General features: G+C 38.6%; 5 protein-coding genes across 8 annotated transcripts in view; 3 read left to right on the forward strand and 2 right to left on the reverse strand.

The window, feature by feature from the left end:
* ndufs7 (NADH:ubiquinone oxidoreductase core subunit S7) overlaps positions 1-106 on the forward strand; it is a 5,371-nt gene extending 5,265 nt beyond the window's left edge. The window contains exon 8 of the mRNA XM_023426537.2: positions 1-106. This exon is cut by the window's left edge and continues 290 nt beyond it. The gene's annotated coding sequence lies outside the window, so the exon portion shown is untranslated.
* Positions 107-2,844: 2,738 nt separating this feature from the next.
* Positions 2,845-7,335, reverse strand: gamt (guanidinoacetate N-methyltransferase). Its single transcript, XM_023426546.2, has 6 exons — positions 7,071-7,335; positions 5,070-5,215; positions 4,864-4,927; positions 4,456-4,523; positions 3,998-4,108; positions 2,845-3,109 (listed from the first exon to the last, which is right to left on the reverse strand). The coding sequence occupies exons 1-6, from the start codon at positions 7,246-7,248 to the stop codon at positions 2,969-2,971; spliced, it is 708 nt and encodes a 235-aa protein (XP_023282314.1). The 5' UTR covers positions 7,249-7,335; the 3' UTR covers positions 2,845-2,968.
* Positions 7,336-16,495: 9,160 nt separating this feature from the next.
* dazap1 (DAZ associated protein 1) lies at positions 16,496-36,744 on the forward strand. 3 transcript variants are annotated; one of them, XM_087179361.1, is made up of 13 exons: positions 16,504-16,630; positions 17,859-17,899; positions 19,649-19,815; positions 20,365-20,430; positions 21,660-21,767; positions 21,994-22,042; positions 25,357-25,439; positions 28,777-28,924; positions 29,152-29,184; positions 29,838-29,987; positions 30,812-30,976; positions 33,697-33,789; positions 35,867-36,744. In XM_087179361.1, the coding sequence occupies exons 1-13, from the start codon at positions 16,599-16,601 to the stop codon at positions 36,037-36,039; spliced, it is 1,308 nt and encodes a 435-aa protein (XP_087035487.1). In that variant the 5' UTR covers positions 16,504-16,598; the 3' UTR covers positions 36,040-36,744. The 3 variants fall into 3 exon arrangements, with proteins under 3 accessions (XP_023282283.1, XP_087035487.1, XP_023282282.1); XM_023426515.2 differs by lacking the exon at positions 33,697-33,789 and having other exon boundaries at positions 16,496-16,630; XM_023426514.2 differs by lacking the exon at positions 33,697-33,789 and having other exon boundaries at positions 21,663-21,767.
* An 853-nt stretch (positions 36,745-37,597) lies between these two features.
* LOC111669986 (dipeptidyl peptidase 9-like) lies at positions 37,598-52,140 on the forward strand. 2 transcript variants are annotated; one of them, XM_023426510.2, is made up of 21 exons: positions 37,598-37,748; positions 39,827-39,917; positions 40,734-40,978; positions 42,330-42,442; positions 42,848-43,021; positions 43,788-43,956; positions 44,037-44,147; positions 44,321-44,449; positions 44,765-44,826; positions 44,942-45,042; positions 45,197-45,374; positions 45,623-45,782; positions 46,327-46,406; positions 46,994-47,164; positions 47,677-47,812; positions 47,918-48,063; positions 48,890-49,036; positions 49,293-49,445; positions 49,724-49,866; positions 50,208-50,319; positions 50,856-52,140. In XM_023426510.2, the coding sequence occupies exons 2-21, from the start codon at positions 39,862-39,864 to the stop codon at positions 50,946-50,948; spliced, it is 2,679 nt and encodes an 892-aa protein (XP_023282278.1). In that variant the 5' UTR covers positions 37,598-37,748; positions 39,827-39,861; the 3' UTR covers positions 50,949-52,140. The 2 variants fall into 2 exon arrangements, with proteins under 2 accessions (XP_023282278.1, XP_023282277.1); XM_023426509.2 differs by having other exon boundaries at positions 37,602-37,762.
* Positions 52,141-53,003: 863 nt separating this feature from the next.
* LOC111669987 (angiopoietin-related protein 4-like) lies at positions 53,004-56,823 on the reverse strand. The gene is made up of 7 exons (XM_023426511.2): positions 56,296-56,823; positions 55,886-55,996; positions 55,605-55,692; positions 54,691-54,804; positions 54,207-54,302; positions 53,829-54,110; positions 53,004-53,663 (listed from the first exon to the last, which is right to left on the reverse strand). Exons 1-7 carry the CDS (start codon positions 56,779-56,781, stop codon positions 53,482-53,484), a joined length of 1,359 nt encoding a protein of 452 aa, XP_023282279.1. The 5' UTR covers positions 56,782-56,823; the 3' UTR covers positions 53,004-53,481.
* Positions 56,824-71,180: the final 14,357 nt, after the last annotated feature.

Here is a 71,180-nt window from a genome sequence, read left to right on the forward strand (position 1 = left end):
GATCAATATTGACATCTGAAGACTGTTTCTGTAAAAGGAAAAAACATATGTAAGTTTGTTACCTACAAGGTTTGTGCTTGTACCAATATAAATTGAATTGTCTTTATTCAAGTAGCCATGTGTATTATTTTTCTCATTTTTAATGTCACATTCAATAAGTCATAGACATAAAATATGAGTGACAAACTACAATATAATAAATATTACTTTCAATAAACTGGGCTTACATGAAAATGCATTGTTGTAACATTTGTTCTCATTAAGTGTTGTGACCATTAGAGTCAAGTTTGAGCCACTAGGTGGCTCTCGTGGTCACCAACTCTGACCTTCGCTGGTCTGTGTCCACAGCAGTGTTTAGACGTAAAATGCATTTTAATTGAGGTCATGATGTTTGAGCACTATGCAAACAAATGAAATGCCAGGTCGTCTGGTTAGTGGTGACTTTCTTGCTGTGTGGAAACTGGTTTGTATCGGCTGCAGTATTCAGTATATTTGGCTACAACTATAAACCAGCTATTAAAATTATGTATGCAGAGTTGCTTTTATGCATCTTCAGTGTGAATCGACAGAATCACAGGTTCAACACTCTGCAACACTGAAGTGTTCTTGTGAGAGACACTTAATTCCTACTTCCCTCTTTGTTTTAAGTTGCTCTGGATAACTTTGTGCTTTTGAGCTGTGATGGTTGTGCAGGTTCAAAGAGATTCAAGTAAAACACTGTCCTATTGACAGTTACCATATTCTAGTTAAAGATTGATTTATGTGTTACGTTTTAATCTTTTTAATGTAGAAACAGTTACTGGGATTCTGTCACAGTAAAGAGGCAGCAGGAAAGTACAACTGTAGTTACTGTATTTAAAGGGCTCTCAGATACACTAATTCTTTTGGAAAACACTCATAGTCCATGAATCCGGCCAATACAGGATTTTCAAGGTTGATATTAATATTTGTGAGTAAGAACAATCTAAAATCGATAAAGCTCTGGCCTGTATTGTCTTGTTTAATAGATATTTTTGATGAGGATCCCTTCAATATGGTTCTCAAATAATTGTGACTAGGATATGTGCTGATATGAAATTAAGAAACTATGTAGTGGGGCACTTTCTAAACTATCTCAAACATAATTTCTCTCTACTGTTTCTTGTCAGTTGTTATTTGACAGTATCAGTATATCAGTGACGAGCTGAAATCAGCCAGTTAAACCAGCCATGCCAGTGCACTGGTTGGAGTTTAACATACACATAACATGAATACACGCCACCATTTAAATGTCAAGCAGCTGAAAATTCACTGTGGCTGAACTGCCACAAATCAGCCAAACATCCGCAGCAGAACATATAATAATACTGGTGCCAGCCTTTCAGCAATTCACAGATGACATTTACCACAAGAAGATGTAAATTAATATCTATAATTTGCCCCACCCCTACAGGGTAAAAGGCTGCAGCAGAACAATTTTATAAATATTAGTGGTATCTAGGGCTGCATCTGTTGCATGCATGCATTTATTATTATTTGATTTATTGATGAATTGTTCTGTATGAAAAGCGGCAGAAAATAGTGCCAATTTTAATTTCCCAAAGCCCAATGAGGCATCTTGACATCTTATTTTATCTGACCAACAGTCTAAACCCAAAAAAAAAAACGTTCCGGTAATGAACAAATATGACAAAGTAAAACGGCATAATCATCACATCTGAGGCTGAAACCAGAAAATGTTTGGATTTTTTGCTTGAAAAATGACTGACTGACTAATCATCACAGGCCTAGTGTTAATTTCCTCCCTGTTCTGTTTTGCCTCTTCATGTTTCTCTGTAAAAGACTGACTAACTCAAATATAAGAGTCGTGCTCCCAATTCAGGTCTGAGCGCTGCCAGCTGCTGTAGTTTCCCACCTGACTGCAGCTGAGAATTGCATCATCCATCCATCTAATGATTAATGTGTCTTCGCCAGGTGGTAACTTATTCCCACGTGTTCAGATAGCACATACTCTTATCTACAACCATAACTTAAAACATACTGTATAATGTACTCTGTGTCCATCTTACTGGACTGTTCATTTTTAATAATGGCTTTTCATTATGCAGAAAGCTGATTAAACACTCAGTAAAGGTGTATGAGACCAATGCATTTCACACTTAAACATATTGTCAGTGTTCTAATTCTCAGTTTATTTTTCTATCATAAATTAAGTAAAATTAAAGGTCTTTGCCATTGAACCTGTTCAAATTTCTCAGATTTTCAACTATTGTAGGAGGACCTTCCAAACGCGTTTTCTCTTAAATGTTCATGTATATTGTTAATTTACAACATGTACAAAATATAAGTTTAGAAAACCACACTTGACATACACGTATATACCACTGAGCAATTTTGAACTGTTCTGGCATTTTGTGGTCAAATTTCCACTGGAATGAAATGACTGCAGAGTTTATCTGTGACAGACGTGTGCATCTTAGACCACTTTACAAAGTCCATGACAGAGCATGCAGTTAAACATATAGTAATATATCTACTGCTTGGTCTAAAACTGGGCTATGCTTGGAAAAAAAAGACACTCAGTGACGTAAGAGCTAAAACAGATGAGGCTCAGTGGGGTGTAAATGCATTTTTGGTGGTTTCAGTCTGCTGTTGTCTCACCTATTTGTTACTGTGAAGAATAAAATACAGCAGTGGTTAGGTGAAGCTCAGTGTGCTGGCACATGCAGCTGCCTGACCACACTGAACACCAAAAATGTACCTGTAATCAACGAAATACAGTCTAGATAGAGGCTGAAATTCTGAAACAAAAAAACAGATTTATGTATAAAAATAAATGGATAATAAAGCACTTGGAAATGTGAGTTTGGATGGAGGGGTTTATTGAAAGATGGCAGACAGTGAAATAAACAAACTGAGGTCAGGATGGTCAGGTGAGAAGGCACATTGGAGTAAAATAAAAAAAAGGTTAAAGCAGCTTCTTCAGACTTTACTCTTTGAGGATGGTGGGAGTGATCATCTTATTGAAGGAATAGTATTTGCATTCACTGGGTGGTGCAATGTCCATGGTGGTGGTGCTAATCTTCTCCTTCTTGAAGCCAGCTTGGACCAGATGAGGCACCTGGGTCTCCTGAAAATGATTAACAGACAGAGGTGGTCAGTGTGAGGCGGCTCACAGCTGTATCAGCTTCTCTGGCCCTGATCCTGTTTATCATTTACCTTGAAATTATCGCAGCATGTAACACAAGTTGCACTCAGCTCAATCCTGATGCCGTGACAGAAATCAATCAAATACTAGAGTCTAAACAGTCCTGTTGAAATACATGTTGCAGGACAGGGACAATCTAACTTTAGATTCAGGAAACACATGTTCATGATTCAACAGGTACAGTATCTGCAAGTACAGTTCAACCAGTACCAGCGACTGATGATTATACTGATATTTATCATATCTCAGTACTCAGTAGCTCGTACGTTAACCTTTCTTACGTCAAAAGAATTGCAGAATACACTATTTACTGCACCACAGGTGACCAAGACTCTCCCCTGAATCTCTTCTTTAAGAGATCAGACAACTTAAACTCACTGTCCTCACCTCAGAAAAGGTTATTAAAGTCTTAAATTAAAACATGCACTTTACCTCCAGGACATAATGTTTGTTCTCTGGATTTTGTGCAAATGTCACCTCTTTCTTTTGGAAAACCAATGGTTGCAGTAACTTTAATGATAATAGCTGTGTCTCGGTTCTACACAGCAGATGACTTTTAACTATATATTTAATATATTTGACTCAAAAAAGTCAGTATGCAAACTAAAGAACATTTGGTTTTTGATGGACAAATGAAATGTTGGAGCTACTCACAGCTGCAAAACATTAAAATAAATTGTAAATAGTGGTGAAAGAAGAAAGTTCTTTAAAAAAACAGGGATGTAATGATTAGTATAAAGTACATACTGTGTTCAGTTTAAGGGTTAAGTTAGATTTCTTGTCCTTGAAGAGGTAATGAAGGTGACCTACCTCAAACATCTTCTCAATGTTGTCGTATTTGTTCTTGAGCAGCTCGCCCCAGGAGGTCAGGTTGCAGTAGGTGAGAACGCCGCCGGATTTCAGCAACCTGTGAGCGTGACCCTGCAGACAAACACACACACACCAACAAATCAATGAGTCCTTCAGCCCATTCAGGATTTGACCTAAAGAAAATAAAGCAGGTCTGGTGTGTGTACTAAATGAAACATGAAATAATATTATCACTATCATACAGTGTCTGTCTGCACAAACTACCAACATCGTTACACTTTAAATCATTGCTATTGTGTATTGGTACATGTTTTGTACTATTATTCACAATGTTTAATCCACTTTTCATGCAAACAATTCCACGTATTCAGCGATTCCTCATCCAGATTTTTAAACTTTTCATACCACGTCCTGTGTGTAACTTACTGGGCTGTTGTATGTGGATTTTAACTACCTACCTTAATGAAGTCAAACTGGTGAGTGTGCCATGTGTCCTCTGTCAGAGGGTATGTGTCATACAGGATACCTGAGAGAGGAGGGACACAGTGTTAGCGGTGCACAACAAGGTCTATCAATACATTTTACAAAGATATTTTTTTATCCTGACTTTATGTTTTTTTAGCTTCCAAACAGTGAAATGTGAAAATACCTCAAGCTGTATTCATCTGTCACTCCAGCTTGAAAATATGGAAGACTATAATGCGGATTGAGCTGCCAAGTCAGGGTGTAGTGATGCAAACTTCCAGTTTTACAGCGGTGTGGTGTTAAAAAAAAGGATTTTCTGATTTGGACCTACTGCTTTTGATTCAAGCAAAACAGAAAGAATATCTCCACAAGTTCCCCCTACGTCTGGTTTTATTTCTTACCATCAAAGTGGTTGTCTGGCAGGGTGGGAACAACATTTTCCCACAGACCCTTCAGAGGGACAACCTGCAGCAACATAAACACCAGTTTCACTTATCAGCATCGTCACATTTAAAGACAGGGACAGCAAACACTGGAGCAGCAAACAGTCACACCAGAGTCCATCCAACGTATCTGTGATAAAGTGTATCAGTTGCGATCTGCTGACCTTATGGGGCTGAGACTTGGCCCAGTTCTCCAGTCTGGCAAAGACACCATCGTTGCACTCGATGATCCAGTGCTCCTCAATGGGGAAAGACTCAAGTTTAGTGGCGGCGATGGCCATGCCAAAACCAATCTCCAGAACCCGACCGCCTACCAGACAAATCAGAACAGAAACAAAAACAAACCGAACAAAAAATGTAAATCTGCTGAAGCATTCCAGTGTTCCAGCGTTAGAATATCCCTCTCTCTAAATCATCCTTGGATAGTTTGGTTACTGTGTGTTCATGTGAGAAAATGTTAAGTACAATATTTACCCTTCTTTTGTGACAGATTTGACAAACTGTTGAATGTCTTCGAAACACCTCAGAGACATTTTTTGTCCATCAAAAGTTCAGTTTCCAGCGTCCTGGCACATACAATGCAATGCACATACCTGACTCCCTACAGTGTTAACTAACTCATAAAATGCCACAATGCCCCCAAAACAACAGAAATTGCGTTCCAGTGCTCCTATCCCACCTCCCATAATACAGGTAATTTGGGACAATATTGACTGTCTGTATTGCTGCTCACAGTCTCTCTCTTGGCAGACTGTACTGTTTGATAATGTTACAGTGAGTTTTACTGTTTGGTTTAAGTTTTCTCCTCCTCTGCTGGGTGTAGCGGGACAGCCAGTTGGTTGTAACATGTGGTTGAACGCCAAAGGGTTTCATTTCCTTTCAGAGAAGCATATAAATAGATGAGGAGTAAAGGCTATTTATTGTTGCTTGACCCCTTCATAATGATTTATTGGGCCTATAATCAGCTGTCCCAACAGCACACACTAATATTTACATTCTAATTTCTTTCATTTTTGTATAGACTGGTGCAAATCAGGCAAGAAAATGTTTCCCATTTCACATGTGCAAATTATGTTCATATCCTCTGACGAGTAAAAAAAAAACTGTTAAAATGTAATGTAAAATGAAGCAATTGTGCAAAGTAACTTTTAAAATAAAAAACGCAAAACCTGTTAAAATATAAAAACGGATGGATATCTGAAATCAAATTATGAATTTAGACATGCATTCGTTAACAAATATAATGTGAGTGGCCAGAATGTATCTTGGATATACTTGCAGAAATTCTGTAGCTTTGTGGAAAACATCAGTACAATGGAAAGAAAATGCATTTTCACGTCATAAACTACACGTGATTTAAAATAAAATTTGAGTGTGTTAAAGTTAAAGTGAAATGTGCATTCTTGCAGTGTTGCGCATGCTTTTGGTGCACATGCTTGCCCTCTTCCCACATCTGTGACGGTGTGTGTGTATCAGTCTATTTCCACATAAAGCTATGAGCAGATGAGCTGTTTCCCCCTGCAGACTTCTTGACCAGTTCTCATGAGTAGAGTAACAGCTGCTGTAGTACTCACCGAGCACTAAGCACCATGCCGCTCACACTCTCACACGTGTCCTTAAGATCATTTACCAAAAATGAAGGGAAATGCTAATATGTGTATGAAAACTTCAAAAACTTACACTCATTCATATTTTCACAAATGCATATCAAAGATTGTTTGTGGGATTTTTCAACTTCTATGAAACCTAGTTTATTTGTTTTTCAAACGTATAAAGTAGGCCAGTGTACAAGAATAGTTCAAATTTGTAAGAAAAATTTCAAAATTGGAATTTAATTCCCCTTTACCTTTTTTAAATACATCTAAATTTTCTACACCTTACCTAGGTCTATCATTTTATATAGCAAACTGTAGAGAAAGAAAGAATATCCTTTGAGTGTATTCAAGTTATTTCATCTGTCAGAAACATTTCTAAATGGTGAATATGAATGGCTCATGGCTGCTGTAAAAACCATTAGGAATAATGTGTAACAGTAAATGGTTTTAGCTTGTTGTACATGGAAAGACTCACATGTGAGTCCATTATCGGACACAGCCTCTCAAGAGAATGTGCTGTCCGATAATCTATGTACTGCAACGTCGAGGTCCTGAAATTGCCACTTTTACCTTTTGAGGCTGCAACGGTCGACAGGGAGTGCATGTACGGGGTCTCCCAGCGCTCCATCACGGGTTTGCCCATGATCTCCAGGTGTGTATCGGCTTCATTGTATCCGGCGCTTGCGTCGTGCCAGGAGGCCTTGCAGTCCTCTCCCTTTGAGAAAATGGGCTGTGCAGCGGTGGTCATTTTGTTTTGTTATGGAGGAGGCAGTGGTTGTTGTTTGGTTCTGGTAAACTGTTTGACGGACAGAAGAGGGTGAAAGGCAGGAGGCGGCGGTTTATATCGGGTTCAGAAGTGCTGACACTGCGGGAGTTTCACTACGGGTCAAAAGCACGCACACATACCGAGAGAGCACGCACTGACAGCGGCGGCCGAGATCCTCTGAAGACAGGATGATTCACTCATTGGTAAATAACTGGCTCCTTCTTGGAAAGTGAAAATGCTTTGCACTGATTTACAGTGTTTTTCTGGCCCAGATATTTCCTCAGTGATGCTAAACTTAAAAAAAAAAAAAAATTTAATTCAGTTTGGGTGCCATTGTTTGTTCAATGTCAATGATCAAAATCTTATGATCTCAGTTTGTTGGAATATCAGTTTGTTACTCTCAGCTTTTCAAACTGCCAATACACTATAAACATTGAACTAAATCCCCCATATGCACAACTCCTCATTAATTGACAACACAAATTCAGTATGACAAATATGTCAGCAAACATCCTTGGAGATGTAAAGCAAAATTATCTTTTTTAGTTCAGCGTTCACTTTTATTTTTAGCTAAGTTTTGGTCATGTCAGACTCGGAGGGTAAATATCTAGCTTTTAAATGCTCCGCTATATGTTCACCAATTATATATCTGCCATTTGGTGCTGAGTGGGCACAGAGCAGCTGGTTTATCAGAGCTTTTTTCACTGAAAACAGCTGCCTGTTGCAATTGGAAACAAGATTGATTAAAGTATTGAGAGTAGTAAATCAAAACTGTAAAGTTACAGTGAGACCAAAACAATAAGCTGAGAGACACTAAAATGGCCTGCAGAGCTGAGAAAAAATTTACTGAACAGGCATCATGTTGTTGAAATGCATCTAAGGGTAGCCTGCTTTTGCATTAACTTCAACCCTCAGCCGTAGTAGACTCTTGAGAGTTTGTGTAGTACCCAGAGCTCGCAGCAGAGTGAGAGCTCTTTGTTTTTTCTTCTCTTAGCACGGACAGCTGAAGTCAACCCATTGCACTGGATCTTATTCACACATGTTGTGCATTTGTTAGTTGCATAACATTATCTGAGCAGCCTGATCAACTGGTTATGGGGCATAAAGAAAGCCTTTATTAGACTGGTAAAAGCATTCACACTCAAGAAAACTTTATAATTGTGTTACTGCACTAAAATGTTTTTTTAATAGTTCACATAGTTTGAACTGTATTGTAAATACACCCGTCTCAAGTCCACAGCTGCTAATCCTGCCACGTCCTCTTCTGTGATGATGGTGCACAAATATTATTTCTGCTTGGATATTATAGACCTAATGCCATTATATAAAATCAGCATTGAGTGTGATAACATCATTTGAAATTAATTACGGCAGGACTTTTGCTATTTTTTTTTTTTACTTTTTATGAACGAAATAATTAAGAAATTAGAGTGATTACACTAGAAAATTATCTGTAGATTAATTTAGATATAAATAATCATTAGGTGCAGCCCTAATTGCTTTAGATTTTAGGTTGTCACTGATTCCCTGAGTAGTACAAAGACACCGTACTACAGAAGAGTAGACTGTATCAATAGAAATGTCAGTAAAGTCAAATATTTTACTTGCAACCTGAAAACGGGGCCCACAATCCCTGTATAAACCTAGCATTTGTCTATTTTTCAATGTCACTTAGCCTTTTCTTGTGTGTTATATGACTCGCAGCACAATGACACGGCTTGATGTTCAAAAATGTATCACCTGATCATCTTCACAGCCCCTCTGCCCCGGTTACCCATCATCCACTTCACTCCCATTAGGTGAAGCTGAGTGGGTCCTCATCAAATCGCAGGTTTTCATCCACCTACCACTCTTACACGAGGCTCTTCATTCGCACTTATTTCCACAGAAACTCACATTCATGCAGCAACCACAGCCGCCTGACATTGGAAACAATAAACCATTACTCTTATTCTGCAGTTCTCAAGTGTTGTCATGTCAGGCCCATCTGAAACCATTTGATGAGTTATAATCCCAGGAAATATCTCACTTCACTCACGGTAAATGTTGATATTTAATTGCAGAACCACTTGGTCACCTGAGAGTAAAACCTGACTAGGATCATTTCCATTGATTTCAGTTAGAGTAACTGTTAAGGATCTGCATAATATGACTTACAAAACATTACACATTTGCTAACCCCTCACACCATTATAAAGACCCTCGTGCTCAGAACAGGAACTGTTAACTGGTCCAAGGTAGAAACTAAAGCATAAAGGTGAACATGCATTTGCTGCTTTCTCTACTTTGGCTTAGCCTTTCTTAAAGCCACATGACGACTAAATCACTGCAAAATATTTAAAGCCATCTAAGACCCATGTTTTAATTGTTGTGCATGAAACTATGTTTTATGAATACACTCAGTTGGCAGTTAGGGTTAGGGTTAACCCTAAGCCCCACCTAGGTAAAACTCATTTCACTATCCATTTTTATTCTTTTGTCCACCCTATTTATAGTAACAAAGGAAGCAGCTCTGTACAATACAATAGGCTGTTTGATCCTCAGCTCCTCCTGTCCTCACGCCAAACTGCCCTTGAGAAAGACACAGATTGCTTTGGATAACAGCATCTCTCAAATTAGTAAATGTAAATGTCAACAGCACTACAAATTACATCCTCCAAAATGATCATACAGTTGGTTCAACACCTCTCTAAGACTACGTCAATAAAAGCTGAACATTATAACTCTTGTATCAGAATGCATTAGTCCAAGATAGGTGTACCTATTAAACTGTCAACTGAGTGTCCTGTTTCATCTCACCGTTCAAGCAATACATTAAATTAAATCTCCTATGGCAATTGATCCTAATATTTCTTTAATTTCCATGTTTTGACACTATAATATATCAATAACAACGTTTCTGCCTATCTCTTAGTTTTGCTTCTGTTTGAGTGTTGTAAATTTTACCAACATAAATCATCATAAGAAGGGTATAGACAAAAAGCACTCCCACTTTGTTATACTGTCACCCACATTTATTTTTCAAAACAATGCAGTGTCAGTTTTGCGACTAGCTGTTTTATTAAGTGACCTGTTTCACCAAACGTGTCCTGCATTGCTCTTTCGCTGTGTTGTCACTCATGTTTACACACTGCTGTCCTCAGCAATTCTCCATCAAACTCAAACTAAAGGTGACGTCCACTTATCAGAGTCAAAGGGCAGAAGATTGACTTCCACAGGTCAGTCAGATAACCCTTCATTTCATTATCAGTCAGTGCAGAGGACAGAGGTCCCTTATGTTCTTCAATTCACATTCCAGACGATTTGTTCAACAGACGTTGTATCAAAAATGTGACTCATGTTTACCAGAATCTTACGTGACTAAGTCTCCAAAATAAGAGTTATTTCAAAATAAATCCCTAAAGGGAATAGACTGGTGCAAGGTAATAGAAAACAGCTAGACTGTGAATCTTTCATAAACAGTCTAATGTCTGATAGTCTGATGTCACTGGACACAGTTGCAGAGTTAAATATGGTAACCTATTTGTCATCATATTATTTATGATTTGAGTTTAAGTCAGTCCCTCAGGTTGATGACAAATTGTTTTGAGTTTAAAAACCCATTAGGCTACACATTTATGTCACATCTTATTTTCTGAAAATATGTCCTTCCAATTGGAAAACCATGTTAGCCCCCTAGTGGCAGTTACTACTGAGTCACGTTTCAAATCAGAATAAGATCAACTTTATTATTGTCTGCAGAGAAATTGCTTTGTTGCAAGTGTTCAGTGCTCAGTTAGGAAAGAGAAAGTAAAAATAACATATAAAATATTCATAATGCATACACAATGAGTGAATAGAAAAATGTACAAATTCAAATGTAAAACTAGACACCATCTTGTGAGTGGATCACTGCAGCTGCGACGCCCGACAACATGTTCCAACCTATGAATGCTCAGTAGTCATTACCACATTATTACACAAGTACTCAGTGTTCATGGCTCAGACCACACCCCACATCTTTGAACTCAGCTTTGGTTTTGATGTCCACAACACATCTGTTACGTTTCATGACTCTATTGTGCACAGTTGTGACTCTTGTGTTGACAAAATCTGTCCACAGACAGACTGACACACAAACACCTGCCAAAGTACAAGAACCACCTCTTCAGTTGTTTCCACTACAGAAGGTGTCCCTAGGAACACATTTTGCCATGACGCACGCACACACACACACACACACACACACACACACACACACACACACACACACACACACACACACACAGAGAAAACAATACCTGCCACCAACTGCAAAAAATGGAAACGTGTGAGAATAAATAGACAGTAATTTAACAGCAAATCAACCATACTGTGCAAAAGTATGAAAAGTGTACTGAAGAGTACTGTGCAGAAAGGAAGGACCTCCTGTGGCATCCAGGAGCACTTGTGAGTCTCTGGCTGAACATGCTCCTCTGGTCTTTACAGCACCCTGCTCTCCATGATGTGGGATGGCTTTCACTCAGACATCTGTTCACACAATTACAGACTGTGGAAATTTGCCAGAGTAGGGAGTGAGCAGCGAATTCACCAAACTCAGCAGATTAAGTTCATGAAATCGAAATATAAAATGTCTAAGGTGTGCCATTTAAATGCATTCTTCTTCTGCTTTCTACGGTACGACAGGATGAGGATGACGTCATAAGTCAATCCTCTGGGTACACAAATTCTTCTTTCAACTGCAATTATTTGCCTAACAATTGGAGGTATTAAAGCATTTGAACGAGTCAGCTATAGTATCTTAGAGACAAATTGTCATGGGTTTAACTGTAAATTACAGTTCAAAGAAGTTGTCAGTCACAGGTAAGTACACTTAGTCAATTGTTAAGCAGTTTAAACCTTCTTGCTTTTATTATTTTTTACTCTAAGGTAAACTCCACCTTTGCTCCAAACAAACACTCACATCATTTGCAAACCCCATTTGAATACACTGCTCCTCTCCACTGCTCTCTGCCCCACCAAATGAGCAGTGTGAAGAGATTATGGGATGTTACACTGTACAAGTGCTTCTGCAGGGACAAAGGAATAAGCAGTTTTTTGCAATTTCGTAATTTTAGCTAGATTGGGATTGTATGTCAAACCATATATTTGCCATAATTATTATATGATTGTTGTATTATATATTATACTACGGAATCTTGTAGTATTTATACAGCAAAACATTTATTTATCAAATCATTGAATCTCCCATTTAACAGTCGATCAATTTATCTATTTCCTTGAGTATTAGAAGATTGGCCTAACACATTAAGGCTATGCATTGTGATTGGCAATATATTTAGAAACCAAAGATATCCATTATACATTTCAAAATTTGTTTATAAATTTAAGTTTTGGGTAATTATGTCACAGAAGGTGTTTTTTGTGTTAAGATTTCACTTTCTCCCAAAAACAAACAGCCAAAAGAAAATTGCTTACAGCTTGTTCCGTGGATCCAGAGTAACAGAGAGACTGTTTCTGGAAAGATATGCTGCTGTTGATTTTTTAAATTTAGAGTGAGCATCACAAATAAAATTCAGTTCATCTTCATGGTGTGGACACGGAAGCATAAAAAATGTATTCATTTATGTACAAATAAATACATTTGTGGTAATTAATCTCAGAGACAAAACCCAGAACGATACCTTGACAAAACCTGAACAAGGGAAAACAAACCTTAACTTAAGATATTACGAAGTGTAATGGATACTGTGCCATTAGCTCAGATTTGGAGGGAAATCTGCCGTCTTCCTGTATTGCAGACGACAGGGAGAGGGTGCTGTTCTCTCAGTGACATTTTTTTTTTTTTGGCAATGGCAGTCCTCGGTTTTATGGTATGATGAAAATTGTCTCAGATGGCTGATGCAAGGTTGACTTTCATTACAGTCTTCCCTTTACGTCTAATGCCTCTTTGAACTGTAGCACTTCATCCACATCAGATTCGAATTAAAAATTGTGACTCACTGATTTGAAAACCTTGGATCTGTGAGGAGAAATATCTGAACTGGCTCAGAAACATGGCTAAAGCCAAATTGAAAGGTCTGCTATAAGCTAATGAAAAAATGTAAAAAATTAAATTTATCTGGAGAATATAGCTGAACAATTTAACAGTCCTGAGTCTTGACTGATGATAATAACCCTAGAGCCATTCTAACATAACCAGAGTTATTTCAAAGCAGAGGGTAGTTACAGACAATCCAGGGGACATTAGGTAATCACACCAACAACATGACATTGCCTTCTCCTCCTGCTCAATTTAAAGTCTTTATTAACAAAATAGGAAATTTCACACGTGCCAGTTTCCTCTGAGAAACCCGATCAAGCTGTTTTCCCCACTTACGTTGTAATTTGAAAAACCCTGTTTAGATGGACTATGGTCCCAGTAGAGGGTCTGTTAGAAATCTTGACAAACTGACGTGTGACCTCATTTTGTCCTCTAAGACTGATACGAAAGGGATAAATAGCAACAAGAATATCTACCAGAGACAAACATTAAACTGAATGAGAAGGTGAATTCGTTCTGACACTCGTGAGTCCCACTGGCAGCTCTGTGAAAGCTTGGGGAATACTACCAAAAAGAACATCTGTGTGTTGCTATTTTTATTGTTAATTAGTTCTTCAATAATGTCATGGAGTAAGCTACATATTTGACTTTGCATATGTCTTAAATCACACACTATAGATAGGCAACTTGTGCAAATGTGATGGTCTGGTTTTCACACAAAGTATCTTTATATTAACAGATATCTTGTGTATTTTTATATCCAAGAAAATTCAGTCCTTCAACATTTTTGAAGAAGTCGGCTGTTTTGTTGATTCGTGATAAAACTAGAAAAATGGAAAAACTGCTTCATTGCAAAATAAAATAATAATACTTTTGAAAAAGATAATCTAAACAAAGAATTGTAAGAAAACTAAATAATAATAGATGTATTTAGATAATTTACTAAAGTAAGAGTAACAATACTAATTTTGGAAAGTTTATTCTATAACAGTGTGTCGTATTTTATAAACTGATCATATACTTGTTTTATTATTAACACCATACTAGTGTTGGGGAGAGGCTCCCGTTGCTCTCAAAACAGCCTCCTTCTTTGTGTCATGGATTCCACAAGAAGGTGGAAACATTGAACATGAGTTTCTACTCCATGTTAATGACTGCATCACATCATTTCTGCAGATTTGTCAGCTGCACATTCACGCTGCCAATCTCCTGTTCAACCACAAAAATGTTCTATTGGATTCAGATCTGGTGACTGGGGAGACCACTGAAGTAAACTGAACTCACTGTCAGGTTCATGAAACTAGTTTGAGACGGCGTTTGCTTTGTGACAGCATCATCATGCTGGAAGTAGATGGTAGATTTTGGCCATAAATGGCAGCACATGGTCAGCAACAATACTCAAATTGATTGATTGATTGATTGATTAGTATTAAAGGGCACCCACAATCATGCCACAGTCACAGTCATTGAGATCAGATTTTTTTCCCATTCTGATGTTTGATGTGAAGATAGAAGAGTTTGTTAGCTGCTGCCGGTGATGTAGAAATGTGACAATGAGTGAATATGTAATTGTGAAGATGTTTCTTCATAGTGTTCGGTTTACACTGTTTCTGTACATACTGTAATTCTTCAGATCAGTTCTCTGAAGATGAGATGAATATACTGTAGTATCTGTGTAGTTGGTCCATGCTTGGACACTGCCGTACATCGGTGTTGCTTGTTAACATAAGCAGAGATTTACTCACTTCTAACACTTCAGTCACTCGTGTTGTCACAGGCTATTTTTAAAAAGGAAATTGATGGGCATTGTTCCTGAGAGGTGTTATTTAATCACACTACATTATGTGTCACCTCTGTCACTTGGATTTGCATTTCAAGTTTTAAATGCCACAACTTAATGTGTGCTGTGTGGTGTTTTATTAACTCAGCGAAAGAGTGGATGTTGTGTGTGCAATTTCCTCTGTGCATTTTGTCAGCAACAGATTTTGAAAAGTAATGGCTGAATTTACATAAAATTTGCTTTTTCCTCTTTGATGCAAAGAGGAAGGTACCTTTTTGATTTTGGACTTTGGGACGCTCACTGGGACCTTTGTTGTAGCACCAACACAGGCCAAGCTTTCAGTTTTCAAATAAAATAAAATAGATTGGTGATGGTTGTATCTATTGTTTCTAACTTAAACTGGTTTTAAATACCATGCTCCTTGCATGGAATGGGCTGTAAAGTTAAAATCTCTTATTTTGTTTGAAGGTTTCACAACATTACACTGTGGCACTCTGAATGCCACTTGTTATTGTTTTCTTTAATGTAGCCAGAAGTAATTTGTCTATTGCATATGTAATTGTGAGTTTGAATTTTATCTGCGTATACTTTTATACTGTATATGTTTTTTTTCTTATTGACAGGTCTGGAAAAAGGGACATTTTTTCAGATGTTGTTCAACATAATATCCTCTGACCTATAGACAGAATGCTTCCGGCTGATTTTCTTTAACATGTTATCTTTCCTTTTATCCCATCATGAGTCTAATAATCAGGCCACACGCATGGTCGGATTAACCTCCTGAGGATCCCCAGGGGCAAAAACTTGTTCTCGGGGCCCATATTGACTCCCACTATACACAGCAGCTTAATTATTTAATTTTCACTATTTTCTGGAATTGTTTCTTAAAGGTCTTACAAAACCAGATTTTAACTCTGCAAGACCATGACCACAAGATGAATGGTGGAGGACCAGTGAGGGTTGATATATGAGAGTGCTTCAAGTGGTACATGCTTCAAGTTGTGATTATTGAAATTATGCAGACCCAAATGAAATGGAGTAACATTTGCCCAGTTAGTAATCCATCTTTGGCCACATGTTAAATATCTTTGAATTGCATAATCAACCCAATATCAATAATTAAAGGATCAGATAGGAGAGTTGCAGGAAGGTCTATCTGCTTTCCATTGTTTTGCTGTTGATCAAATGCCTTTTGTTGGTCATCATTCAGTATTGTTAGGGTTATTTATTGCTGTTTTCCTTATAAAAGCTTACTGGCTGACAGGAATGCTTATTGAACTAACTGCGAAATAAAAAGACTTCTGGGTTTAAAGCACTTAGCTACCCCCTGGGATGATTGAAACAGTAAATTGAGCGTTTTGTTGGGTGTAATGTTCCTTTAAAGGCCGCTGCCCCCTGCAGCGTCGTCATTGCGCAGAACAGTTTGAACCAAAAAGCGGAGTGACCTTCCTCCGCTCTCAGTCTGAGAGGGGCAGCACTGAAGCAATAAGCCGGTCACAGCTCCTACAGTCCCCCGCTCTAGCCTCAGAAATGAACAACAACTTAGTCGGAGATGAAGTCGGGTAAGATCCATTTAACAAAGCCTTTCGCTGCAGATGCATCAAACTGTAAAAAGCTTTTTAACTGACAGTTAGCGCGCTCTATGGTCAAGCTGTCATTTGACAGCTAACGCTAGCTAGCAGGCTAAGCTAGCTGTAGTAACTTAGCGAGATCGCTAGCCCGAGGAAAGACGGATAAAAAGTGAAACTAATCATTGAAGTACCTCAGTTGTCACTGTCATTGTTTAGGGAGAAAGATGCCACGTTTGTCTGTAGTGCTGCCACTTTGCTTGCCAAGGGAACGTGTGAATGTGTAGTTACTTATTTCAGTGTTGTTTTCAGTTAGCTCGAAGCAGCTGAGCTAGCTTAGCTAACGCTTGCCAGCGAAGCGAAAGTCTCCTCTTCTCGACTTCGCCAATGCGAGACATTTAGCGGGCACTGCCGGAGGATGGAACATCCTCGTCTGCACTAAACCTCCGCTTCTTTCACAGTCGCTGCATTTGCCAGTATTATGTAGTAGGGATTTGTTAACACGTTAATAAACTCGCTAGCTAGAGTGAGAGCGGTGCCGTTTAAACTGTCGTTAAACTTCCTGCACCCGAGTTCACCGGTCTGCATGCAGGGAGCTGTGCAGCCGCTCTCCTCTCCTCCGCTCCGACTGGAGAATACTCGGGGTTTCAGTGGTGAAGGCTGAAGCCGGTGGTGGAGGGTGACTGCTTGAGCTTCTGGAGTCAGCTCAGTGTTGTGTTAGCTTGCTAAACGCCATGGCTCTGTCCCGGAGTAACTTACGTGGCAGGAGGTTCATAAAAAGACCTTTATTGTCGAGGCCATTACAGTCTGTGTTTGAGGACTAAAGTGACATCCACGACCAGGGCTGGACATAAACATGAGTCAAATAAAACAGGGGTATTTAAACTGTAGTTGTGTGTATATCTCCCCATGCTGCTGCAGCAGCAGCGCTTTGGTGGCGCGTTGCCTCATGTTGTGTAATATCTGTGTACTTGGCTGTTTAGTCAGCTGTAGCGTTGTTATGGTTCTGAAAATTGCAAAAAAAAAACAAAAAACAAAAAAACACACAAGATTTGTGTGTTTTTAGTCTTTTCAAGGCCTCTGGCCAAGCAACATTTTCTATGGTTTTTATCCAGCCTTTTTGGATGAGTGTTGTCAAGATGCTTTTAACAGTTTATCATTTACTCTGACTTAATGTGATGATCAATGACTGACTTGATGGTAATTTATCTACTCTTAACAGGAAACTTTTTGTGGGTGGATTGGACTGGAGTACCACACAAGGTAAGTCACACTTTCTAATCTGTGAAGGCTCAGCCTTTTCATGTGCAAAGTATTTTTTAATTAACAGGAATTTGTCTGGATGATGCTGTTGTAGCTGCATGGATTTTTTGTCAGACTGGAAGATTTGGCTGGTTGCTTGTTTGGAAAGTAATTATGAGATTGTCAGGCCCCAAGTAGGTAGCACTTAGTTTAGGAATAAAGTCTAAATCTGGAAGATTTTAGTCATAAAATCATGATATATTTTGCTTCTGCCTTGACATCAATATTTAATGGTATTTTTGTGAATAATGTTGTTTTTACGCAATAATTGATAATTAATGTGTGTGACATGGTCTCTGACAATTATCATTAACACTGCTATCATGGTCAAGCATATAAAGATATTGTTTTTTATTTATTGCTCCAATAATGCCTGATATGATTTAAATAAATGTGGAATAAACTCATGTGTATTTGTATCTGAGGCTCACATTAATACTGATGTATTTGAGAAGCTTGGTTGATTATTTGTTAAAATAGTAATTTCATGTGGAAAAGCATGTTTATATCCACTAATGTAACATTTTGACAAGTGTGTCCTTATAAGTAACTTGCAAAAAAATTTAACTTTGTCACACAATCACCATAATTACAGACAATATCAAGTGTTGTATGACAAAATTAATGCATTCATATGGCATTGAGTGGACAATATAACACCAAAGTGGACAAAATAACAAAAACACAATAGCCCTGCGTAAAACATATCACTTTGGTACAGCTCAGCTCAGTGGTTTTGTAGTTTACAGCAAATATCCCACTAAGTGTCTTCCAGTCAGTGTCTGTGATGATCTACTTGTGGCCTATTTTCCTCCTTTTTAATGTAGTTTGCGTTTAATTGGAATTTGTCATTGTGATTTTTGATAATTTCTTTCTTTTCACATTTCATAATTACTGATGATCAGTTGCAAACCACAAACACGGGTGGTAGAGTCTACACTACACGACATATATCGGGCCTGTGTATATATTCTCCTCTCCTTCAGAGCTGCACGGAGTTGGTGTAGTTTGTCCAAAGCACTTTACTGGCTCATGCTCGGTTGGCCATTGTGTAACTTTACACAAGGGTTTGTCTGTGTTAGCAGCACTGTTAACATTAAGATCTGAACCACAGTGCTACGTAAGTCTGAGCTTGATGCCCCAGGGCTTTTCAGCAATGAGAAAAACAATTACGATAACTTTCTCCAAAGTGACTCCTCATTTGTTCAAACTTGCACGCCTTGCCTCTGTGGGTGTGTGCTGGCAATGCAGTAGTTGCTTATATGTTTGGTTCTATGTAAGATGACAGTGGGTCAGTCCTTTGTTTGCTTTTTAGGAGTGGCAATATGTGATTTGAATGTGTTTGTATGTTTATGTTTTCACTTAAAAAACATTTGCACAATGTTCCACTATAAGACAAAATCAAGGTCACTGAATGACTTTTAGTATTCCCTGTGTAATTTTATGAAGTGGCGCTGGTATTTTTTGTTTTTTTGTTTTAGTCCCACTTACGGTTTTAGTGCAGGTTAAAGTGCCGAAGATATTTTCATAGTACAATTTATCATGATTAAAGCATGAGTTCTATAAATCATGTCATGCACTTCTTTGTTTCTAGAGGCTAACTTGGCTGAGTTAAATCTTTTATTATAATTGCACATTTGCAATATTATTGTATGATTCTGTGCTTATTTTTGTGACGCTCCATGTTATGTCATTTTTGTCTTTTCTCAGAGACACTTAGAAACTACTTCTCACAGTATGGGGAAGTAGTGGATTGTGTCATCATGAAGGACAAAACTACAAATCAGTCGCGGGGCTTCGGCTTCGTCAAATTCAAAGACCCCAATTGTGTACGGACAGTGCTGGAGACAAAGCCGCATAATCTTGATGGAAGAAATGTGAGTATTTTAAATCAAAGGAGCAGATAGTCAAATCAGTCTGAGTAATCTTCCTGCGCTTTGTGTGAGCATAGTGAAAAACTAACTGTATTTCATCATCCACAGTAGTTAGAAGTTATTCAAGGAGAAATACAATTATGATTTGGGTTGTACCTGCCTGCAGCCAATAGTACAGATGATTTACTTTGCAATGACTAACATTTGTTTGCCTAACAAGACTTACCTGTTCAAAGTCAAATGGGCAAAATTGGCAGTTGAAGTTGGATTTCCCTGAGATGGCTGAAAAGAAACAAGCTGTTGTTTCCCCTCTGCATTTATTGTGCTGTTGTGTCTCCTCCCCTATGAATGACATTTTGCCTCATTTGTTCTGTTGACAGAGACAGAGAAGGGCATGGTATTTTATTGGCCACATATTCAAAAGAATGTATGTCAGTTCATACAGTATGTTGACCTGTTGTGTTAGGCGTGCCAATATACTGAACTGGAAGCAGTGAAGATGAACATTTGAAGGTTATTTGGGGCAAACATTTTCTCTTTCTTTGCTGTCAGATTGACCCGAAGCCATGCACTCCTAGAGGAATGCAACCTGAAAAGTCTCGAACCAAGGAGGGCTGGGTAAGAGGAATCTGATTTCTTCTGGGAAGGTTAGGTTAGGTGTTTCTGATGGAATAAGGCTGTCTGTCTCTCCATCCTCTCCTCTTTAGGTTGAACTCTGGTATCTGTTCATGGGCCATGAGGAGACCTTGAGCTTCATTTATAAAATCACTCTGACATTTGACCTAAATCTCATTTTCCGATTCTTTGTTTTCGTCAAAGAGTGTGATTTTATTTTAAAGATCACATTGCACAGGCTTCATACCTTTGAGAATCCTAGAAATTAGTTTGGGGCTTTGAAAAATCACAGAAGCATTAAAGAATCTATGACTTGTATCGACCTCTATTTGTGACCAAGGGACTGCAGCAATATCAGCAGATCTCTGGTACAGCTTACACTGGCCTGGGATTGACACATAATAAGGTCACAATTTCCCAGATGTTAGAAAAATGCCTCATGAGGATGTGATAAACCTGTATTACCATGCTAAATATTGGAATTATAATAGCACCTCGCATTACCTATTACAGTTTATCTTGATCTTTAAGTTAAGAACAAAATTCTAGCCTTGGTAGTTCAAATATGTTGTTCTTGCAAGTGTAAAACTGTGAAAACACGGGAAGATTTCTAAGCTGCTATAGTAGTGAACAGCAGTGCATTTTTTTGTTGGGCAGAAATCTCTGCACCAATTTGGGCAATTTGTGGTTCAATCAACAATGTTATCAAACCCCTGCAGATCTGTTATAGTCATTTTGTCCCTTTTGGCAGCCAAGGTTTTAATTATTGCACCTTTGCTGTCAATAAAACATTTTTATTAGTCAGATGTTTGGCTGTAAGCACACAGTCTGTATGTTAGAAGATTTTATAAATGAGGCACTCTTGGTGCTCCTGGAACTCATTTCACTGAGTTTAAGTCATGTAGTTGGTACTGAATGTTTTACTAACAAAGCAGAAGATGTAATTGGTAAAAATCATTGTTGTCGTAAGCAGCCTCTAGCCTTTATAGCATGAGTGCAGTACACAGCAGTGTTGAAATGCTTAGTGGTTGAGAGTAAGTGGAGGAAGCTGTGTTCTCTGATCTGTGGAGACCAGTGTTTGCATTGACATGACATGTTAAGAATTATACCCGAGGGCAAGAGGAGAACCTAATTTCTTCTTCACTGTCTGAATAGATGATGGCTAACTGGCCCCTTCCCAGAGTGATCCTTTAACAGACATTGAAATCCATACACTCCCTGTTTTCTTTCAGAAGGGCAGCAAAGCCGATAGCAATAAATCAAAGAAGATATTTGTAGGTGGAATCCCCCATAACTGCGGCGAGCCTGAACTCAGGGACTATTTCAATAGATTCGGAGTGGTGAGTATTGCCAAGTGCATAATGCAAGTCAGCTCATATGGTCATTAAGACTGCTTGAATGGATGTGACATTGAACAGGGTCAATACTACAGTGTAAAAATGTTGTGGGATGGGATAGGACAATTAATTATTTGTCCAAATTGAGGCAGAATATTTAATTGGAATAAGAAGGGACCCTGTCTGGTTTTTCTAAATGGAGCCACTGTTTCCCTTTGTCCCATTCAAGGTCACAGAGGTGGTAATGATCTATGATGCGGAGAAGCAGAGGCCCCGAGGTAAAAGCTGATCCCGTTTTTTCTCTCCCCTCTCCATACCTTACCATCTTAAATCTCATGACAAACTATTCTGGCCCAAAGAGAAAAAGCCCTTTCAGCCCCAGATGTTCTATTCAGTTAATACACCGTGACCCTTAACAGGAGTTCTGTGCATGGTAAAGACACACAATAAAACAAAAAGTGCAATAAAAGCATGTGAAATGAAACCCATACAAGGTCATTGCAGCGTGCATTAAATGGAAAATATACTGTGATATTTCCAGATGAAAAGCGGACTGGAGTGATCAAATTCTTGAACAGGCCTGATGGCAGTACCTCCAGTTTATGTGAAGGCGACAAATTTTTAGTATTACATGTAATTTGCTCACATAAAAAAACAGTAGATGGCATCTTTGCAATGTCCTTCATGACCTTGTGGGACAATTACAGTCTGTTTCACAGACACATTCTTACTCAGTTACTTTTTTTGTGAAAGGAAACTGTTTTTCAGGCACTGTTAGGCAGAGCAAGGAGAGGAGTTGTCTTAAAAGCCTTTAGTTGGGCACTTTACTCCTTCATTCTTCTAAATTTATTAATATATTGTTAAGTCTGCTGACTATTCTTGTTTGGCTAAAGATGATTTCTATATCAACATTTAGTAGCCCAGCTAATGGTGCACAGAGTACCCTCAAACATTTTGATGAAACCTCTGAGGAACATTTGTCTGATTCATACAGTTCAGCAGTGATACATCCAGTTTTATTAGAGTATATATATGAAGAATTACAAGCTTTATCTGCACTGCCTCCTCAGTTTTAAAGGAACATTCCACCCTGAAACAAATTATGGTATTTTTAGGTGATGTACTTCGCATTGAGACTCGTTTAGATAGCTGGCCAAACATGACATGACATCACTTTGCTACAGTTAAAATGATGAGGGTTTGCAACAACTATTTTCCAAACCCAAACTGACATAATCACATTGTTTACTTTGTGTTTCAACAACAGTTCATGTCCTGTCATGTTTTGGCATGTTTGCTTATACATGTCTTTAGCAATTAAGGGATTATCAAATTTTCTGTTGCGTGATTAATCAGAGTACAAACTGGTTCAACTCCAAAAGTTTTAAGAGATTTAAACCATTAAAGGTAAAAAGAAGAGAAAAGTATGTTCCCGAATTAGTGATTCCAATTTGTCTCCACAGCAGCTTTAATCTAACAGATTGTAACACAGCTACATATTATGTAAGGTATGCTTTGTTTTTAGAAGTTGAACACATTTAGGGTTGTCAATACTAGAAAATCTCTCCATTACAACTTATAAATTGGAAGAAGTTAACGCAGTTAATTAGAAAGTTGTTAAAAGGTGTTCTGTGATGCAAAGTGAGTCCCTGACTGAAGAAGAAAAGGCAGGTTGCAGGAAAGTAGGTGCTCCAAAAAGTACAGTACTTTATCACAACATGCAACTGGCATATTGAGAACAGTTTGAGTATCTAGGTGGATATTTGTCCTTCAGAGAGGCAGGTTTCATCCCAGTCGCTAGGGTATTAAAATGAAGTATTGTTATCCCAGGAATAACAGAATAATTAAAAAATGTTTTATGTGTCCTTTGACACTTCAGAAATCTCTTCAACTGGTTTCCTTACAGTAGCAATGACAGACTTTAATGTCTCAGAGGAGTTTGTCCAGATAAGTCATAAACATATCATGAGTGTATGGCATGTGCCGACACTTTTAGCATGGATGGCCTCACTGGGAATCAGTCCCGTGCCACCGGCTGTGTTGGTGTCAGACTCTGCCTACTGAGTTACAGTCATAGCTGTCTCATCTACATTTGTCCTACATAGCAATAATGCAGCGGCCACTGACCCACAACATGTATTACTGCTCTTCCTTCAAAACCCCATTCATTCTCTGTTGGGAGAAACCCAGAATAGTTTGTCATTGGAATTTAACATGATGTATTGCACCAGTAACAATCATTACATAATCTTTAATAGTATAAACACTTTCTTTCGCTAAAACCATTAGACTTTCAACATTGGAATAAGTTTTCTTTACTTTGTTTTAGACGTAACTGATACATTTATCTTAAACGGCATAGTATGTGTTTTCCCATATGTAGAAAGTTAAGTATTTTTGTAAGTAAGCCCTTTCTATTTTTCTTTCTTCTGTCCCCCTTCTCCTTGTGAATGGTTTGAATGTGATTAACGGTGTCTCTTAAGATTTGTCTTTTCTCCTTTAGGTTACTGTGCATTGACTGGTAGCACAGAGGTACAGGCCAAATGTAAAAGTACCCAAATTTTTTTCATTTAGTCAAAATGGGGTGTACACAAAGTTGCATCAAACTGATAAGATGTGTATAAGAGACAGTACTAGAGGTCTCTAAAATCGCAGATGTCTCATAGGACGTTCGGTTGGATTCAGGTTAAGTCCCCAAGTAGAGATGTGAACACAACCCAATTCTGCCACAGCGGAAAGTTAATCAAGTTGAAAGTAGATCACAGCAGCACGCAGCGGCCTGCTAACGTTCTAAAAAGTTCTGTAACAGATAGTCAGATAAAGTAGTTTACTGAGCAGCTGGTGCGGCGAAATGTTGGACCAAAAAGTCCTTAAACTTTGGACTTTCTTGGATGCATTCTTGTTGATGAGCGTTGTGTATCTCCCATTAAAACTCTTGAGCAAAATCAGGAACTCATCACTATGGGAAACCAGTTATGGCCTATATCTTTGTGTTATTGTTGTGAGCAATATTTTAATTGTCCATTTTAGGCTTATCCTGGCTGACTCAAAAGTAAAATATTGAAATTGGGAAAGCTTGGAGAAAGCTTTAGGCATTCTACAGTTTGTGTTTCTCCATATTTTTGTGATGCATTAACAATGGCTGCTGCGAGTGTGTGCTCCACAGCAATATACCAAGGGACAGATCAAGGTGGGGTTTGGATGAAACAGCATGAAGTAACACAATGTAGTATTGGTTCAATTGGCGTCTATCATTGTTAGGGCGTGAAAGAGCGACTTAATTGACGTTGTTATGTGACATTTCACATTAAATCAAATGCTTCACCTGTCATCCTTCATGTTTAGCAGTTACTCAGTCCTGTATTGTTATATTCACAAAATATATCTCTGCACAGTAAAGAGAAAGATTTCCTTCAATCCCCCAGGCTTTAGTCTTGGATTTGTGTTCTACAAGTCTGCAACATCATCCGAACCCCAGGAGCCTCTTGCTCAGTCTTGACGGATCCTCACTCTGCTGAAGCCCAATACTGTTCTTCATCTTGTGTTGTCACAACCCCCCTGCTACCTTGATTCACTCTTGGTCGTTGGCTAGGTTTTGGATTTATTACTTTCGAGGCCGAACAATCAGTGGACCAGGCTGTCAACATGCATTTTCACGACATCATGGGCAAAAAAGTGTGTAGTTGTAGTTTTATTTTACCCTTAAGATCAAGCGGAGGCTTGGGCGATGGAGCAAAACCTTTACTATGATGCTGTTTTATTAGTCATAGCCAATTTTCCATTGGTTCTCCATTAGTGACTGCAGCATCATACAGTACAAATTTAGTCTTTAACATCTTGAAATAATTAGGCTGCTGACTTATTTTGCTTATCTTATTTTGCTTAAAATATTGCTGTCATAGTTTCCATAGCTACTCATCCTTGACAAATACTGTTATATTACAGTTACAATTGTCGCCCAAGGCTTTGTTTAAACAGACCACTCCTTTAGGATGTCTTAAGTGCATTAGATTCTCCTCAAAATATTAAATTTATACTATTTTCTGGCTTTTGATGTGCCAATAAAATGAAAAATTATAACCAAATAATAGAAAAGGTTAAGGCTTTAAATCCTGCGGGAATTCACAGACCACAAATCACCTAAAGGATTGGTCCATTCTGTTCTGTTTCTTTTGTTTTCTGATATTTTGTTGGCAGGTCACTTAAATGTCAACATGTTTTTTTTTTTCTTTTTGAAAAGTTAAAGGAAAAGCTCAGATCAGTGACCTCAGTTGAAGAATCTCCACACTGTGTCAGTTTTCTCAATAACAGATCAAAAGTCTCTAAAATGCTGCTTAGGATGAGACATTAGTCGCACAGTAGTGTTTGCATGTTACTTCTTAGTGTTTGCTTTTACTCAGTAGGTGCACCAGATGGATGGGGTTTACTGCTCAAAGACAATTCAGATAGTGGCAGGTCCATCTGGGGGAAAAAAAAACCATAGATTCACTGTGGTGTAGTATTTAAGCACAATTCCTAATCTTCTGGCATCCCTTCTGTTGTTCTACTGTATGTGGCAAACACCACCCACCTGGCACCTCAGCTGAATAAAACCAACCAAAAACATATTGTACATATACCACTAGTATATTAAAGGATTGGTCCAACACTTGGGTTTTAAAGGCACTTAAAGCTCTCATTCATTAACAATCCCCCTTTTCCCCAAAAGAGACATTTTGTAATTAGCAGCTTTTAAACTACTCTACAGAGATACCAGGAGAGAGACAGTGTCCTTTCTGCCCTCTGTGCAAACAGTAATGATTTGTGGGCATAAGAAAATGATCAAAGTCAAACACAGTGTAGTTAAATCCACTCAGTCATATCATATCATAGCAGGTATCTCATTTCCGTCCTTCTGATCTTTACGTGGCTGCACTTTACAAGTGTTTTAAATTTTTGAATGTCAGTCTGCAGTATTTGACACTTTGAAGACCCTTTTGTATATTTTGGCGTTTTTGTGAGGGTGTTGGCTTCTATTGACAACGTTCAAGCAGCATCCACATTTGGTGAAAAGTGCTATTTGCTGTGGTGTTTCTGCACTTCCTAGGATAGAGTTAGCAGTATTCAACTGTGTTTTTTTCTTTATGAAGCTTAAATTTCTTTCAGTGGTGCACTCTTTATCTATAAAGTCATGGTTATTTTTTGGAGCCTTTTGTTCTTGTATTTGAGAGTGGACAGTGGAAAGATGACAAGAGGGAAGAGAGTGTGTCAGGTCTGAATTAGAAAATGACACTTAACTAAAGTACCCCAGCCATATGCAAACCAGGTACATTGCGGTTTGTGGTCACCACTTCAAATGTCTTGACCACCTGGGGTGCTCCTTTTCAGTTTATTCTAAACAAACTATAAATGAAGTGCATTATTTCACTAGAAAAGAGCTTCCAGACACCTGCTTATGCCAGTATATGTAATTGTGCTATTTAAGATGGATTTTTCTTATGTCAATCAAAGATAAAGAGTAGCAAGACATTTTTGTTGGAATGTCACCGATTATTTCAGCGATGATCTCAATCCCATTTCCTTGGTAAATAATTCAGCCCTGCATGTGTACTCTCCAGTGCTAGCCGCCCCCCTTGACTTTGCCCTGGTTTTCAGCAAGAATCATGGCTCGACTTAATCCATTGTTCTTGACTTGACATTACCTTACGATGGGACTTGAGGGAGGCTGGGAGATATGAGTTACAAAATTAGAAATTGGAGCACATCAAACTGTGGAAGAAATCCCACTTCTGCTGTTGGGTACTGTACAGAAGTCATGGTATCCATCACTCGTAGCTGTGATGCCCACGGGAGAAAGTGCTCAGGTAGCTGCCGGCGGCGGCGAGGACACTGCCGGAAACATGTGCATGTAATTAGGTCGACAGAGAAGGAAGAGGGGAGGCTGGGGAAGGTGGCAACACCTTAAAGCGGGGAGGAATCTGTGATTCGTTTTCCTCCTGCAAGGTGACCCCAATAACTCAACCTCTCAGTCTATTTCTGGTTGGCTCCCCCTTAGTCTCAGCCTGTTTCTATGCTCTGGTTAACTGCTGGTAGCTTTGCCTAGTTACAGACAGTTAGACAGGAAGTTTTGTTATTGGGGTAATACATTTATATTTGACTCAAAGCTTTAACCTATTACAGTGATGGATGATATTCTATATAAAACACAAATATAAGTAAAGGAATGGATGAATAAAGTCAGTTTCAGTTCGAGTAACATTTGTGGCTTTCAATAAGTGTTCTTTATATATATTTAAAATAGCAACAAAAAAGAAACTTGGCGTCACTATTGTAATATTTTAGCCTTTAGTTTTGTAGACGTGTCCTCCAGCAGCGATTTGACATGGTATTGGGGTCTTACTGTATTGGTCACTTGTGCTCAATTGAAAAATGTTTTCTCAACTTTGACACAGTATGAAGATTCAGTTTTAGATTGACTGAAAAGACTTTTCATTTGTACTATCTGCATGTTTACTTAATATTCTGTTAGGACTGAGATACAAATTTCTCTCTACATCCACCCCTTCCCCCCAAAAACTTATTCCAAATAAAGTAAAAATGAGATTCTTTATAAGCGTTAGCCGGAGAAAGGTAAGTCATGACCTTCCGTAAGATGTCCTTATCATATATAGGGGAATTCATTTAAGGGAAAAAAAAGAAATCTATGTTTCTCAGGTACTCTCCAGAAGTTGTTATCTAGACACGATGCTTTGAAAAAATGTACGTGTACTGTCGCCATATGATTTTGGGCACTCTGAAATTCCCGCTTGATAATTAGTACCTGAGACACATAGTTGTACAGCTCTCCTGGCTACACAGTAATATTAATTAACATAGCTGCCCCACATTATTTGAAAGAGCCTAAAGTGAAAGATTCCAACCTGGCCCAAAATGTTGATATTAAATATCAGAGGTAGGACAGGTATGTCTAGGTGAGGGACTTCTAGATCGTATGCTGGTGTTGCCAAATGTGCCCTCCTTGTCCTTTGTCCAGGTGGAAGTAAAGAAGGCTGAACCTCGTGACAGCAAAGCTCCTGGCCAGCTTGGCCCTGGCCAGTGGGCACCCAGGGGCATCTTGAGTGCAGCTAATGGTTGGACAGCACAGCCTGCCCAGGGCTGGCAACAGCCTTACGGGCCACAGGGTGAGTGGGAACAAGTCCAAGAGCAGAGCCAGTGACGCTCGCTGTTTAGATGAAGGCCTAGTAGTAACTGTTGAAATGTGTTTAACCCCCTGCTTTAACATTAACCCTGTGCGTGGTGGTCACTGCTCGCACTGTTTGTTTGAATGTTAAACTGTGTTATGTGAACATTTTATATTTCAGGCATCTGTACTGCCCTCAGTCTAAATTTTTTTTCTCTCTTCCTAAAGGAGTGTGGGTGTCGACTACTGGCCAACCCATAGGTAGGTGTTAGACTGCCACTTGACCACACATAGATAATATCCTGTCTTTCCAGTCTACTGAATTAGTTGGGGGTTTCTTTTGTATATTGCACAACTGAGAAGATAGATGTGTCTGTTTGCCATGTGATCATGTGCTTATCTTGAAATGCCTGTGTCACAGAGCGAGCATGCACTCAGTGTGGCCAATAAGCTGATGACAGTTAACAGCACGTGTTATCACTGATTCATAATGGCTGAGGCTGCTGATAATTTGCTGCTCGAGACAGATGGCAGCCTTGAATGTATTCCGGCCTCCCTCTGCTATTGGTCAGGCTTGGTTTCATATCACCACCTCCGGGTCAACCTGCAGCACTCACTGCAGTGTCGGCCCTGTGCTCGCTCAAAGGATACTACAGTTTCATTCAGTTTCAGATAGCATCCTTATTCAGATTTTTAAACCATTTATTTATCAACCTTTTATTCAGATGTTCAGTAAGACCATGACAAATTGAAATGATGCAATTCAGATAGAGTACATCTGTGCTGGCACTTTTAATATTAATTAGTATTATTGCCTGTGTAGTTAATTCAAGAACCGATATTTTATATAAAACATATACAGATATTTGTATAAAAACATGCATATGACATAGTTCTGTTCTCTGTTGGAGCAGGCGGGTATGGACCTCCGTTGTCTGCAGGCCGAGGAACACCCACACAACCTCCGTCACCTTTCAACGCATTCCTGGTCACGACCCCGGCGGGCAGCTTTGCTGCACCTCAGGGCTACCCTCAACAGGGCTACAGCACAGCACCTCAGTTCGGTCAGTAATACATAATCCACTCACTCATTATACTTAAGTGTTTATTTGACATCACTAGAAAGTGATTACAGATAATATAGCATATATAAAGGTAATACTGTGAATTATTAGGATTTTCTTATACCTGATATTGATTTTGACTGAGAACTTTACAATTTTATAACCCCTAGCTCCTCATGGCAGTATTTTTATTTATTTATTTTTTACTAAGATAGATATGTAAAATGTGTAAATTGAATCTATATCAGGTTCTCCAGGCAGCTTTGCTGTTGCTGTGGTCAGGGAGGAACCTCCATCTTATCAGAGATGGACAGTGGGACTCGCAGATACCCGGCATTTCATGAAATGCTTCTATAGATTAAACTTGTTAGCAGACCAGGTTTATGTTTTGTAAATCCTGCACAAAATATTAGTAAAACAAGTGAGAAAGAAGCTCAGAACAATCCTTTACAAGTGTGTTGGCGGAGTGGCCACAATTTGATCTGGCAGCTGGTAATTATAAAAGACATGTGGTTGCAACTTTGTATTCTTACAGCCTAAAGTGAGAAGAGATTTTGTGGAGAAATTGATTAATACCTTGACAAGTAGTGTTTTTTTGCAATGGTATTGTCAACTGAATTTTTTTACATTCAAAATACAGACAAGACTTTAACTTAAGTCACATACTACTTGTGGAAGAAATGTTGTATTTTACTTGGGAACAGCAATGGTGGGGCTTAACCAACATCATACTATACAACATAATGTACAATCTGTGATAAGGCAACACTAGGAAATGGTCCTTAGGGAAAGATCTTTGAAATAATCTTATTCCTATCCAACAGGTTACAGTTTCGGCACACCCCAAGCAGACCAGTATGCTCCACAGGTTCCACCTCCGCCCACCACTCCAGGAACTGCACCTCTGGGCTTTGCCCCCGCCACCACACCAACTCAGGACTTGAGCAAAGCCCCCACTGGGCAACCTGACTTCCCTTATAGCCAGTATGGTAAGAAAAGCATTGTGCATAAAGCAGTTTGCTGCCCTTTTCTCTCCCATTTAATTTTATTCACCCCTCCAGCCCACCCATCTCCCTCAATACTTTATGGGTGCAACTACAGCTCTTTTAAGTTCATATTTACAATCCTATAACAAGCAGGAGCTTGCTCTTGGTTCCATTTAGCTTGAACAGCTACACATGCATACATGCTTCTTGCATACATGAACCCGCCCTGGCTCTGCCGTGAAGATGCTGCTGATGTTTCACCATATCCAGGAGTCTTCAGCAGTCATTTCTGTCAAGTTTTTCCAGCTGGGCTGTGGATTGGTAAAAAGATTGGTAGGTTTTAATTAGATCATCCTGCCTTGCAATGTTTTTCTTGTTTTGCATTTTTATTTTATTTTATTTTTTAAGGGAGTGCAACCTTCTCCTGACTGACTGTACTGACATTTGACTTGATTCAAATAACCCTACCTGTTAATTACTCCCTCTTACACCTCCTCTCCCTCTTCATCCCTGTTGATGACTTTTCTGGCTTCTTTTCCTGGTCTTGGCACGATCGCCACAGAAGAGTACCAGCATGACAATATTACGCCCATGAATCCTTATTTCTGGAATTAGGCATGTCCAACCTGCCAAGTTACCTATCAAAAATTTTCAACATGTCCATCATGTTTATCAGACTGGAGCTTTGCATGCTTGTCTGCAAAATATGAGCATTTCCCCTCTGCCCTGCAGTTAATAGAGTCCTGGGCAAGTCTTTTTTTTAACTGATGTGTCTGTAGGAATTACTTTCTGGTGGGTGTCTTTGTGGTTTGAACTGGACTGTTACTCTAGTATAATATTACCATAAGACCGTGTTAGGCCGGATAATTATTTCTCCTGGATCCTCACTGAGCTGTTCAAAACTTTGCCAAATTTCAGTCAGCATGTAGGGACTTGAAAATGAGACATTTCATCAAGCCACTCCAGTTTAAATACGGAAAATGATTATTAACGTCTATGATTCAAACAGTTAGAGGGGTAGCTTTTCCAGTGACGTACTATATGCTCATGCAGGATTAAGAGTCTGAGATCATGCTGAGAGCACGACTGGAGGCTGGAGGTTTTGAACCAAAACAAAGACAGAGATACTGTGAAAACTAACCAGCATCCAGGGAAAAGGGACGAGCTTCGTCTTCATTGAACATTCACCCATTCAGTAACATAAGCACACAGTCAGACAAGTAGCAGATATTCTTTCAGAGTCTACATCCAGTTTTGTGGCTGGCTGGTATTTTTTGTCTGACTTGGCTTACAGCTGCTTCACACTGCTGGATCTACGTTTTTTAAGCAGTCATATGATCGCTGTCAATCATGACAGGTGCCCATCTTGTTCAGTGTTTCCTGCTTGTGCTTATCTTTCATCCAGCTTTCTGCATTTAGTGTCCGCCGCCTGTTCAGGCATTTAGTCCAGTATTAAAAGCCAGTAATGACAAGACAGTCACAAGTTTTTGTGAAATGAGCAGAAAATCAGAAATGCTGATAATGTTGGTATTGTGGAGACAAATCACATGCCTTTGCCATGAATATTTATATATGACAATAGCAGGCACTGGATATGACATTTTCATTGTGTAAAATTAGTAAATGGTGGAGGTTAGGCAAATTAAGTAAGTTTGGTTTGGTTAAGTTTGGCTTGTGTGGAGTTAGGCAGTCAAATAAAGGATCAAACCAGTGGTTTTGCATGTAAATTCATTAATATTTAATTAATGCCAACCATTTTCTAGTGCATACCATATATATTTTAATTATTCCCATCTGCCCATCCGGTGGCACTGACTTCACTTTTATTACAGTACACTGTGAAACTATGGGTTATTCAACACAATAAACCTTTTGTTGACTTTTGTCTCAAAACTGCATCTAAGAAAACTCCAATATCTGAAATTTGAGAAATGACTATTAAGCAGCAGCCTTGGTTAATGCAAGAAGCTTCACATTATCCCTTGAGTGATGTCCATGTTTGTTTTATGGATTAAATTTTTCTCACCAATGGAGTGCTTTTTGGCAACTTTTGGATGTTGAAATGCCATTTAATGTCCAATAAAGAATCTTGGCACTCGTTTTTAAGTCATGCTACTCAGAGCTGGGGTTTCCCAAATAACCCAAACAAATGAAAGGACACAAAGATACATCTGGCACATTGACTATCTGAAACAAGTTTCGAGTCAATTTCATGTGGAATCTCACAGCGTGCTGAGATGAATGGAAACCAGCGGCAGGTTGGAAGATATGAAATTAATCTAGAAACGTATGGTATGCTTTGGAAAATTTCTGCTGTGTATACGAGTCATATTTTACGCCCTACGACATGCAGAACTGCTGGTGTGGGTTTTCTTGTTCCTGTTTGTAGTTGCCCTCTTCTCATAATATTTTCTTGGTGGGAAAACATATTTCTCACATGTTACTTGCATCTTAGCATACAATGCACATTTCACAAAATTTCCTGAGACCAGGCTGTCATGATAAGAAGTCAGGCGTGCTAGCAGATAGCTCACACACTCGCATTCAATTTTGTTTTGACTTCCAGATGAAGCTAAGCAGTGACGCCTCACCAAGCGTAGCGCAGACCCAGTAAATGAGTATAAATGTAAAGCTCTGATAGCTCAGTAAGGGGGGAAGTATGTAAAGTAGTCGGCCAGCAGTATCTGGGTTCAGTCAACCTGGTCTCCTCATCTCCCTGATAGGCTTGGGTAACTACCCTCAGGACCCCTCTGCCTACGGACCAACGCGTCCTTCTCACAGTTATGGTCAGGATGAACAGGGAGGATATAGTGCAGGTAGGTGCCAGCATCATCTTCTCCAACCACAAAAGTAGCATTTGTTCAGTACTGTAGTGTTTATAGAGCTGCAACCTGGTTCTGCCTCTTTTCTTTTGCTCTGTGTGTAGTATTTTGCATGTACATTTTGCATGTACATACAAATTACCGTGTGTACTCTTGTATAGTAAAAGGCAGCCTGTGACAATGTCTTTGCTGAGTGGATTTGAAAGAAATTTACATAGAAATTTAGCATTTTGAGCTCTGACATGTCATCTCCCTCAGCGGCTGTAGCTTTACTATACCAAGACTGACCATGTCCTCCTTTTTTGTTCCCTCTCTCTGTCCGCATTGCTTTGCTGATTATAAAAGGATGATCTAATTGTCAGAAAATTTGTTCATGGTTCAGTTGTCTCTATGCATCAGCAGTCCATTCACCCGTTGTTTTTTCCCCATGTACTGTCTCCACATTGTAGCTAAAGGGGTGAGAAAGGAAAGAAGATATAAAGAAGGACACGGTGCCAGTAAATTTCCAATTTCTCTGATTCTTCTGTCTGATGGTCCTGTTGGGACTGCTCCCTGTTCTACAGAGTTCCTATTTGTCTTTCATTCTTGGAGCACACCAAAAGAATTGTTTCATTTTCAAAAGTTCTCCCTTTTTTCTATCCTTTTCTCTCTCTTGTCTTTCCATTCCAGTTATTTATAACTTCTATCTGCTCCAGTATGTATTGGTTCCCAGCCTTAAGAGTCTAGTACTAATTGGATGTTACCAGGGCAGGGAAATAACCACTCATCAGTAAGATGCTGGAAAGATTTGGCTGCATCTGGTTTTTGTATTCTAACAGCCATTTGGTAGCTAACAAATCGGTCTTTTTTTTTTAAACCTAGAAGTCCATTCGGCTCGGATAGTGCCTGCTGAATTTTGGAATACACTAGCCACTTTTCCGGATGGATTAGTTTCCTTCCCTGGGTGTCCCTTGTCCATTTGCAAGGAGATGGTGCCATCCAGTGTCTAAATAGAAGAACATCATTTAAGAGAATCTAGACATGTTTTCCTCAATGAAATCAACTTAAACTACTTTTTAAATTGAAATGAAATTGGAATTTTTGTCTTTGTACTTTTACAGTATAGTACTGTTACAACACTGAAGGGTCATTGATGGAATACAGTATTTGAATCTAGTGGAAACATCCACCACAAAGCCTTTCAACACTTAGTAATGCACTTAACATTTCTTGGGCCATTTTTTTGTTTTGTGTATTACCTTTTCTCAAATTAAAGGTCATTTATGAACATAAATTAATCGTATCTTAAAGCTGTTTGAGGATTCAACTGCAGCCTTAAAGTCTCTTTGCACAGAAGGAAAAACTTAAAAAAAAACAAAACAAGAAAATGTGAGGTATTGGAGATATTATTTATGGCTGCAACTAAATTATATTGACTATCAATTAATCTGATGATTATTCTTTTAGATGAATTGATTAGACTTCAAAAATGTAAATAAAATAATGAAAAGTAGTTCATGGCAAGTTCTCAGAGCGCAAGGTGAAGTTTTCAATACTCACTTTATTCTCACTTTACAAGGACATAAAACAGAAAGGCAGCAAATCTTCACAGTTGAGATGCTCTAACAGCAGATGGTTTCTGTTTGTGCTTGATAACTTTAGAATAAATTATCAATCATTATTATACTAACAATTCATTTTCTGTGAATTGACTAATTGATTCTCCAACTTATTGTTTTGGCCGTAGTATTATGTAGATGCAGGGACAGAATTGTAAAATTGAAATAAGAAGGCATTGTGATATTAACAATAATGTATGATGCAATGTCATATCCCAGTACTTTTCAGAAGCTACAACACTTCACCTAAAAATAACAATTAGAATATACTTTACATCAGAGCTGTAACAGTAAATGTAACAGTGTGAGGGTAAATGGTGGATTTTTCCTCAACATCAAAATTGTGAGAACTTTACAGAAGACACTTTACATAATCAATACTTTTAAAGGAGCAAGGTTTGTCCCTAAACTCCGTCTGGTGACGTGGACATTAACACCCTCTTCTTTCCACTGTTGTGTGTTGTCCACCTCAGGGTACGGCCAGGACCTGACAGCCTTCGGCCACAGCTTCGCAGACCCCACCCAGCCGACAGCTTCGTACGGGGCACCGACAGCACAGCCCACCGCTGCCCCCCAGCCTGCCGCCAGCGCATTCGGCAGAGGGCAGAACCACAACGTACAGGGCTTCCACCCGTATCGACGCTGACCACCACCTCTGGCCATGGCAGCTGTGTAAAATTGAAAAACAAAAACAAAAAAAGAAGTCAGGGAAATGTTTGTTTTCGCTAAAAAGCAAAACTGGAGTTCTGGATCGTTCTATGGGAATGTTGAATGCACACAGTTTGTGAAACAGAAACCTTTGTGAAAGCAGGGATTCCAGTAAATTCAAAAAGGGTGTATTGAAACCCAGGTTTTTTTTTTTGCCTAACTTAAGGAACATTCAGCAGAAAGAAGCTTTTATCCCCCACCTCCTACCCCATGTTTTATAGTAGAACTAAACTACTTTGCAATAATTTTGATTGTCTGGTCAAACACTAGCACAGAGACTATATGTAAAGAGACTTGCATATAAATATGTATATTTATGGTGGACACAAATGAAAACAGGGTCTCAAGTTTCCTCAGCTTTAAATTCTAGGGAAAAAATGTTTTTATTTTTCATTTGGTGAATTTTGTTTACTTTCTGAGCCTTTAAAGTTTGTTTAAAATGGAGATTATGAATATATATATTATACACAAACTGTGCAATTTTTTAAAAAGAGAATTTTGTACTATAAATGTACACTTTGCTTGTTTTTTTATTTAAAGATGTAGACTTCCCTCAGGTGGCTGTTTTGGGTGCATTTTTTGCACTTATGCAAAAAGAAAAAAAGGACAAATTATTACAAAAATAAATGTTTTAACGATACAATGCTTGTCATGGATGTGGAGTGTATTTGCTTCTGGTGTTTTGGTGGAAGCTCTGCAAAGTAGGGCTGAAACAACTAGTTGATGGCTGGAAAATTAATCAGCAACAATTTTTATTAGCAATTAATTTAAGTTATTTTCCAAGCAAATATTTGAGTAGGGTTAAATATTTTCTGCTATTTTTCTGTTTTTTATCTTTGTAAACAATATCTTTTAGTTTACTGTTGGTCAGATTAAAATTACACCTCAACTATGAGTCCAAGAAACGGCTGGGTTTAAAATATTTTCAGATATTTTATAAACTAAATGATTAATCAACAAAATAATTAAATTAATCAATAATGAAAATATTTCACAGGTTACAGCATCTCCAATATGAGGATTTGCCAGTTTTCTGTGTTGTAGAACATTTTAAAACAAAACTTTGATCAGACAAAATGAGATCTTAGTAGGTGTCATACCGGGCTCATAAAACAGCCCTGGAAAAGATTTTTTATATTTCATAGACTAAAATGACTTATTGCTTAATTAAGCGGATAATCATTGGATTAATCGATAATGAAAATAATCATTAGTTGCAGCTTTAAAGCAAAGAAAGGACTCACTGGTACCTTTACTGGGATCCCACCAGTGTTCAGCTGATTTTAAGAACTTAAAAGAAAAAGGAGATATTTCAGAATTTATTTCCTTAATAAGACTTGATTGTTTCACAACATAGCAGTAGGGTTATTTCGGCTATAGACTGAAAATTGAAAAAATCGAGTTAAAAGAAATAAAAGCTGGTAAATACGTGTAGTACGCAGATCCAGCCTTGATGGATCATATCCGGGGTAAAGGTTGTAATCTTGTAACGTTTGATTCTACAAGCCATTTCCTCGTTGTTAGCATATTAGCATCAAGCTAACTACCTGCTCTCTTTGAAAATAGTTGACTTCTGTAATCTGTTCAGACCCTTACTGCTGATATCAACACAGGCATTTCTTCAACACAAGGATAAAGTCTCCCAAGGTCTTTGGCAGAGTGTAAGCTGAAAGTGAATGAGTGTTTTGCTGTTTTGAGTTGTTTTCTGTGTATAAGTGCCGTTTTGGTACGTTAGCTAACGAGTCGGGCGGCTAAGCTGGTAGCATCAAAAGGAAAGTGAAGTGACCCTGGGTTTTCATTTAAAGTTGTTTATTTAGTGTTCGTCAGGTTTGAGGGACAGGACACTTTCAGCCAGATGTTTTCTGTCTGGACTGAAGCTGTCGGTCAGTCGGTGGACCCTCGAGCTTCATCAGCTGATGTGTCAAAACAGAAATAATAGTGAAACTATTTCACACACAAAACGTATTTTTACATATTAAAGAACATGCGATGCGTAAAAAACTAACAGGACGGCGACACAGATATATATGTGAAAAACCGTGTCGAAAATGCTACAATGAGTATTTTCTTTTCATGTTACTTAATACCTCTACTTCACTACATTTATTTGACAGCATTAGTTACTTAAAAAAAAAAGAAGATTATTGGATACAAAGCATATGAAATGCTTATAAGATATCAACAGAAAAACAAGGGCAACTACATTTATAATGAACTAATCGTTTAATTAATTTTAATAGTCGAAAGATGTTTTATGTGGTACTATATCAGTCACAGGGGCCATTATTCTGCACTTAGTTTTACTTCAATACTTAAGTACATTTAGCTGCTTATACTCAAATTACATTTTGAATATAGGACCTTTACTTATAATGGAGAATTTTTACAGTGTGTTTTACTTGGGTAAAGGATCTGAATACTTTCCCCACCACTGATGAGTTTGTGTTGAAAAATTAAGTAAGGCTTGTAGTCAGTATCAACAGTAATACATACCCATTTTTAGCTTTATACCCCAATCAGCAGTGTTCAATTGTGTGCCAAAAGCTTGCAGGTTATGTTGGAACAGAAACAGAAAATAGAGATACTTCTACAGTTGTTGCATACAGGCTGTGGGAGAATATATCAGATCTTGATTTACAGTGATTTAAAGCTGAAGTAGACTGTTCTCGCTAGCAGATATTTTCAAATGAGTGATGTCATAAATTCTTTTAAGTTGATCAGTGACCACATGGTGCATAACTAGACCCAAGATAAAAGCTAACAACATGGTACTGTTTCTTGCTCACAGGTATATTTGTATCATTCAAAGGTTGTTCAAAATGCTTTTCACACAACACTGAATCATTTATCATTTTTAAGACTATAATAGTCTTAAATAATGAAAGTTATATTGCCATTTCAATGCAGAAATACATAATACAAAGTGGTGGCAAAGCAATGCATTTTTAGCCATGCAAGTATAAAGAACATTCCCAGTAGTTCTAGGATACTTCATATGAATTAGGATTTAAAAAAAATCTTAACTCATGGTTCACCGAATAGGTTTTTATAGAGCTTTTGACTCCATCTCACATCTTCATTGGCAGATCTTATGATCAGGAACTTCAGTCATGTGATTACTGATGGTCATATTTTGGGAAGAATGACTGAGTCAAATCTCAACTATGACATTTGTTATTCTGGCAGACCTGACATGACACGGGTCATGATCTGTTCAAAAGGGCTGCTGAAGTGTTTTCTGGGAATTAACTTCTGTAGAATTTGCAGTTCATTTAGTCCCCAGGCAACAAAACAGCCACCTGCACAGCCTACAGTATACAGTCTCCAGTAAAATGTGGAGTAACAGTGTAACATTTGCCACAGTTATGACACAGACGTTGAAGTGTTGGAGTCATGCAGCTGAGTCACACAGATCGTGAGATTTCATACCAGGAACACACAGCTGGAAGTGTGGCGGTGGTCAGCTAAAGAACAGCAGCTCCACGATGAAGCAGCAAAGACACGTCGGCCCTGAATGGGGCCGTCACCTCAGTAACAGTTTCACTGTTGATCGCATGTGAGCTTAGCGTAGGGCAAGATCTAGTTTTTTACTTATTCAGGTTTAAGGTTAAGGTTATTCAGGTCAGTTAGACCAGGTGCTGCGATGTAAAGGTCTGTAATTTCTGTTACCTCGAAACAAAGCTCTCGCATCTTTAACTGTCATGTCGTTACTTGGTTTTCTACAGGGTGTCAGGTCTGGTCCAGGGTTGTTGAACGGTTAATGCACAAAGTAAAGAGGCTGAAAATCGAAGACCAATCAGAAGACGGCCAGGAAAGGTATGGAAACTTTTTCACTCACAGTTGCCTGACCCACATTCATTCAGTTTTTATTTTCATTCATTTTTATAAATGAAAGATTTGAACTGAAATGTTTTTATTTCCAGTGTGTTTGGTGCCTTAAAAGATAAATTCCATATTTTAGATTATACTCTGAAGGCCAGAAGTTGTTATTTGACGCTGTTGTCCTTTTTAACTTTCAGTGATTAGAAAATGTATCAGTGTAATAAGATTTTATTAGCTTTTTGAAAAGTACAGAAAATAGACAACTACCTAGGAAAGAACTGATGAACTGTCAAAAAAATCATACATTTTCACATCTCTCAAGATGTTAACTACTTTACCAGACAACTAGATTTGATGATCAGATTAACATCAATCAATCCGTTGTCAGCTGAAATGTCTTTGGAGTTTTTTTTACCACTAGTACCTACCGTTATGGTGCAGCATGGGCCACGAATGCTTGTCACCAGTTTCACACTTGTTCAATGCTCAGACATTTATTAATGTGTCAACAAAGCCAAAAAGAAGAAGACTGCTTGTGAGCAATCATGGTTGTAAAATATATTCTAATATTCATAAAAGTGGCTTTGAAAATGTTTTATGGGAAAATAGATGTGTCCCATACAAATGTATTTATCCTCAAGGATACAGTGCGTTTTGGTGTGAAACATTCAATGTAAACATGTATGTTGAATGTAACTTGTTTGAAGTGCAAAGTATCTTTATGCCATCCTCAGTCAAAAATCCACCTGCATTCGTCCACGTTGGAAATATACCTGTCTGATGAACTGATCAGTCTGAGTCTGTCCGCAGGGACAGAGAAGCACTGGCAGGTATGACGGGGGTGGACGAGCTCTCGGACAGCACGGAGGTGGTGGAGATGGAGGATGTGAATGCCACCGAGTTCCAGGTGGAGAAGCATACATGGGATGGCCTGCGGAAAATCATCCACAACAGCCGCAAAAACACCGGCGTGGTCATCAACAAGGCGCCGCATGACTTCCAGTTCATGCAGAAGGACGAGGCCAGCCCGCACTCTCACCGCATCTATTACCTCGGTGAGCTGGGGGAACTGAAACCAGGGATCTGTCACAGTTGTTGAAATATATTCATTTTCAGACAAATAATCCCACTTTTCTACGGTAAAGGTCAAACAAAGAGCTGAGATTAAATGCTTTTAGCGGGCGTTGACTTGTTGACCCACAGATTCAGATGATTCTTTTCAGCCAGTTTGAAAGTTAGCATGCTTCTGTGAATAATCTGTGGATACAGCTGCTGAGTCAGAGTTGTCAGCCTGGAATTGTTTTCAAGCTCATTTGAAATCCAAAGATCTGCAGTGACTTGAGACAATGTGTGCTGGAGGAAGAAATGAAACTCAGCTCAGAGCACCCATGTTGCTTTGTGGACATATTTCTGCTTGTTTCTGGTGAAGCTGTAGTGCACAGAATTTTTGGGAAAATGGTTCCAGTTATTTTCCTATCATATCTCAAGCAGTTAATTCTGGTGTGTGATATTATCTCCTGAGCTATGGCAAGTTTTGTAATGTGCATTACATAGAGCCTGTAAAATCTGTAGTCATGGTAGCTCGCTTGTTCACTATACAAGCACTAAGCAGTCAGGCCAGCAACAATTGTTGCCTGGTTTAAATTTATCTTTTAGACTTTGCTGCAGTTGTTGCCTTCAAACGGATACCATGTAACCTTTGGAAAACAAGTAGTAACACAATTTTCTTTTCATAGATCAAAAGTTGAATTCATATCAAATAATAAAACACTGGTTCAGATCAACACACTCATGGATTTTGCTGCTTCAGCTTCACTTGGTCTGGTGTAACCGTTACATGTGGTGGCGAATGTAGGCAAACTTTAGATAAGTGACATTTGTTGTTGATTTGTTGATTCTCAAATATAACTACACCAGCTTGAGATATAATGGGAAAATCCAATGCAAACCACATTAATACTTTTAAAAATGGCTTATTAATGGGTGTATTTTTCTTACTCCTGTGGACTGCACAGTTACAATAGTGTAATGTTTTATAGCAGAAAATGTTTCCGCTGTGTAAAACAGCTATGGTAAGCAGTTTCGTCAAGAATGAGAATGAAAAAGTAATGGCTTTTTCTGTAAGCTGCAAGGTTCAACCATCAAAGCAAAAGCAAAACCAGAACCAGTTTTCAGATGCACCATTGCCAAACGTATACCAAAATGCAAAACAGCCACCAGACAGGTTGAACCTGAGGTTCACTTCACATGCAGCTGGTCATTAATCAAATTCTTCCCTACTATATTTTATAATCAAGGCAGGCATATTTTAAGTCTTCTGTAGTTGAACCTAAGTTCATCTACAACACGACAGGTCAACTTTACTTGGGATCACAGAGTCTTTTTTTTCTCTTTCTGTTCTTACAGGAATGCCTTACGCCAGCAGGGACAACGCATTACTCTACTCAGACATTCCCAAGAAGGTCCGCAAAGATGCCCTGCTGGTTTTGTCATGGAAACAGCTGCTGGATCGCTTTCAGGTGAGGAGGAATCGTAGTCCTCTTTCTCCACTCAGATCCTATTCCCACTAGATATTTAATTGTTTAGAGGGTGATTGTGAACCTGTTCTTCATAATGGCGTCTTTCTCCATGGAGCTTAAAGCTACTGCTGTAAATGTTCCCTTAAAAACAAAATAGCAGGGGATTGATGTTCGTTGCTATCCAGCTGTTATACTGGGCTGTACTGATTTCATAAACAGACGTTCTTAGGAGGAGATAAGTGGTTCTGTTGTTAGTATTTGGCTTTTCTCTCTTTTTAATTTAGTATGATAATGTTTTCTCACCGTTTGTTTGTTTTCCATGCCCTGAACAAACTGTCTTTGACCCTGACCTCGCTCGGCCAGAATTGTCAGAATTGTGTGTCCTCCTGTCACCCATGACCTCAGGCCAGCCCACACCACGGGGGCTTCTCCCGGGAGGAGGAGCTACTGCGAGAGAGGAAGCGTTTGGGGGTGTCTGGCATAACTTCCTATGACTACCACCGACCCAGTGGCCTCTTCCTGTTCCAGGCCAACAGCAGTCTGTACTACTGCCGTGACGGTGGAAACAGCAGCTTCATTGTGAGTTAAAGGACAGATGAATAAGGCGGTCACAGAATGATTATTACAGATCTGCAGGTTTTGATAGGTTTGCTGATTAGGCCAGTGCTTCAACAATTCCCAGCCAGAGGGGGAAGTCACATTTGGGCCTCTATTTAGTTCCACTGTAAGGTTATAAATAGTTATAGTTAAGATAAAAATTTGGCTGCACTCATGCTCTGACCCATTGTATCCTGAACTTATTTCCAGCCCCCACGACCCTGCACAGGATAAGGCGGGATAGCCTAGAACCATACTAATGTATCAGCATGGCTTTGTCTTATACCTGTTTATTATCAGTCCATATTGGCTTGATACAGATAGATCAGTTTGTATATCGTCTGCCAGAGATAATTTAGAAAACCCTGTTTCATTACTACAGTAGCAGGTTGTCCACCAGAGAGCACTGATAAGTTTATTTTTCATCTGCAAAATGTCTTTATCAATACTTTCATTATTGGTTGACTGTTAAATATCATTATAATTTTCAATAAATAGAGGATCACTCATCATTATGTTGAATCGTTACGTACATTATCATTATGTTAGAAAACATTTAGTTTTTACAAGATTCTTTTAAACTCTGAAACATCCATATCAGCCTCAAAGGTCCAGACTTGATCAGCTTCTAGAATAGAAAATGAATAGATTGATGTCTTTTTTATGTCTTGGATCAGTGATAATGAAGTGTTGAACTACAGCAGCTGTGACCAGGTTCTTCTTTGTCCACTCTGTGCATTCGTTGCAGACTTCTCCCATGAATCCTGTAGAGATCAAGAGCCAGAGTTCAGGCACACGCATGGACCCCAAAATCTGCCCTGGGGACCCCAACTTTATCGGCTTCATCAATAACAATGACATTTGGGTGACCAGCATCGAGACGGGTGAAGAGAGGAGGCTCACCTTCTGCCACAAAGGTCAGGAATGAAACGTGTTCACAGACTCGTTGGCAGTTCGCAGACTCAGTCGTTTAAACGTATCTGTGTTTTCATTTTAGGCATTGATAACCCAAAAGAGGATCCCAAATCTGCTGGTGTAGCCACTTTTGTCACACAGGAGGAGTTTGACCGCTTCACTGGATACTGGTGGTCACCAGCTGCTCGAGAAGGTGAGTTATACATTGTTGACTTAAGAGCAAGGCATCAAGCAGAATCGTAAAGTACAAAATGTTTTGGAAACAAACACAAATGGGGTCTTAACTTTGCCTGTGCAGTTTTTTTTCCAAAGACAAAGATTTCATGATAACACCTGCGTGCTTTACTGGTTGTCTCTCTGGCTCAGAATCAGATGGTGGTAAGACTTTACAGATTTTATACGAGGAGGTGGACGAGTCTGAGGTTGAGATCATCCATGTCCCGTCTCCGGCTCTGGAGGAGCGTAAGACAGATGTCTACAGATATCCACGTGCAGGTAGGCAGGCGCTGAAAATGGTATTTATATGTGATACACCTAGAGCTTCATGGTTTTGTCTGTGACGTGTGTATTATGTTTCAAAGAGCAGACATGTTTAATTAAACCATACATATAATATGTATATAAAGCTGCAACAATTTTCTGATTAATCGATTCATCAGGAAAAATAATCTGTGGATTCATCTTGAATGAAAATTGCAGATATATATATATGTGTGTGTGTGTGTAAGTGTCTTTTTCTTGTGTCAGTAAACAATAATACTTAATTCCTTTTCATATTTTGATACGTAACTCAGTTTTATTTATTTCCAGGCAGCAAGAATCCAGATATTACTCTCAAAATAGCAGAAATCAGGACAGATGATGCCGGCAAAGTGAGTGCTCATCCACAGAATATCCTAATATGTGATGATGCATTTATCCCGTCACAATGAACAAACCGTCGAAATGTTCTGTGCTGTAGTCAGCTTGGTGTTTTTTCTCCCTCAGATTGTCAGCACACAGGAAAAGGAGCTGCCTGTTCCCTTCACCAGCCTGTTCCCATGTGCCGAATACATCACCAGAGCTGGTTGGACAAAGGATGGCCGATAGTAAGTTTCTTCCATAAGAGGTTGAAAAGAACAGATCATTCAGTCTGTTGTTATAGAAGCACATCTCGTAGCCTTTAAACTTCACCAAGCTTCTGAAACTCCAAAACCTGGGCATGAGGTAACACATGTTTCCGTTCGTCTCTGTGTGTGTCAGTGCGTGGGCGGTCATGATGGAAAGGCGACAGCAGCGTCTCCAGTTGGTCCTGCTTCCTCCAGAGCTCTTTATCCCAGCAAATCAGGATGAGACCAGCAGACGAGAGTGTCTGGAGGCCCTCGGAGACACAGTCCAGCCCTTCATCATCTACCAAGAGACCAGCGACATCTGGATCAATGTGAGACTCAACACCACATCTGTCTCTAGATCTGTTAATGTTGAATCTTAAAGGTTTCCCAGTTTAGTTTTCCCCTCATGTCTGACTCAAATTAGATCTTTTCATCTGTTCCCACACAAACAAATTTGAGCAGCTGTAATGTTGTGTATCAGTCATTAGCTGTGGAAAATGTTCTGCTTATAATTTATGCAAAAAGATTTTTGTCTAGTGCAGTGAAAAAACATAATTACTGTGTGTTTGTTCTACAGGTCCATGATATCTTCCATCCTTTCACCCAAACCAGTGATGATGAGATCAGCTTCATCACAGTAAATGAGTCTAAAACAGGCTTCTGCCACCTGTATAAGATCACCTCAGTGTTACAGCGGGGCAGCTATCCCTGGGCCAAAGGCTACACACACTCTGAAGGTAACACTGTGGAGAAGATGTATAGAACAAATAAAAAGATGAAATAAAATATATAAACCCTGTAATTCAACCTCACCATCAAACCATTTTGTTTTCCGACATTGAATCGACAATTCTGTTTGTACAGTGACATTTTTTTGTTCCCTTTTTTTCTAATTAGTTTTGCTTGACAATTTAATTTTTATGTTCAGTTTAAGTTTGAGACATTGTAATATCAGAGTTTCAGTTTTGATTTATTACATTCATGTTGTGCCACAAAGATATTTTAAACATTGTTTAAAAAGTTTATAACACTCCATAATGTAGTTGTAAGATACTTTATTAATAGTATTTGTCAGTATTTTACAGTATTTGTCGACAACACTATCTTCCACTAGGAAGATATATTTAAATTTTATGATTACAACTACATTATCTTGTGGTATAAACTATTTATGTATGTTTATATACAGCTTGTGAATGTTAACTAGGCGGACTTATAGAGTCACCAAAGCCGACTGGTCTTTCAGTTGATCCACTTACATCTTTGCTCCTCTATTTTCAGATGATTTCAAGTGTCCGGTCAAAGAGGAGGTGACGATAACCAGTGGGGAGTGGGAGGTGCTGGCAAATCATGGAGCAAAGGTAAAGCATGTTACTGTGCCACTAGACTATGATTTAAATATTTTCATTAAAACAAGCTGCGCTGAACCTTGTTTTTAGTACTATATAAAAGGATTTTGTAGTCATGGTATGATAATAGTGCTTTTTCAAATAGTGCTTAAAAACACATTCTTTTACAACCAATAGAGACATGAAATTAGACAGGATGAACAGTGAGACTAAAATAAATAAACATAAACAAAGTTAAAAATAAAATAGTGGGCCTCATACAAGAAGCCGTCATGCAGATTTGTTCTTAAGTGGCACGTACAAGAGAATTTGTGGTATGAAAGAAATTCACGAGTGGTCCAGAGCGTATGAGTCATGAACAGATAGACTTCCTTTCTTCACAGAGGGACAACACATCAGTCATCAGTCTGAAAGGAGCAATTAACAAAAAGTTTGTGCAGTAAAGAGAGTTTGGTGAATCTGACTTTGTGCGCTCGTATGAACAAACCTTTTAGGACAAGAATATGAAAACATTCTTGCATTAGGACTTTATTTTTCTCTCATCTTTGTACTAACAAAACATACCAACAGTTTTTCTCGCCCTGTGGTGTTTGGTGTAGCGTTCGTCCAGTCCTCAGATTTGGGTGGATGAGACGGCGAAGCTGGTTTACTTCCAGGGAACCAAAGACTCTCCTCTGGAGCATCATCTTTATGTGGTGAGCTACGACTCACCGGGTGAAATCGTCCGACTCACCAAACCGGGATTCTCCCACAGCTGCTCAGTGAGCCAGGTATCCAAACACACACTCACACTCCTACAAGTACAACTCTTAAATTTTGAGCCAAAATAAAACTGTGCAAATCTACAGAGTACAAATGTTTTTTAATGTCAGATTAATTGTAAGTGATGCTGACCAGAGTTAGCTTGTTTCCAAAAGTTGACTGCAGCATTAGATTGTTGTATTTAGCAGCAGTAGCATATTTTATGCTTTTGTGGAGCTTGAAATCAGGATTTTACAGACACATCACTTGTATTGAAGCTGTATTGGAGCTGTTAATCATCACATATCAGTCAGTGTCATTCACCAGCTCCTGTCTGACAGCTGCTGCAACACTGTCTGGAAAACCAAACGTAACTGACATAAAAACGTGCTAATTTTTATTTGTATTCAAGTGTTTCCTTGCAGTGCAAATACTGTTTCGGAGACTGCTTCATTCCCGTACATGAAAATTTTATTTTATTAAATTATAGTGTCTTTAAATATGTAGATATAAATATAAAATGTTCTTTTCTTCCACACAGACCTTTGACATGTTTATCAGCCATTACAGTAGCTTGACCGCCGCGCCCTGTGTGCACATCTTCAAGCTGATCGGCTCAGACAGCGACCCGCTACACAAAGAGCCGCAGTTCTGGGCGAGCATGATGGAGCCTGCTGGTACTGGACAGTTTGTTTATGACAGATGAATTGTCGTCTGGCAATTGTGAGATTTTCTTAAGAAATTCTTTTCTTGTGTTTCTTGTGTCCGCTGTTTGTTTCCAGGTTTCCCATTTGACTACACTCCTCCAGAGATCTTCAGCTTCACAGGGAAGTCAGGCTTTGAGCTGTACGGCATGTTGTACAAACCGTACAACCTGGTCCCCGGCAGGAAGCATCCCACTGTCATCTTTGTTTACGGCGGTCCGCAGGTTTGATCTCTCCCACTTTAAAATCAGATTGATGTTGTGTCGCCTTAGAAGCTGTGGAACAATAAGGAATTTGCCTTTTTTGTGAACTTCTGTCAACTGAAGCAGAATTAACTTCAGATAACACGGTTTTGGTGATGGTTTATCACTTATTGTACAACAGCTGTTCAACACTGCAACTGCATAACAATTAATCTGAATCTTTAATCTCCACTTGGTCTAGCTGCTGCTTGTTAACTGTCTTGCCTAATGAAGAGATACAAATAATTACTTTCATTGTTAAAAAAAGATTTCTACCACATTTGTCTGTAACTCCTGTTTGGTAAAATCTGTCATTGCTGTAGAGTCAGTGGTGAAAAGTAGTTAATTACATTTTCTCCACTACTGTACATTAGTACTCCACTACATCGCACAGTAAAATATACATTTAAGTATTTGAAAAACTTCATTTTGAGAACTTTTAAGTTACTTTGCAGATTCAGATTAATAATACAAAATATAATCCACAAATAAAACTGACAAGCTACCGAGCAGTATGTAAAGAAATTACATGTAGCCCCACCTCTAACAGCTGCTACATAAGTAAACATAAAATAATTATAATCCAATAATATAGTATTTATTATTCTGAAATGATCACTTGTACTTTTGGTGCTTTCAGTATATTTTGGTGCTTCAGTAAATTAAATAAAAGATACCTCCTTCACTACTGCGTCTGATGCCTTGATGCCATCGTTGTCAAAGTTGCTGTGACTGAAGTGGGTGATGGAAGGTGCTCAGTTTTTAACAACTTACATCACTGTAAACATGCTTGATTTTTTTCCTCCAGGTGCAGTTAGTGAATAACTCTTATAAAGGAGTGAAGTACCTGCGGTTGAGCACTCTGGCTTCCCTGGGCTACGCTGTGCTGGTCATCGATGGGCGGGGATCCTGTCAGCGAGGACTCCAATTTGAAGGAGCTGTGAAGGACAAAATGGTATTTAATTTACTCAAGTGTCCGTCTGTCTGTCAGAGGAACTGTATAGTGATGAAGAGAGAGCAGCCCGGCGCTTCTGTTATTCAATAACTGCATGATAAATGGAAATTCAATAACTTGTGGGAACCTATATGGTATAGTGACTCAATTCTTTTTAATACTTTTATCGCATTTGTGTTTGAGTTTGTGTTTTAGCATTTTTTAAACCTTGTTTTTCGAGTGAGTGACCTCTGCTTTTACCTCCTTTTTCATCCAGGGTCAGGTGGAGATTGAAGACCAGGTGGAAGGTTTGCACTATGTAGCTGACAAGTACAAGTTTGTGGACCTGAGTCGTGTTGCCATCCATGGCTGGTCGTATGGAGGCTTCCTCTCCCTCATGGGCCTGGTCCATAAACCCGACATCTTCAAGGTAAAAATCAGTTTGAAAAGCAGCAGAAAAGCAGATTGGTTCATGAAAATATATGTATGAAATAATCTTGTGGAGACCTGTCAGACAGTAACAGCTACTTAAGTGACAGCTTCAGCTTTTTTTGAAAAACTTATCTTCATAGTGTTTTTTCGTGTCGTCACATTTGTTTGCATCAATTACTGTTACAGGCTCAAATTGCTTGATAATGAATATTTAAAGAAACAACTTAAAAAAAAAACAAACAAAAAAAAAAACTGTTTTATTTTGTTTTGTTTTAGGTCGCCATTGCAGGAGCTCCGGTGACATTGTGGATGGCCTATGACACCGGCTACACAGAGCGATATTTGGACACGCCTGAAAAAAACCAGAAGGGATACGAGGATTGTTCTGTCGCCCTGCATGTCAACAAACTCCCAAACGAGTGAGAGCTGTCACGTTTTAAAATACATACTTTCATATTAATGCTTTCAATTCATTGCTGTTCAGTTACTGTGTCTACCGAACAGCTATGAGCACCGCAGTATGAAAAAGATAAAAAAAAGCAGTATTATACCTTCTATTATCCACGTCTGTTAGCGAACACGTCCGGTCTCAACGTAGTTGATTTTGCAGTCTGGCGCAGATGGCGGTTCGTCAGGAGGTGTAGTGTAGAAGTGTACGATTTGATTCTGACACGCTTGGTGTTAGCTGTATGCACTTCTACATGTTTATATGTGAATGGGAGCAGAGAAACTAAGACTTCTATCTTTCCATCGAATACAGGCCCAACAGACTGCTGATCCTGCACGGGTTTCTAGATGAGAATGTGCACTTTTTCCACACCAACTTTCTGGTGTCTCAGCTCATCCGGGCAGGGAAACCATACAACCTGCAGGTAGGAAGGATTTACTCACATATACTGATTTTAGTTGTAGACTCTGATATAGATGTGAACAAAATGTCTGAATGGGTTACTTCCATTCACTAAAGCAAGGGTGAAAACTTTTTTAGATGAGATGAGTATGAAACAACAAATCTAAAAGATAACTTGTTATGTCGGGTCTTGTTCGTGTTTGGGACAGTGGCAGAGAGCAAGGTGCAACGTTTTAAGGTCAAAACTTCAGTGGTTTTACAAAGGTTTCAATCCGAGATCCAAGTTTGGATATGATAGTTTCCTACCAGTCAAGAAAAGTACATCTACAACCCTGGATATTGTTGTTGCCTAAAAACTTAATGATAATTGCCTGTAGACAAGAAAAGAATCACATGATGCTTTTCTCCAGTCACCAGCATCATGCATCGTATTGTATGAAAAAAACAAAAAACACATTGGAATTAAAAGTGAGGTGGAGTTAAATGTGAAATATTTGAAGTATCCAGCTGCTCCCACAATGACTGAAGATGTTTTTCGGTGGTTTCCTATTTTTCCAGGTTTATCCAAATGAGCGACACAGCATCCGATGTCCAGAGTCTGGAGAACATTATGAGATTACGCTGCTGCACTTCCTCCAGCAGAACCTCTGATAAGCCTTTCAACACACTGACCGAATTTCCTTCCTCGCTTCCTAACCATCCTCTCTTTGTCTCCTCCTTCACATTCCTTCATTTATTTAAACCTGCATCACCTTCTCTTTCACTTGATTTTATTATATGCTGAATGCAGGCTATGCCAAACCTCATCACACCTCAAGAGTCGTTCATCAGTCTTATAGGTGCTGTAGCTTTTTAGCATCGATAAATCATCACGAGATTAATATTCACGTTAGTATAATTACCACAAATAACCGTGTCGTAGTCTTGAAGCTTGATTTTTACAGTTGAGGGGAAAACTGCCTCAAAACAAGCAGGGGGCGCCGTTTGCCCAGAACAAACATGGCTGAAGCTTTAACAGATTCTACGGTGGATAAGAAAAAATAAACAAAAAAACACCAAATCAAAATTTGAAAGTGATGAATACTGATGTTATAAAACGCTTCTTAATGCACCTTTAACAGAACAGAATTTTCGGCGATGCAAACATGGAGAAGTGGGCCTGCTGCGTCCAGTCTCTGGAAGCAATTTCAAGTGATTTAGCACTTATGCTCTTTCGTGCCATTCCCAACTCTTTTATTGTTCTCCTGTTTCCACGAATAAACACTGGAGTGAAGTTAGAAAATGTAAACCTCTATAAGATCATACAAACAAGATCTTAAACCCCTTCCCCTCTTTTTTGTGTTGCTTTGACTCCTTGTTCTTGTGTGTGCTGTTTTATGTGGTGTGTCACTCTTTGGCAGATCTACAAAAAAAAAGTTACTTGTCACATTTTATTGTGTATTATTCAAAAAATATTTTTATGGATTATTATGCATCCATAACTGGTGGAAATATGTAGTGACCTCTTGCTGACCTCTTCACACAATCGCTCGCTTTCATTTTGCGGGAGCTTCTTTTTCTTCTGCTGCTGAGGACTTTTGCACATATTACATATTTGCCTTGGTGCCAACAAACTCATCGACCAATGAGATGATGTTTGACCCAACTGTTGGCAGCCTGAGGTGCCTTGCAAGAGCTTAAGAGCGCCTGCTCATATAGTTTATATCAGGGAATCTGTCTGAGGACCTATGACAATAAATTGCCTTGTTACATGTTTGTTGATGACCATCTGTGAGATGAGCTACCATCACCTGTACTCTCAGATACTGAAGAAATAAACAGAAGTGAACAATCTTTTTTCAAAGTCTTGTCACCAAACAAAATGTATTATTTAAAAAAAAACAATTTCAGTGGTAATTTTGTGAGAAATAAAGCTGAAAAATTACAGGCTTGTGAGAGTTAAAGCAGTTTTAGCCTCTTGATATATGTTCTGGAGCAGAAGGATAAAACGGATTTGAATTAGAAAATAAACCTGTTTAATCAACCTCAATGTATAAGCCAGTATCAGAAACAAAGTCCAGATATTTTCTCAGGAAGAGTAAGACAGTCAAGGGGGTTCCTCTCAACACAGACAAAACTAAAGTGTTGTCAGTTTTACCTCCATAACCCAAATTCATACATTCAGCTGAGGGGGCTTTACAGTCTGTGCCACATAGTTGCTCTCTTATCATCGGACCCCCAGATCAGAAAACGGCTCCTATTTCTTTGGTCTAAAATTACAGATCAAAGCAGCAGTAAGAACGAGTAAGAATATGTTAGACAGATATATGTTAACCATTTATAACAAGGTGGAAACCCGTTAAGAAATTAGGCTGTTTTATTTTGGAGAAAGATATGTTTTCATCATTTCTCCAGCAGGGGGCAGTAGTGTCAAAGGGATCCTTTATGAAACTCATGAGACGTCAAAACAAAATTACAGTAAATGAAAAAAAGTATTGGAAGCCACTGAGAGCCTTTAATTTAACTGCTAGATAATAGATGTCAAGCACATGAAGATACAAATTCTTCTTAATTTAAGTACAACAAACACTGAAATTTAGTTTGTGTCATGTAGTAGTTTATAATCAACACTGAAGATGTATGATGTTGAATTCGAATCTCACTGTTTAATTGTTGTTCAGTTGCATCATTTGTGGAGAGAAATTTGAATGCAGCACACTGTACCAGTTGACTTTAAGGATTTATTTTACAGGTCTGTAATTTCTTTATAATGTCTCAAAGTTTCCTGGAAAGAACCGTGTGGTTTGGTGCTAATTACAGGAAAAATAGTACTGACACCAATATTTCAGTTAGTTGTGTTGAGTTTATTATTTAAAGTTTAAAAACTTTGTTTTCATCCACTTCATACAAATGAAATAAAAAATGTTTAAAGTGTATAAATGTTGGCAGTAAGAAATTATACACTATTTAAGTACAAAGCAATTAAAACACATACAACAGATATTACAAAATAAGACATAAAACCCTTATAAAGGCAAAAACTTTACAACTGTCAATATGACTGAGACAATAGTTGTCATATGGCATAGCATAGAAATAAATAAGCATCAGGAGAGTTTGTTGATGTAGTTCAACATTTAAGTTATAAAACATTAGTTTTCTTTGGTTTTTTCCTGATGAACTTTTTTGAGACGGACTGAGCAGCTCATTGCTTTATTGTGACGGGTGCGATCTTCAGAAGAGTTGTCTTCAGAGAATTGTTTTGTCCCTTTAAGGACGTCCAAAACATTGCTTGTCTTCTGGACTTCTGTCTCCTGAGCGGGCTCTGCCTTTTGGGATATCTGCCGTTGAGGTTTGACTCACCACAGCTACTGAACCACCAACCACCTGTAATAAAAGAGTTTCCTTGTTAAAGCCAATGCTACTAACTTTTATTTTCATTTGTGCTGGTAGAGAATTTTGTCTTCATGTTCTGAGGATAATGGGGAAGTGAGGAAATGTTTTGTGTTGTGTGATTTGGGTGAATTGACCCTTTTAGAGAAGCGGTTGTACCTGTGAGCAGCTCAGCACAGTTGATGTCTGCAGTGAGGTCGTTGTCTCTGTCGGCTGTGGAGAAGGGACGACCAGAAGCTGCGGTGGTCATGATTTCTTCCTCAGCCCCAGATGATGTCTCCTGCTCCAGGTGGAGAGCGAACAACTTCTCCTCTCCGTCAAGTAGGAATCGATAATGAGCCATGTGCTGCTCTCCCGCCCAATCAGAGAGCTCCACCTGCAGGACATACTGGCCCTGTTTGGAGAGGGAGTGGATGTTCTCCAAGCCCAGCCAAAACTCACCTGAGGGACGACAAAAGTTCAGGTTAACATCTTTGTGACTGAGGTTTGATTTTTTTATTTATTTATTTTTAAACATGTTGAGCAAACTGTGCTCACCATTCAGGCTGCCAAAGCCTTTCTTATAGCTCTCCCACAGCTGGTTGAAGTTCTGAGATCCATCTTGACGTTTCTGGATGATCGTCCATCCACCTTCTGCAGAGAGAGGAGAGGAAAGGTTGAGCCGAAGACGACAAAACAGTATTTCACTAAAAAATACAGTAAAATGTGCGACCATCATAAAAAGCTGTGCTATCCTGTGAACTAAAATTTCGTAGTAGGGCTCGCTCGGGTTGGTTTCTCAAAGGCTTGTTTAGGGTAAAGTTGTGTATTTCGGTCCTGTGTTTTGATTGATCACCACACGGTTGTCAATACTCAACATTAGAATTTCTTTCAAGCAAATTTAATTCCATTCATATGGCCACGAATCCTCTCCGAGACTCTGCTCTGTGCTCTGCTTATGTGCTGTTAAGTGTGTGTGTTTTTGGATAAAAAGCTGTGTAATGTGGTCAGAGGTGTTCAGGCATCGTATCTGTTGACTCACCTGAAGTCATTTCACAGAGGACACTGAAGGGCTGGGAGTTCTCGGGTTGGATTGTGTAGATGCCGCTGGTTCGCTGCCCTCGCACAAACAGATCATGACAATCTCTGGCCAAACCTGAGAAAAACCAGAACACAGAAAAAAAAGATCAGATCATTCAGTAAATCAAACCACTGAGGTTTTTGTTCACAGCTGCAGAATCTCAGTCCAGCTGCAGATGTGCTGGAGTTTTCAATATTAATCATAATTCTCAGCTCTGTGCAACTGGAAAAAAAAATACCTAGAGTTTAAAGTCTGCTAAGAGCAAAGCTTGCAGTGTCCTACAGACATACAGTACAGTGGGTGTGTTATTGAAGCTGCTGTCCTCATTTCCCTGATCTTTGGACCGTGTGAGCTGCTCAGCCACTGAGTCAAGTTTTTAAAAATCAGGTGCAAAGGTGAAGTTTTTTTTTGTTCTTATGTCACTGTATGTGCTTTTTATTCTTGGCTGACGCAAACGGAGTGACATTTGTTCAGGTTTTACAGCTGTTTTATCTAATGACCTATAGACTTTTTGTGTCTTTTTTTTTTTTCAGGCATCTGTTGATTTTTGGGTTAAACCATTTGTGTTTCACCTCGAAATACTTTGTGTTAACTATGAACCATGGTTGGTACAAGGTGTGTCCCTCACGGGATGGTTTGTTTTTGTTTGTGGGTCTCAACGCTAATAGAGGGATTCCCGGAGGAAATGAGGGCAAAGGTTACTTGCTCCTGGGTGATGGTTTAAGATCTGCTCTGAGGGGGAGATGAGCTTTAACTCAGCAGTTAATGTTTGCAGGGCAGCCTGAGATTTCAAACCTCTCACACTGGTCACTAATAAAAAGTCTTTTCAACATGATCATTGTAAACTTTTTAAGATGAACAGTTTGTTTTCTTACCTGATGTGCCTTTGCTCTCCTCCGCCTCTCCTCTCAGTGCCCTCTCTTCATCTCTCCGTCTGTGTGATTTCACTCTCTTATGTGAAACCTGAAGGAATCACAGAGCAGAGTCCAGAAATCAGAACAGATCACTTCTGTTTCAAAATTAAAAAGTACAAACTGTATTCTCGTTAAAGTTAAGGTAGTCTTACTAGAGGCATCATCCTATATTTTTGTCCCCTCTTATCAGTACAGTCGGTGTTATATGAATATTATATATATGTCCACGCCGTGTAACTCACCTTGCTCTGCAGCGTTTGCAGGTGCAGACTCTGCTTCTCCAGTTTGCTTTGTTGCTGCTTGATTTTCTCCACCAGCTGGTCAATTCGTCTGTTCTGAGCTGCCACCAGCCTCTGGAAAGAGCAGGACAAACAACAAAACAAAACATCAGCTTCACAGCATCATTGTGTTCTCACAGCTTTGTCTCAAATGTAACACCTGTCTCTCTAGAATGGAGGATTTTGAAGCTTTTTGTTGATTGGTGTCTATTTTTCATTAAGTGTTGATTGATTTTTAAATCTAATTTTGTATTTAAACCTTTTAAATGATCTCTGATTTTGAAGAGTCATCTCATTGTAGAACAAAACCCACATTAGATCAATGTTTTCTGTTGGGGTGAAATAACAACATGAAAGCCGTGTTTTCCCCTCACCTGGATAAATGGGATTCCTGAGTGATCGCTGTAGTTGCTGTCCAGTTTCGGTCCTGTAAGCACTTCATCCACCTTCTCCTCCAGTCTGTCCATCCGGGAGCTGATGTCCTCGCTCTGCTTCTTCACCTCCTCCACCTTCACCCTCACCTCCTCAGCCAGCTCTGCAGCCATCTTCTCCTTCCCCTCCACCTCTCCTCCTCTGGCCATGAGAGCTTCATTTTGCTCCTGCTGCTTCTTCTCCAGCTCGGCCATCGTGCTGTTGAAAGCTTTGAGTTTGCCGTTGATGTCTCTCATCTGAGCTTTGGTCTTGTCCACGTGCTCCTTCAGACCCTGGCCCAGCTGCAGGAGGCCATGAGCCACCACGTTCACGTCGTCCCAGGAGGCGTGCTTGTCCTGGCCTGGCAGAGCTCTTCTGTCAGTGGGGAAACCTGCTGCGACATGCACCAAAATGGTCAAGAGGAGGATGAGAAGCTGTGGCATCTTCATCTTTGTGTGTGCTGAGAGTCTGTGGTCTGCTGCGTTATGAAAGCTGGCTCTGATGTCGCTCTGTCTGTTGTGTGCTGCTGAAAGGCATTGTGAGGTTTTTATAGCTCAGTGCTGCAGCTGAGGTCTCCTCTGATTGGCTGCTTGAGCTTGGAGCTCAGGATTGGGGGGCGTGGAAAGTTTTTCGTTGTGGTAACCCCTCTGAGGACACGGACCATGATGCAATGAAAGGTCTGAATCACTGGTTAAACACTCACGGATACAGGGACGTGACATGGATTCAGTTTTATTTTCAAAGCTCTGAGCTTTTCTAGTAAAGCTGCATCTGATTTTTATCCCAGTGATATAGTCTCTAGGATTTTTGTTGATAAAATGTTACCATAAATTTTATTTTCCAGCTCTGCACTTTACAGTTGTTATTCATATACTATTATTATTAAATTACCAAATTACCAAATAATCTGCCTATTATATACTCAGTTAATCATTGTTTAATCTGTAAAACGCAAGAAGACACTAAAAAGAAAAATGTTGACAATGTTCAAAACCACAAAGTGATATCTTGAAAAAATCCAAAAATATTTAATTTACTACAATTTAAGAGCAAGAGAAGAGTTGAATTCTTACATTTGAGAAGCTGGAACTGTCAAATATTTGACATTTTTCCTTTTTAAAATGATTTAATTGATCAACAAAATAGTTGCTGATAAATTTTCTTGTGATTAATTGAATAAATGTGCAGATTTAATGCTGTGTAATAGAATAATCCACAAGCTCAAAGGTTCTTTTAACTACATTTGACAATCTTCATATTGTTTGCATTAATACAGACTATTATGGAATATACATCCAACTGCAGCATACAATTTCCATCCCCAGCACACTGTAGATAATGTGTCCTATATTTCAAATTTATTCTGGCAGATTTAAACAGACTTAACCCAATACTGAAAGATTTCAGTCTGTGCAATTATTGTGTGGAAATGCAGTGTGATGTTGTTGTTGGTCTCAGTGAGACGAGCGAGCCGGTTGCTCAGTGTCTTCGGTATGAATCAGGAATGCTGCAGAATGTTCAGAGACGGAGTCACTGTGAGAAGTAGGGGAAAGTTCAACCCTCAGGCCTTTTTACACACTCATTCCTGACAACAAAATCCAACAGTCGCACATGCACACACACACACCCAGACACAAGGCACGTGGTGTACTGATGAGGTGCAGATGACAAACACCGAATCACACACATACATGTTAGCAGCCCGTGACTTTGGTTGAGCTTTTTTTCAATATTTTACTTATTCTTCTAGAATAAATAGGTAAGATAAAAAACCTTACGTCAGACATATGAAGTGATAACTTCATTATTCACTTAATCAAACAACACAACAATAAATTATCGCTCTTTTGATAAGCCAAGGAATCCAAGATAGCTGCTCTGCGCATCAACAGAAAGCTGTAGTAGTATACGGTTTATTAGAATTTCTTATTTGTATCACATTAAATCAGTAGTAAAGACATCACTGTTCAGCTTCTACCTGTGGACATGTTGCCACAGTGTTTGTTTTGCCAAAATACAGAGTAATGTGTTGTTATCAACTGGTATTGCTAACAATACCAACAAAAAGAAATGAACAGCAATAACAAGCTTCTTATTTCTTGTACTGGAACATGGTCAACTCAGGTGTGACGTCCGACATCCGACCCCCAAGGAAAATGGAAAACAACATTAGGCTCAGCAGGGTTTTGAGCTAAATGCTAAGATTAGCATGCCTAACAATGACAATGCTAGCATATTGAAGTTTAGCAATCGTGATGTTTCTTGTGCTAACATTTCACAATTAGCTCTAAACGCAAAGTGCAGCTGAAGCTGATGGGAATGTTTTTGGCTTTGCAGGAATTTGGTCTTAAACCAAAGATTAGGACAAAGTGAATTTTGCTCTGGTGCTAGATGAGGCGTTCAGGGTTTCACCAAAGTTACTACAATTCATCCTGAGGCGAACAATGTTTGTACCAAATATCATGATAGTCCATCAAATAGTTGTTGAGATAGTTCACTTAGAACAGCAAATATCAACTTCAAGGTGGCGCTATAGAGGAAAAGAGGGTCGAAGTAATTACCGAATGCCTGAACCAAATTTCATGGCAGTGCATCTCGCAGTTGTTGAGATATTTTAGTGAATGGATGAGATACAGACGTCACCAGAGCCATGCTGCTGGCAAGGCAAGGACTACATGACAACAAATGTCAACAGAAGAAAGAGGTCATTGTGATTAATGTTTGAGGGAAGGCACTCAATAACACCCTGTCGTTATGGTGATGAACAAAATTCAAAATATTGTATTTTTAGAAACTGAAACTGAAAGAAAACTCCATATTCTGACCTCATGCAAGAGCATATGACTTGACAGCTGATCCATTTGTTTAATCTTTTGACAAAAAACATGACGTGAAAAAGCTGAAAATGAAATCACACTAAGGGGAACTTTATTTGCACGGCGTTTTACACAGTACAAAGTACAGTAAGATAAAACTAGAACAAACATTGACAAATTGCTGAAATATGAACGAGGATACCTTATATATAATATAGCTACAGGACCTTTTACATGTTCAGATTGTTTATATGATCATTTTTCATGCTGCTCTGAGCTCTGCCCACAATATGACACTGCTAATACCAGGGGTGGTTTTATTTTTGCATCATGAGACTGTAATGGGGAACATGGTAGTTCCCAGTAGCTGGTGATTCAGTGCACGTAACTGTGCTGCTGTCTGCTGCTCTGCATGTACCCTCGAAGTTCCTGCTCTCAGCTGACGTGAGGCAGGGCATCGTGTCTGCACCTCCGTCCAAAATCAGCTGGACGAGGCAGTTTTCCCTCCTTCACTCAGCTGTATCAGAACACGATGTTCAACTTGCAAGTAAGGTTGTGTGTCCAAGCCTGTTCAACATCACACAACCGCAGAGCGAGGTCATGTACAAGTCGAACGTCACACAACCGGGAGGTTCACACACTGGAAGAGACGAGTGTTTGTATAAAAAGTTATAAAAACACTGATTTAAATTTGTGGTGGTAGTCATCACAAAATCCTGAAACTAAATCTTCAGTCAGGGTGTTGGAAACTTTCTAGTCTCACATTGTATTGAGATTGTGCACTTTTGACCCATCATCATGTGAGAATCAGTGTTTCTTGTACACATTTTTGGGGAGTAATTCATTTTGACCTATTTATTAATGTAATAAGATATTATGCGTATTGTGAGAATGGTATTCTTCTAAATATATTGGATGGGGTCCAGTAAAACACTTAACCTTTTGGGTAATTGCATATATTTTTATGTTCACTGACCTTGAACCTACTTGCATTAGAATATATTTATGGATTTTTTACTAGTTTATATTGATAGTTGGTTTCAAACAATATAAACAATAAACCTGTTGGGCCCTCAGTGTGTTTTCTCTGCCCAGTCCTGTGTTGTTCTTAGATTGCCGGTTGCTTGGTCACTAATATTGGATGATTTTATGTACTTACACAGAATTATGAGTCACTGTGTGAAATGCCTGACGAAGGTCTCTTCGCAGAAATGTGTTGACAGCACACGGTCGTTTTGACTAATTTAACAAAGTTACTCAAGTTATTCTAATTCTTATTGACACTGTTAGCAGCTTATCTTTTTATATGTGTAACGTCAGTGGCCTCACTGGTAGTGAAAGAATTATCGCCTGACACTGCAGGTCCCCTCAGCTCCACTGAGCTTTTTAGCATCTTTCAGCTCTTTGTTTTGGTTTTACAGCCAACAAATTGAATCTTTTGATTCACTCTCACTGCTCTCATAGCGTCTTTTTCAAGCTAAAAACAAGCTCTAAAAACGCACCGTACATCACTTGCACAGCACCAAACAGTAGACGGACAAAATTAGCCACTCGCTGGTGAACATTGTGGAGCATTTAGCAGCTGAAGATATTTTCAGATATTTCCCTCAGGAGTTCAGAAACATGAATTTGAATGAATGCTAATTTTCCTCCATGTCTCCTTGACGTGTAAAAAAACATTCATTCAACATTCATTGAAAGGTTCATCATAACAGATTTATAAGGTGATACTTTGTCAATGTTGTTACAGCTTGATGTGCTCCTCACTAGTGTCCAAAAAAATCAAACAATGCAGTTTCATGATGCTCCACGCAAAAATCAGTCATTTGAGTATGAAACACTCATCATCTGTAGATTTCAAACGTGGCCACAAAAGGTTTGTAGTTTATAACATTTTTAAATCAAACAAACACTGAACACTGCACCGATTAAGAAACAGGAAATCTATGAATTTGAATCACATTTGATTTAAAACCTTAACATATTCAAATTTTCAATTTAAATATATATTCCACTTCAAATTACCCACAAATGAAAATATAATTTGGGATATGGCAAAGTTAAATTGTGGATGCTGATTGCAGTGATCCCCCTGCATATTTTATAAAATGTCCCAGGAAAAGAGAGACACAAAACGACTATTACTTTCCTGTGAGTTTCTGTATCTGTACTGATACAACTAATACTGATTCTCGGATGTACTGAGAAATCTGATAAAGTGGTGCTATTGTCCCTAAACATCAGACTGAGTGTGGTTATCTGCAGATTATAAATCTCAACACCTCACACTGTTACGTTTGGAAGTTAAGACGGTCTTCATCTTCGAACACATACAAAAACATTCCTGGATTGTTGATGAACCTTGAGGGCACAGTAACTGTGTAGATTACAACAACACGACACGTCCCATCAGATCTGCACATGTACAGTACATGAGCTTCCACCGAAGGGCGGGGAGGTGGGGGTAGACAGTGTTTTTAGGCACCAGTGGGTTAGTGTGTGAAAGGTGAGGGCGTTGTCACGTGCCTGGTATGTTGCATCAGCCTCTCGGGGCAGAAAATACCCCCTGACTCTGTTCAGGATCAGACATGCACAGCTGGACAGCAAGACCAACGCGGCAGGAACCTCAACTCAAAGCGACAAAAACATTTAGAAGTGCACGGTGCAGCTGGATCAGAGATTATTTTTAACATTTATTGTGATCTTTAACCTCCTGTAGTAATTATCAGTAACCTCAAATAACAAAAAAAAATTCACAGAGACAACAGATGAGGAAAATAAAACTGTCAACAGAAAACCTAAATCTGGAAATAACAGACCCGGGTTTGGTTTGCGTAGTCGAGCTGCTACAGCAGAGATTTTGATTTACAATATTTCCAGATTCATCACACTAAACTGTTTTTGTCAGATATTGGTGAAAGATTTCTGTCTGTTTCTCTTTAAATCTCTGAAACTGTTTCAGTCTGAGCTTCTAATCTGCTTGAAAGCCTTTTCTGTGTATTTGACGTTTTTTTGTCTATTATCGAATTTTCTCTTTTTTGTTGATGACTGCAGTTTTCTATGTGACGTAATTCAGAGTTATTTATAGTTGTTGCATAGATTCCAACAGTTTCATTTCCCAAAACTGATATACAGTTCTAGTACTAAACTGGATTTTAGATCATTGTGTTCATTTATTTCTGGGACTATATGCATACTGTGAGGTTATTGATTGATCAACAATAATTCTAGAAATTATATTCATTCTTCATGTGTCAGTCTATCTCTGTTTTAGTATATTGAGTTAATGTAGATCAAAGGAATAGTTCAATAGAAATAGAAATATTCTTATTCACTCTATGGTCTGTGTGGTAAATATGAGGCCACAGCCAGCAGCTGGTTAGCGTAGCTTAGCATAAAGACTGGGAGTAGAGGGGAACAGTTAGCCTGCCTCCGTCCAAAGGTAACAAAACTGGCAACATGTTATATCTCTTTTGTTTAATTTGTACAAAGACCAACAAGTAAGAACTCAGTTATGTGCTGGATTTTGTCTTCGTTAAGAAATAATATGGCACATAACACCCCACGAAGCCATAACATATCGCTCTTACACTTCAGTTTTTCTATGGATTAAACAATTGAGATACAATGTCAGTGGCCTTTAGAGATGCTGTAGTTGTATTTTGTTACCTTGAAACAGCGCCAGACTAGCTTTTTCCCTGTTTCCAGTCTTTATGCTATGCTAAGCTAAGCTAACGGCTACTAGCTATAGCTTCATATTTACTGGGAAGACATGAGACCTTCTCATCTAACTCCCAACATGAAGACGAGTCAGTGTTTCCCATTATGTGAAACTGTTCCTTTAATCAAATCTAGTTTTGCATTGTTTTTCACTATTTTAAATTTTATTTCATGGAGTAAAATTGTTAGACAGTATATTATGTTTTTATTTACATTAATTTTATCAACTCCATATTAAATAATTAGTTTCCAGTCGGCAAGAGTGGTATCAATTTTTTAAATATATTTGTTTTTCACCACAAATTACCAGCACTCTTTTAAAAACTTACCAGGATTGTACTTTAATGCTTCAGCTCTTTGTTAATCTTATTGCTTTATTCACATGTTAGAGCCATTCGTAAACAGAAGATGTCATTTTTGGAAAACAGTCTCCGTCCTAGCCTGACTCCTGTTTTTTTTTTTAACATCTAAGGGAGACATTTGGCAGAACTGAAAAGTGTGTGAGAGGTAGAGCTTGTATACAGCTACATATGTTGATGTCATACATGGGGCGTTCTTTAAAAGCAGCTATTATTTACAATTCAAAGGTTGATACTCCATTCATTCACTTCCAACACAATGACCTTTTACCCAGATTCCACACTCACACAGCATCTGTATCCTTGTGTTCTCACTCGCTTTGAGACCTGTTGCCTCTTTTTTTTTTTTTTACAATCCGATTCTCTGGCTTGCACTTTAACCTAGAAAGCAGCGTCGTTTCCCCGAGGCTTCCACTCCCTGATCAAAGAGAGTAACAGAGGCGGCGGCATGTAAGACACAGGCTTGATATGTAAATGAAGGTAATTTTGCTGTTTTCATTAGAGTGTTAATGAGCTTTTATGGCCACTGTATAACACTGTGAGTTTAGGTGATTAAATCTGTGCAGGAAGTAGAAAAACAAGAAGGATCATCGTTGTCTGTCTCAAAGTTTCAATGTGTTAATTTGTCAGTTTATCCATCAAACACCTAAATTATTGTTGGTTTTTTTTTTGTTTTTTTTTTAAAGAAAATTTATAATTTCTTTCTATAATGAAGTTTGTCATGTCATGTTTTCATTGTCGGGATGCCAGTGTCATGCTGTTCCACCCATGTTTTTCCGGTGAAATATTTTGATATCTACCACATAGATTGGCAGAAAATCTTGTACAGACATTCATGGTTCCCAGATAATATATCAAAATGATTTTGGTGATCCCCTGACATTTGTTGTGTTGTGTGATGTTGTGCCACCAGCAAGTAAACATTTTTGATTGAGTCAAATATCTCTACATATACTGGATGTATCATGGATTTCCCCTAGGACATAAAGTATCTATCTATCTATCTATCTATCTATCTATCTATCTATCTATCTATCTATCTATCTATCTATCTATCTATCTATCTATCTATCTATCTATCTATCTATCTATCTATCTATCTATCTATCTATCTATCTACCATTTTTTGGGGGGATTTACTTAACTACAACTGCTTCACCTTTATCCATTATGCAGTTTGGCTTCTTTTACAATGTACATTACAACTATAAAGCTACTAAACTGGCTGTAAACTATTAGACAATCCCCCCACACCTTTTTGATGTCAGATAAGGGAGAGGCCTTTGTCCAACCATTTCTGTACACCTCCCTGTTTGATGTCTTTCCCTGACATCCTGTCTTAACAGAAAGTGCGTTAGTATGGACTGTTTGTCATCCTCCTCTAGGTTATAGGTCCATATTGCAGTGAAGAGATTCCGGTTCACTTAAACTCAACCTATAGGTCTCTGATCTATATTTAAAATTTCTTAAATTAAAACAATTCTGCATTTTAAAACACTTCTACCTTTAAAAGGATACTGGCACCTACTTTCAACATAAGAACAATGAAAAAGTGCAACTAATAAACTGTCTAAACACAGCAGTTCTCAGTGTCTTATTGCATGAAATGTAAATAAGTCGGCAACTTCTGCTCGATTTCTTAAAATAAACCCCAGTTGAACTTTTTTTGTCGTGGTATTAACCGGGTATTAACCTCTGTTCCAGTCCAGACGTCTATTTACTCACATGGGGTTTCACTGGTTCGTTGCACACTCCATCCCATTACTTAACGCTCTGCTTGGCCATGACCTCAGCTGTGAGACAGGTCATATCTCTCTCTTACACGCTTCACCTTTTACCCAGAAACCAGGAGGGAAACCTGAAGTGAATGAGACTCTGGAGAAAACACATTCAACACAAGTTTGTTTTTGATGCACCAACATGTACATAGACAGATCTCTAAGTGGTGAGTTTAATGTTTTGTAGTTTATGGTGTTTGTATTTAGAGAAATATGGATGAGGAATAAGGTCATCTGTATGAAATTAATCGTCAAATTCTGACAAAATATTCATAATTCTTGTTTATTCTGACTTTACAGTTATCATTTATTCTTCCTATGTCTTATAATATTGATTATTTTTCTTATGGCTCTAATTGTTTTCCATGAATTTGTCACATAGTCATCAGATGATTAAAAACATCATAAGTGACATAAATTCCCATTTTTCAGTTTTACATGCTGTTGACAGTTTAACTCTATTTGGTGATTTTTAAATACATTTTATTTCCTTTGTTACAGTGAAAAAAATCCCCTGGGGGGAAAAAAAAGATTAACCATCAAGAGACTAGTGCAAGCTAATGCAATATGCAGAGAAAAGTTTGTTTCCGTTGTTTTGAAGGAAGAACAATCATCACGTGAACAGCACAGTTGGCTAATGTTTCATAAAACACTAACATTGATCTGGTGCATTGGATCAAAGCCTAACCAAACCAAACTCTGGCTCTAAAGAGGACCTTTCATGTTTTTATGCTACGTGGAGGTCACAGCAGATCGTCCCACACACGTGGAAAGGGGGGAATGAGGTGAGGGGTATTTAGTTGGTTGGAATCTACAACCTCACCACTAAATATCACTAAAACCCAAGACACTGGTCCTATAAGCTAAATGCCACCATCAGCATGATAACATGCTCACAGGTGCCTGAAATTATGATTTTTTTTTGCAGGTAATGTTTACCATGTTCACATAGCATGTTAGCATGCCAACATTTGGTAATTAGCAGCTGAGGATGATGGGAATGTCAATGGTTTGCATGTATTTGGTCATAAACCAAACCAAACTAGCAAGTTCTAACTTGTCAGATGTGAAGATTTGCAGCTTTTCTCTAATTTCACTGTGAATTGAAAAACTTTGAGTTCTTGATGATTGATCAGACAAAAACACCAAAGCAAATGATTAGTTGATTCCTAGAAAAAAACAAAAAAACAATCAAAACAACAGATTAATCAATAATGAAAATAATCATTAGTTGCATCTCTAATTTTACAACTGCTTAAACCGTAAACTGCTTTTCTCAAACTAAGTTAATTTCCCTCCTCCAAGGCCTTGAACCAATGCAAATGTGTTTATGACTTTTTCCTGTTTGGCCCAGCCTGGACTCTCCTTAAAGATAACATGTTTTGCTGCCAGCGCCTCTGGACTTTGATGCGTACTCAGAGCTGATGAACAGGTATCCTCCTACCTCCATCCTGTCAGCACCACTCACTGCTCAGCGGGGAAATTACTTTACAGGTTATTGTTCTGATAAAGACCTGCTGGTGTTTGGCCTCCAGCTTTGTTTTTCCTCCCTGGTCAGCCACTATGTACAAAGGTTTCCACACATGAAATGGTACTCCAGCACAAGCTGTTCAGCTGATGCTCTTGTTCATCGTGGTGTGAAACAGTGAGTGAAACAGAAGAACTGACTTGAAATCACAGCACAGCAAGAAACTGATGAGAGATGATTGAGGTGAGAGGTCAAACACACACTAATAAAAGGTGTAAAATGTCACCTGAAGTCAGATAGTAGGTAGGAGAGAGCAGTGGTAGTCTATAAAATCCTTCTTTAGCAGCAATATAGCAATATAAAAAATACTCCATACCAAGTCCTGCATTCAAAACCTTACTTCAGTGGTGAGCATTATGTTTGCCACAAACAGAGAAACCCATTACCCTTAATGACTAACGTTATAACTTTAAATTTACTTTAATGTGCTGGAACAACAACAACAACAACAACAACCTGGCAACCCAAAGGTTGTTGTTATTATCATCTTATAAGTGATCTAGAATTACTAGAAAACACTTAATTAATCATTAATAAAGCTATTAATTATAGCTTATAATAATATAATTTTGTCTAATCAAAAAAGTGGTATTTGAGGAGATCTGTGAAAACCTATCTGTTAAGAAACTTGGCAACCAGCAGGCAGGATGATGATTTCCTGGCTTTGTCAATGTTTTGGCGTGTTGAATAAAAACCCTCTCACTCATGGAAATGATGACTCACACTGAGCGCAACAACGCCAGTTCCAGTTTTTCTCTGTGAAGATGAACTGGGTGTTCAGCTCCCCTGGTGCATTTGTGGGAAGCATTTGTTGCTATAATCCATTTTTTTCACGGTGACAAAATGAGACAGGGTGTACTGTGGGTCTTATATTCCCCAACAGTTCATCAGTGTATATGTCTTTATATGGCATTGTTAAAGAACAGTGATTGCTACCTCAGCATATCCAAAGGGGGTTTCTTATCAACAGTGAAATGAGGTAGGTCTACTTCACTTAAAGGAGCGATAAGTGGACATTGTTCCTGACTTATAACAAAATGATCATAACAATCAGCCAGCAATGGTAGGGGTTGTTGATAAAACTCACTTTCCAGCCTGTATTCTCCCTGCTCAGCTGAAATTCAAAGCTGTTCAAAGCTAATAAATTCTCAATCCAAACAAGCAAATACTAGTTTCATTATTCAGTACAGTGATGAATTAACTCTTTGTGAGATGTTTCTGTTGCTTTGAGTAGCCAGCAGAAACAGAAATAAGTGAAACTCCCAACAACAGGAGACATTTTTATTGCACATCACTTCACCAATCATCTACTCAATACTGTTTATGTATTTCTCACACTCACATATTTTTGTATTTAACGATCAAGATTTAAAATGTTAAAGTTTCAGTGAGAATTAGCTGACGGCCGCAAATAGTAGTTAGTAGAATAGTTTGGGAGGATGAGGGTGTGTTCATGTCTCTTGGGTCTGATCCAGGATCAGAGGTCACGTAGACCAGAGTGAAAATGAAGTCATAAAACGTCTCAGTGCCTCCAACTAACCACAACTTCCACCATCTGTATGGTTCATCAGACAACTCCCCTCATGCAAACTGCTACACGTTTGTCAGGGTTACTGTAGGACTTTCAGTGGGAGGAAAACAACCTGACTTTAAAGCTAAGGATTATCTTCAGTCATCTCCTGACACCAGCAGTCATACCAGGAGCAAAGAAATGAGTAAATGTAATAATTTACTGAAGTAAAGTAGCATGAATTCTATGACTACAGAGGAATTAACAACAATTAAGTATCAAAATAAAATAAAAAATGTCTAGTTGTTAACTTGGCTTTTGGAGCTTTTTTTATGCCTGCAGCTGGAAATGACACAGATGGGCTTGTCACTGTACGAGTCACCCTTTTCACATTTTACATTGTTATTTGATCCATTGTTAATATGAAATAATTTTATTAGTGCAGCTGAGCTCACCTTACCTGATCTTCACAGCTGTTCGGCGATAGCCGAGCTGGTGAGTACACTCATCGTGAACGCAGATTGACACTCAACAGTTACAGGTTTAAAAAAATATATATTTTCACATTACATTTAGGAGAGAGTTTGCTCGATGGAAGTATCTGACTATAGCTTCATCATTTCATGATTCCTCAGTGGGAATTTTTAGTGTATGAGAATCAGTTTATGTTTTTCCCCAAAGTTGCTGTGATGACAGAGCAGCTTATATGTAGTATTGAAGTATCTGTTTCAGGGTGGGACAGTTTGACCCCAGAGGCTTAAATCGTTGCACCCATCATTGTTCCTTTCCTGGGTCTGTGGTGGTGCGTGGTGTTTTAACAGTTTCACATTGATCTTTAAATCATTTCTACATGAATGTCCTGTTGTTCCTGCTGGGTCACGACAGCTTGCCAATCCCTGCATTGTTCCCTCTGGTCAGCGGAAAGCTGGGGCTTCCTGCCTGACAACGCTGCAGAGTAAAAGTCTGCACACATAAAACACAGTGTCAGTGTGTTTTATTCACTCTCCTACTCATGTTACTCAGATGTAAAGAAAATATGTGGTTGTCAGTTCATAGTTTTTCCTTAAGCTGCTAGAGTTCCTCTGGTAAAATCCACAGAGGTCCAACACAGAGCTGAAGACATCTTACTTTAGTGGCAGTGAAAAAGTCAAACTAGGTTAACCAGAAGATTATAGATACTGTTGAAACAATAAAAATAACAAACTTGAACTTATAACCATAAGGCCCACTTACCAGCTTTTTCCTGAGCTTTCAATCACATCTCATGGGCCAGTATGTGGATTTTGCTTTAATCATGTGATAACAGATGGTAATATAACCCTCTTTTCTGTCCAAAGGTGGTCTTTGGTATCTGACGTCAACAGTATTGAACAAATTCCCTTCACCAAGTAGAACAATGAAGAAGACCATGAACTGTGATTGAGAGCTCAGAATAACACTATTAAGTGGCCCTTGAGTTAAATTACTATGTACAAGATCAAGAATGAATTAGATGCTCAATTTGACGACCATATTCACTCTCAATGCTCCAAACAAGGGGCATAAAAATATACAATTTAATAGTTTTCTCTCAATAGAAGAAAACTTTTTTTTACACACAAAATAAAATGCACAGAGACCTAGTGAATATTTCTATTTAAAGAAATGTTAATATAGTTACTGTTTAAGAAGCTAGACAATTATCAACTGAATACGTGCCTTCAAACATCAAAACGAAACTGCTTCAGCTGCAGGCAGTGGAAACTAAAACTAAAAACTAAAAAATGTTCCTGTTTCTCTGGCAGTTCATGTTGCTTCCTAGAGCAACTGATAGAAACCAGATGCTGGAAAGTAAGATTTTACCACTGCAGGGTTGTGGCAATTTCTAATTCTACACCCCTTTAAAAAACAACATTCATGACTCTAAAGAGAAAGAGCAAGAGTGGGAAAGCAAGATAGCCAAACTGAACTGAAACTAAACTTAATTTGACACTCTGCATTTAGACAGTGAGGTTAGATGCTCAATAATAACAACCTCTCATGTTACATGTATGAAATTTAAGCCTGCACTCATCACATAATGACACCACCTAAATACAGTAAATTTGGGGCCTCCAACATTTGTGTTGAGGTTGTAGGCTTGCAGTTGCTCTGTTAATAAGATGAATGACTAAAAGGGTTTAATGTTTCTTAGTTTGACTGTCTCAACCTCGCTGTCTTCAGGGACAATGAACACAAATACTGTGACTGTTTAGTTGGAGAATGAGCTCCTCACCTGTATGGGGATAATGATTCTTTATCTTGTGCTTGTTGTATTTTTGTATCGTTATTGTTATATAGTTTGTATGGCTTTAGTTTTGTAGTTTTTTTAAATAGTTTTTTTAAATCAAAATTGTTCAATAATCAGTTTGTCTCATTTTGGCTTCAAATCTCACCTTCCTGTAAATGGGGTGTTTCTTCAGGAATAAAAGAAAAACATTTTTTAATGCCTGTATCAACACACCACTCAGTAGAAAATTTGCAATTTGTATTCCTTTGATGAAATAAAACAGTGTTTGTATTTGTGTGGAGGTGTCAGGTTCAAAAATCCCCTGACAGTTCTCAATCTCAAACACCACAGCGCCCTCAGCTGCTGGAAGGCAGATAATGCAGTTTATGAGGCTTCATCTGTTTATTTGCCTATTAATAAGTATCGCTTTGTCTCTGCCCAGGCTCCCCTGACCCCCATGTTTACTCCATATCATTTTGGTTTTCAAATCTAATTAATCTCTAATTTGTTAGGAATTTGCTCCGCTAAAGTAGCGTACAATATCAGTTATGACAGGTGTTTTATCCTCCATCTTCCGACCCTGTCACTAGTATTATTCCACCTTGTAAGTACTGTTAGATTGTAACCAACAATTATTTTCATTATAATACATCTGACAGTTATTTTCTTTAATAATCAATTGATTGTTCAGTGTATGAATCATCAGAAAATAATGAAAAATAACCCATCAACCCATCATTATTTCCTTAGCTTCAAGTTAACATATTCACATTACTTTTTTTTGTCTGACCAACAGTCAAAAACCCAAAGACGATGGATTCACTATCATTGAAAACTGGGAAAACCAGCAAAAGTTCAGATTTTATGCCGATACAGTGAATTTTTGGTA

This window comes from Seriola lalandi, unplaced genomic scaffold (genome assembly GCF_002814215.2).
Source record: "Seriola lalandi dorsalis isolate HSWRI2012SDOR001 ecotype SW California unplaced genomic scaffold, Sedor1 jcf7180002054829, whole genome shotgun sequence".
Classification (NCBI taxonomy): domain Eukaryota; kingdom Metazoa; phylum Chordata; class Actinopteri; order Carangiformes; family Carangidae; genus Seriola; species Seriola lalandi.

Coding starts and splice junctions, on each gene's coding strand:
- LOC111669986 (XM_023426510.2), top strand. CDS start 39,862: ATGCACAAAGTAAAGAGGCTGAAAATCGAAGACCAATCAGAAGACGGC. Junction 42,443..42,847: donor AGCTGCTGGATCGCTTTCAG/GTGAGGAGGAAT, acceptor CCATGACCTCAG/GCCAGCCCACACCACGGGGG. Junction 43,957..44,036: donor GCTCACCTTCTGCCACAAAG/GTCAGGAATGAA, acceptor TTTTCATTTTAG/GCATTGATAACCCAAAAGAG.
- LOC111669987 (XM_023426511.2), bottom strand. CDS start 56,781: ATGAAGATGCCACAGCTTCTCATCCTCCTCTTGACCATTTTGGTGCAT. Junction 55,997..56,295: donor CAGGAATCCCATTTATCCAG/GTGAGGGGAAAA, acceptor TGCTCTTTCCAG/AGGCTGGTGGCAGCTCAGAA. Junction 54,805..55,604: donor GGAGAGCAAAGGCACATCAG/GTAAGAAAACAA, acceptor GGTTTTTCTCAG/GTTTGGCCAGAGATTGTCAT.
- gamt (XM_023426546.2), bottom strand. CDS start 7,248: ATGACCACCGCTGCACAGCCCATTTTCTCAAAGGGAGAGGACTGCAAG. Junction 5,216..7,070: donor GACCGTTGCAGCCTCAAAAG/GTAAAAGTGGCA, acceptor TTTGTCTGGTAG/GCGGTCGGGTTCTGGAGATT. Junction 4,928..5,069: donor CCAAGTCTCAGCCCCATAAG/GTCAGCAGATCG, acceptor ATGTTGCTGCAG/GTTGTCCCTCTGAAGGGTCT.
- dazap1 (XM_087179361.1), top strand. CDS start 16,599: ATGAACAACAACTTAGTCGGAGATGAAGTCGG. Junction 16,631..17,858: donor TTAGTCGGAGATGAAGTCGG/GTAAGATCCATT, acceptor TACTCTTAACAG/GAAACTTTTTGTGGGTGGAT. Junction 21,768..21,993: donor ATTTCAATAGATTCGGAGTG/GTGAGTATTGCC, acceptor GTCCCATTCAAG/GTCACAGAGGTGGTAATGAT.